The sequence below is a fragment of the Canis aureus genome, chromosome 5, assembly GCF_053574225.1.
Source record: "Canis aureus isolate CA01 chromosome 5, VMU_Caureus_v.1.0, whole genome shotgun sequence".
Taxonomy (NCBI): domain Eukaryota; kingdom Metazoa; phylum Chordata; class Mammalia; order Carnivora; family Canidae; genus Canis; species Canis aureus.
In genome coordinates, this window is record NC_135615.1 from 16784920 (window position 1) to 16845867 (window position 60948).

Consider the following 60948-nt stretch of genomic DNA (forward strand, 5'->3'; position numbering starts at 1 on the left):
GGTGAACACTCTAGATTTCTTACTTATCTGAGATATTAGGTACCAGGGTTGTGAATTTACTCTGAGACTTTTTTTTTTTTTAGGTTTGCAGTGAGGACTGATTGAAAATACCATTCTCCTTGGGCCTGCATTCTCTAAATAATAATTAAGAAACAAAACAAGATACAAAAGGACTGAGAAATGCTATGAGTCTTCTCTTGTCATCATTTAATGAGATATGTGCATATATTCTACAAATATTTGTGCCCTCATGCCAGGTACTATTTTAGGTCCTGGAGGTACACGGGGTAATCAAGTCAGATAAACTTCTTATAGAATAGTTTTTGTTCTGATAGACAAGCAATAGGGATAAACAAAAATATGTCAGTGACCAAGAGTGGGAAATTAATCCAAAAAAGGGGCTTCCCCCTCTGTGGTAAGTAGCCTCCAAAGTAACCCAACTGTCCCTCTCTTATGAAGTCTACCTCCTTGTGGAGTCCCCTTCCCTTGAGTGTAGACTGGACCTAGTTACTGGCTTTTAACAAATAGAATACAGCAAAATGGTGGGATATTATTCTTAAGATTAGATACAAAAAGGCTGTGGCTTCTATTATGAGGATCCTCGCTCGTTCTCTTGCTGGCTCACTGGGAGGGAAGCCAATGGACTGGTGTGGTTTTTTGTTTGTTTGTTTGTTTTGTTTTTTTAATTGTAGTTCGATTTGCCAACTTATAGCATAATACCCAGTGCCCCCCTCATTGCCTGTCACCCAGTCACCCCAACCCCCTGCCCACCTCCCCTTCCACTACCCCTGTCCCAGAGTTAGGAGTCTCTCATGTTCTGTCATCCTCACTGATATTTCCCACTCATTTTCTTTCCTTTCCCCTTTAATCTCTTTCACTATTTTTTATATTCCCCAAATGAATGAGACCATAGGATATTTGTCCTTCTCCAATTGACTTACTTTACTCAGCATAATACCCTCCAGTTCCATCCACGTTGAAACAAATGGTGGGTATTTGTCATTTCTAATGGCTGAGTAATATTCCATTGTATACATAGACCACATCTTCTTTATCCATTCATCTTTCGTTGGACACCGAGGCTCCTTCCACAGTTTAGCTACTGTGAACATTGCTGCTATAAACATTGAGGTGCACGTGTCCTGCTATTTCACTGCATCTGTACCTTTGGGGTAAATCCCCAGCAGGGCAATTGCTGGGTCGTAGGGTAGCTCTATTTTTAACTCTTTGAGGAACCTCCACACTGTTTTCCAGAGTGGCTGCACCAGTTCACATTCCCACCAACAGTGTAAGAGGGTTCCCCTTTCTCCACATCCTCTCCAACATTTGTAGTTTCCTGTCTTGTTAATTTTCACCATTCTCACTGGTGTGAGGTGGTATCTCATGGTGGTTTTGATTTGTATTTCTGTTGTGCTACTCGAGGGAGAGGCCCACATGGAAAGGAACTGATGTCTTCAGCCAACAGGCCCATGGGTCACCTTGGAAGAAGATCTTCCCCAAGTTGAGCCTTGAGTTGACAAATGAGCCCTGGCCGAGACCTGGACTGCAGACCTGTGAGCCTCTCTGAACCAAAGGCAATTGTCATTACTCCTGACCTAAAGATACTGTGAAATAATAAATGTTTGTTGTTTTCAGTTGCAAGCTTTGGGGTTACTTGTTACTTCGCAAAAAGTGCCTAATACATTCCTCGTACTCATAAGCTATAGGGTTCTGATATCTCCCTTGAAAAGGGGGGAAAAATAAACTATATTCTTCCAGCCAGCCAGAAAAGGATGGAAATCATAGGGAAGTAGCCAAGGAACAGTCTAGTCTTCCCATGAATCTAGTCCCCAGTGCCCTGCTCCAGAACCAGGAAGGAACATAGCAAACCTGTCTGCTAATACCCTTTTCTAGAAGGAAATCTGGTTGAGGGGTAATGAATATGGTGCTGCTACCTAGGAAGCTCTGAATTCTGGTTATTCAAATACAGAATTCCATCACAGAATAAAACTCCTCAGAGTGATGCTTCAAGGTATCTTGTAGTTTATGGGACCAAGATTTGTGTGACTTCTCTACAGGAAACAATGGCCCCAGAGAGCAAGGCTTCAGTGACTTTTGCTGCTCCTATAAAACAGTGTCCTTCAAATGAAGGTCAAGGATACACAGGATGGCAGGAAAGGAGTCAGGATAGAAATACTGTATTTTCTATTTCGTTTTATTTTAGCTTAACAATAAGAAATTGCTTCACTATTATATACAGTATATAAGTTGATGCTAGTCATATATGTATAATTTGTGAACAAATACCCATATATTGGAGGATATTCGAGCTTCATTTGCTGATTCGATATACTCTTTATTACTGTCTGAGCAGATGCTGTAAACCAGAAGTTCCCAAAGGGTCATCTGGTCTGGGGACTGTACAAGTCTCCAAGATCTTTTTGAGGGTTCTCCAAGTTCAAAGCTATTCTCCTAATAAGATGTTGTTTGTGGTTTTTCACTCTCATTTTCTCATTAATGTATAATGGAGTATTCTAGAGACTTCATCATGGATGATACTACAACAGATTGAATGCAGAAGCAGATATGAGAATGCAGCCATTTTCTGTTAACCCATACAATAAAGAGATTTTCAAAAATATATACATTCACTCTTCTCACTAATTTTTTGTTTTGGAAAATGCAGTTATTTTCATTTAAAATTTAAAATGAAAAAAAATTTTTAATGGGTTATTTAGGGACACCTGGGTGGCTCAGTGATTGAGCGTCTGCCTTAGGCTCAGGTTGTGATCCCGCAGTCCTGGGATGGAGTCCCACTTCAGGCACCCCAAGGTGAGCCTGCTTCTCCCTCTGCCTCTGCCTGCCACTCCTCCTGCTTGTGTGCTTGCTCTCTCTCTCTCTCTCTCTCTCTGTCAACTAAATAAATAAAATCTTAAAAAACAAAACTGCAGCTACCATCATAATTAATGGTGAAAAACTTAATGTTTTTCTCCCCAACATTGGGAACAGGCAAGAATGTCTCCTCCCATCATTCTGATCCAACATTATAACAGAAGCGCTAGTCAAGGAAATTAAGCAAGAAAAAGTAAGAAGGTAATACAGACTGGAAAGGGAGAAATAAAACCTTCCCTATTCTCATATGATATGACTATGTAGAAAAATCACAAAGGATCTACCAAAAAAAAAAAAAAAACCAAATTGGAAAAAATAAACAACAAAAACCCTACTAGACCAAATATGTGAGGTTAGCGAGGTCACAGAATACAAAGAAAATATTTTAGAAACCAATTGTATTTCTAGGGGTACCTGGGTGGCTCAGTCAGTTGAGCGACCAACTCTTGATTTCAGCTCAGGTCCTGGGATTGAGCCCTGCATCCCCCTCTGCACCTGTGCTCAGCAGGGAGTCTGCTTGAGATCTCTCTCTCCTTCTCCCTCTGCCCTTCCCCTGCTCAGCACACTCTCTAAATAAATAAATAAAATCTTTTAAAAAAATTTTTTCATTTCTGTATACTAGCAAGTGAGCACCTGGAAATTGAATTCTTTTTAATTCGTAGGAGTCCTAAGACAGATATGTTGCAGAATCATTGCTCTAAAGAATGTTACTGACTAGAAGTTACTGCTTCTGAGCAAGTTTTTCAGGGGAAGAAATGTTTGTCTCTCCTCCATATCATAAACTCCATCCGCATTTGGAAGAGTGGATACCCTTCCCTTCAAAGCACTACCTCCTGGTTCTCCTGAGTAGTGCTTCAAACTAACTGTAATGTAAGACCACTTTTTCCAGAGCTCTGTCAGATGATATTTTGTAAATACAATAAAAAGAAGTTACTAGGTGCACCTGGGTGGCTCAATCTGCCTTCAGCTCAGGTCATGATCTCAGGGTCCTGGGATCGAGCCCCACATCAGGTTCCTCTCTGTGGGTAGTCTGCTTCTCCCTCTGCCCCTAAACCCCATTCATGCGTTCTCTCTCTCTTATATATATACATGTTTTCTCTGAAAGAAATAAAATCTTTCTTTAAAAAGGAGTTACTAGTTGAAATGAAATTAAAAACAAAGATATACAAAATGAAACCCCCTCTTTTATTAGATTCTACAGATATTAAATTACTCCATTGAATTGTTTCATAGTTTCTTGATGCTTGCCCTCGCTAAACCAGTAGAGAACAGTTCATGGACAAGCCCCAACCATGGACAATACTTCAAGTCACCTTGTCTGAGAGTTTTGCCAGCAGAGACTAGGAAAAGGGAAGGACTATAAACAACAATGATGAGGAAATGATAGTATAGGACGGCCTAGGGGTCTACCTGCTGTGAATCAGCACAGATGCTGGGAAGAGAGCCTGTGCTGGAGACTTGACATTTCTTTATAACCTGGTCTGAGCTCTCAAGACTCTAGATAGCAGATTGAACCACCATTTGGAGGCTCACATGTGACCCTGGGACTTGTTTCATTAAATGTTAACCTGTTCCATTTGTTTCTCTTTTCCACACCCGTTCTTCTAATATTTCTTTATGTTTTCTTTCTTCCCCCTCATTCTTTTGTTTATTTTCTTCTCTCCCTCCCTCCCCCTGTCTCTCTCTCAGCGTGTATGTAACCATACAATACAGTAAATCAAGAAGAATCAGGTCTGCAGAGCACATGAAGACGTCTTGAAAATTATTAAAACTTTCATCTCTTCATTCTCTGTCCACAGCAGTTTTTAATGCATTGATATAACGAACCAAGATTCTTTCTGTGTGTTTCTCTCCCCTTCCTTCTCTTATACATTTCTTTTAAGCAAAACTTGGAAAAGTTAAACATTGACCTTTCATGTGCTAGTCATTCCGGTGACCTTGTGTGAACTAGACATAAATTGAGCATTCCATGTAACTCGAAGTCTTAACTTTCTGAGTCTAGCATTTTTATCAGTGCCTGACAATTTCCATGACATTGCTTACTTTAGTTCTGAAATATCAAATCTTCATTGTTCCCCGAGAAGCTGAGTGTCTCTGGACTGGTTGATTATTCTGGAAATAGAATGTTACTCTTCCATGAATTCAATCGTGTAGAAAATTCTCATTATGCTGGGTTCATTGACTGTTTTCTGAAAGGAAATTCTTTTGGGATAGTGTTATGAATAAAGTGAATGGAGTCATCAAAGCATAACCATGAAGAGAGTTGTTTGAGTCTCTCTTGCTGAAAAAGACACTGTCCCAATATAATTACAGTTTCTGAGTATTACTGAAGCTTTAGAAACAAAATTTCTGTAAAGTTTGGCAGTTTATGATTTTCCAAAATATATCCTGATACTATTCACAGAAATTCCCAGGATCTTTCTGTTCTTAACGAAGACTAAAAATCAAGACTATTAGAAGAGTGAATTAAACACATCTTTCTTTTTCTTTTACAAGTACTTCTATATTTTTAAGGGAAAATAACTCTAAAATAAAATAATAAAATAAAATAAAATAAATAAAATAAAATAAAATAAAATAGATTTTCCAGAAACAGTCACTAATATAACCATGAAAGTTCACCAAATCCTAAAAAGTTAAAAATAGAACTATCTTATAATCCAGGAATCATGCTACTGAGTACCCCCAAAATACAAAAGGACTAATTCAAAGGGATACATGCACCCCTGTGTGTACAGCAGCATTATTTACAATAGCCAAGATATAGAAGCAGCCTAAGTGTCCATTGATGGATGAATGGATAAAGATGTGGTGTGTGTACATATACATATATAAATATATATATATGAATATTACTTAGACATTAAAAGAATGAAATCTTACTATTTGCAACAACATGGATGGAGCTAGAGAGTATGTTAAGCAAAATAAATCAGAAAAAGACAAATACCATATGATCTTACTCATGCGCAATTAAAGAAACAAAACAAACAAGCAAAGGAAAAAAGAGAGAGAGACAAACCAAGAAACAAACTCTTAACTCTAGAGAACAAACTGATGGTTACCAGAGGGGAGAAGGGTGGGAGGGAAAATAGGTGATGGGATTAAAGAGGTCACTTATCAAGATGAGCACTGGGTGATGTATGGAAGTGTTGAATCACTATATTGTACATCTGAAACTAATACAACACTGTATGTTAATTACACTGGAATTAAATTATTTTAACTTAAAACAATTTTTTTAAGTCACCAAAATCTATTGATTTCTGTTTCTTCTGGTTAGGAAGGTAAGAAACAATAAAAGTAAGAGAGAGGATAAGATTGCATATTTGTTCCCTTTCTACATCCTTCCCAAGAGCCAAAAAAAATTGACAGCGCCCTTTTTAATCCCCAGAATAAGGGGATCATCGGAGAGGAGAATAAAAATCCTTTCCCCATTGCAGCTAAAACAACACATGAAATGTGGGATCTTAGGGCACCTGGCTGGCTCAGTTGGTAGAACATGCCACTCTTGATCTCAGGGTTGTGAGTTCAAGCCCCACATTGGTCATAGAGATTACTTAAAAATAAATAAAAATAAATGTGGAATCTTCTCTCAAGGAATTAATTCAGCAAAGAAGAGAAAAAATTTCTTCTCATCCCTAAAGCCCCAGAAATAAGCAAGGCAGAGAATTCTCTCCTGGTTTCACTGGGAGGGATAAGGTAAGACTTGGCAGAGAAAATGTGGTCTGTGTTTTGCAAGGTTTTGCCTTCCTGAAAGGTAGAGACAAAGTGCCACTGTAAAGTTTCCATTCAGAAGTAAAACTGTGGGAACTTGGTTTTATTTTCGTCACAAGTTTTCAGTATCTGTTGGAAGAAAGATGTCCAGCAGTATGGTCCTGGGCAGAAATCCCTGTTCACAACATTGCCTTGGGCAAGTCACTTAGCTACTTTTTTCCAGCAATGAGGCAGGCAGAAAAACCCCTAAATTTGTGATCATTCAGTACCATTTCAACATCCAAAATTTAGGTATGGATTAGTAAGAAATACGATTCCTTCTTGGTATTCCTAACCAAAATACAGTTCACCTACCCTAACATTTCAGCTAGTTGCAAAAAAAATTTCAAAGACAAAAAACAATTTTGTTACATAATATTTGTCTTAAGCAGGGGAAAAGTACAAATATTAAGGCTATTTTTATTTACTCACTTATTTTTAAGTAGGCTCCATACCCAGCATGGAGCCCAATGCATCACTTGAACTCATAACCCCAAGATGAAGACCTAAGCTGAGATCAAGAGTTAGATGCTTAACCAACTGAGCCATTCATTAAGGTTTCTTTGTTTTTTTGTTTTTTGTTTTTTTTTTCTTTTTGAGAGAAAGAGAGAGTGGAGGAGCCAGGGGGAAAGGCAGAAGAACAAGCAGGCTCCCCACTGGGAGTCTGCTGCAGGGCTCGATCCCAGGACCCTGAGTTCAGGACCCGAGCTAAAGGCAGACCTTTAACCAACTGAGCCACCCAGGTGTCCCCAAGATTAAGGTTATTTTAAAGCAGAATTTTCTTCAAGGTTTTGGGAGGGTATTTGGGGGAAGAAGGGTGAACTTTATGTTTTATATTGTTTCATTTTATTCAAGATACTAAGGAAATCGACATATTTGTTTCAAATTGTACAGAACAATGCTGCTCCCACTTTTGTTAATTATACTGTTTGTGCTTTTCTCTCTTCTCTTCTTTTCTCTCCCTACCCACCCAGCCCAAATTCTAAGCTTGAGGTTTGTTGTAAATGTAAATTCAATTACAAACAATAATCCAAACGGCTAGTGCTCTTTTACTGGTGGAAGGAAGGATAGACACAGATGGTCAGGGGCAGATAACTGCTGTATATACCATTTTCTGTCTTCTTTTTCTTTTAAGATTTTATTTATTTATTCATGAGAGACAGACAGAGAGAGAGAGAGGCAGAGACACAGGCAGAGGGAGAAGCAGGCTCCATGCAGGGAGCCCGACGTGGGACTCGAGCCTGGGTCTCCAGGATCACACTCTGGGCTGAAGGCGGTGCTAAACCACTGAGCCACCAGGGCTGCCCCATTTTCTGTCTTCTTAAAGCAAACTTTTATGGCTTGATTATAAATACTAGAGAAAGGAGACATGATTCAAAATCTACATTAAAAAGCAACAGAACGAAAAACATAAAAAATAAAAATTTGGAAACACATGAGAAAAAATGTATCTTTATTTCAATATAGCGTTTTAATAGTAATTCCTACTTTTTGTGCTTTTCCTAAGGACATGATAAGGCCTTGCTAGCACTATAGAATTCCCATCGCAGATAGATAAGATAGAAGGAAAAGGGTGTTATTGTGGCTATCATTTTAAAAATGAAAAAGATGGAGGGGTGCCTGGGTGGCTCAGTTGGTTAAGTGTCTGTCTGCCTTTGGCTCAGGTCCGAACCCCAGGGTCATGGAATCGAGTCCCATGTCAGGCTCTGCACTCAGCATAGAGTCTGCTCAGGGATTCCCTCTCTGCCTCTCTCTCCTCTTCTCTAAAAGAGTAAATAAACAAATAAATAAAATAAAAATGAAAAAGATAAACCTGGAAGTTGGCATGATTTACTAAATCTCACTAGTCATTACAGAATCTTTGAACAAATTGCTTCTTTTGCAAAAACTAAAAACTGACTTCATCATCATTGTACAGCAGGGGAACAGAAGCCGGAAGAATGATGTTAGTAGAGTAACAGCAACAGTGGCAGATTTTATTACTTAGCTACATTGCGCCAGGCATTGTGCGACAAGCTACACAAGGCATTGGCCAGAACATGCAGGAAGGCTCTTCAGCTTCTCTTCATGGACGGCCAAAGCTGCAGCACTGCCCTCAACCAACCCAAAACCAATGCTGCTTGAATCCCAGCCTGGCATGGCAGGCAAAGCTCCCGCAATAGCAGCCCAGTGAGCCTTCTGGCATTGCACAGCCCACTAGATGTGGCCAGAGAGGTGTGCTCACCCCCTCACACGGCCTGTGCTGAGCTCTCAGGCTGGTTAGTCCATGGGAGCCAGCCTGACCAGCTGCCTGCCATGGGCCATCAGTTTGGTCACAATATCCATGATATCTCTTCCAACCATGACCCAGTTGGCCTTTCCCCGACCTGTCAATTTGGAGTAGCATTGTGCCAAGTTGGAGGAGACTCTGATAAACTCCTTCACTGGTTGCAGGCAGCACGTGGCAAGGCGCATGTGCCCAGCCCCACCTCACAGATGCCAGGAATACTACCTTGACTTTTAGAAAGGATGCCCTCCTCTATCTTTCCAGTCAAGTCAATAGCCTGGAGTAGACCGGAAATGTCACTTACTTAGCTTCATCAGAGAATCAAAGAGTGGATGGTCATACATTGTTCTGCCTGCTACAAGAATTAGGGAAATTATATCAGATTTCAGTGAAAACTATTAGGTGAGGGTCTTGGAGGGAGAGATGAATAGTGACTTCCAGGGTGATGATGAGCTCAAAGCCTAGAGGTCCCAGGGGCCCGAGAGAAATTGCCGGTATATTCTCAATCCCAAAGGTAGTGACCTCTTCTCTCAACCACCATCTTGGCCCTGAGCAGTACAGTTTTCCTCATACCCCCCAAGTCCACGGGTTCCAACTCTACTTTATTATTGGGTAAGGAATGCCCACCAGGAAAGGTAGGGTAATGTGTCTCTTGGGAATATTTGGTGAGGTGAGTTAAAATGCAATTTTTGAGTATGTAGTCAAGGCTGTATCTACGCAACCAGTGCTCCAGGCCCAAGCAGGCAGGATTACCCAGGCCTGGTTCAGGACTGGCCTGCCAGCTTGATGTCATGGCACCAGGCTGACACAGAGAGCGTCCCAGTTAAAGCCTAAGTCAAGAGCAAGTGTCTAATCAAGTCACTGGAAAACAAACCGGCTAGGCAGGAAAGCAAAAGCCAAATATGTGATCAAGAGAAAGGACACAAAGCCAGAGCAAGAGGGTCAGAACCAGCTTGAGGCAGAACCCAGAGAAGTGGCCTGAGCTATGGAGAGTCATAGGTAAGAAACCTCAAGTCTAAGGGTCAGAAGAAATAGGGTAAGGGGAAAGACCTAACATGAGTGGAAAGGTTTAAGAGCTGGTCAGCTGGGACATGTGATACAACCCACTTCTGTGCCTCACTCAGCAAGTGTCCCCAGGAAGTCTCAGGTAGCTGCTTACTGATGCTGTGTGCAGATGTGGGACACCCCCCAAAATTCCTGAGCTTGAAGAAGTCTCACTGAGTTGTCACTAGCTGGGGTACCACCAACACAAGGCTAATTTACAGGAACCTGGAAAGATGTAGAACCATGCAAGTCACAACATTCTTAGTAAGGAACAGTAAGTGACAGATTGATGGATATATAATCGGTACTATTACCAAAGCTGGATTGTGTTTTTAGTCTAACCAATTTCTTGGAAGCAACCGATTATTCTGAGAACCATCTTTATGAGTGTGGTCTGGAACAAAATTCTAATTGGCCTCTTGCCTTCCTGTGAGGGTGACCTTCACCAGCCCTTCCTCTGGACCCCCAAGCAGCGAGACCGTGGGCAGTGCCAAGTGCTCCTACCATCTGTGCTCAATGCAGTGAACTGTGGCTTGGCCCTCTGTCAATGAAGTCAGCAGAGCAAACTAACCCTCGACAGGTGTGTATTCATTAACAGGATGTGCAAAAACAGGTATTTGTTGTAACAGGGAGCAGATAACATGCCCTTCCTGATTTTGGACAGTGTTAGCACAAACTGTTCTGTGCTGTTGTTAAGCACTATAATTGTTCCTAATAAGTAACATTTTCCTACTGGGGATGTTGTAGTTTCAATATCTTCACATCAAAATTAAGTACTTTCCCTGCTGTCTTGCGCAAAATATAAGCATGGGAAGGTTAAACTGAGCAAATTAAAAACACTCATGAATAAAAAAGGTTAAGTATCGCTAAATCTTTGAATCCATCCGGTCTGTAGAGTAGGAGTGGTGAGCCCTGGCCACCTGTGTGTCTTTTTTATGCAGTTCTAGGGCTTTTGTGGGAACAGTACCTCCTAGTCATGGCTACCATTTACAACTTTGCTAGGAATTGAGCTAAATCTTTATTTGCATTATCTCATTGAATCTTCCCAACAACCCAAAGGGCTGATAATATTATTATCCCCAGTATGTAAGTGAATCAGCCGAAAAGTTAGTTGGTCCAAGGTCACATCACTAGTAACAAGGCATGCTGATCTTGAACCCAGATCCCTCTGAAGCCAAAACCCCACACACATCCTTAGCAGTTATAAAGACCATAAAAATATTAGGATGAGCATTCTGAACAAATGCCTTTGACTTTAAAAGGTCATACAAAGACACGACCCAGAGAGAGACTCAGTGGCACGTCTCTCTTGAGGCCTGGGAGGGAGGTGCTTTTTCCCAGAATAGGTACGAAGATGAAGCCCATGTATTATTTTCCAGATAAGGTATTCATGCGATGGATATTCTGAAGACAGGAGTATTTTTTCCTTTCAATTGTTTGCTGTTTGGGTGGCTCAGCCCTAGCTGGGGGACCTAGAGAAAACTCCAGAACGCGGTGAGCCAGAGGCTTCCCAGCAGGTCACCGCGATGTGGGTCAGTCCGGGCAGCGCACTTCCTGTCCTGAAGCCCCACCTGAGTTAATGACAACTGTCGGGGACCCCGCTGGACCTAATTTGACGCCGAGGGCCTGGGGAAAGAGCCCTATCAATCTCCTGCCCAGGAAGAGAAGGTCGGGCTTCTCTTGGGATAAACAAATTCAGCATTTCAAAGCCACCTGTTGGCTGCTCACCGCAATTTGCATACAAATGCCAACAAACAGCCTCCCATTGTTCAACCAGTCGGTTAAGTCTGCGGGGTTTTATTGCCCACCTAGAGAGTGTTTGTCACAATCCTGGACCTTGGCAAGATTTACCTCGGAGCCCGCTTCACAATCAAGTGTCAGGCTGGGAAATGACCCGTGACATTTAGCAATCCCGGATGGACAGACAAGCCCCCCTTGAGACGGCCTCCTAAAGCAGCACCGGCTCGGTGCTTGGTCAGCCTGTGAAATTGGTAGCCAGGAGCGAAGGGTCCCCGGGGAAACTGAGCTCCAGATCCAACACGATCCATGCTGCCCCAGGTTCTGCCCAGAGAATACGCTCCCTCCTTCCAGCCCCAAAGTTACCCTTTGGAGGTTGACAACCATGCTGCTTTTACAGAAAAATAAATTCTCTTTTTCTCCACCTCATTCATATTTTTAACACACACTACTGGAAGTTGGTTGACGGTTTGAGCCAGGGCTCAGAGAAAAAGTAAATATGGGGCCCCTGGGTGGCTCAGTGGTTGAGTATCTGCCTTGGCTCAGGGTACAATCCCAGGGTCTTGGGATCCAGTCCTGCCTCAGGGTCACTGCATGGAGCCTGCTTCTCCCTCTGCTTGTGTCTCTGCCTCTCTCTCTGTGTCTGTCATGAATAAATAAATCAAATCTTTTTTTAAATGTAAATATATGCATGTAGAAAAGACTTTTAAATAAATGAAAGGATTATGGGAAGCTAGAAATAATATAAGGATTGAGAAGTCATGAATGATCATGTTGCCCCCGTGCACACATAAACAGTTTTTTCATTTACATTTCATGATTTTTTTTTAAGATTTTATTTATTTATTCATGAGAGGCACAGAGAGAGAGAGGCAGAGACACAGGCAGAGGGAGAAGCAGGCTCCACACAGGGAGCCTGACGCGGGACTCGATCCTGGGACTCCAGGATCATGCCCTGGGCCTAAGGCAGCCGCTCAACCCCTGAGCCACCCAGGCGTCCCTACATTTCATGATTTAAAGTTATTTATGCAATAAGGAATTTTCTTGAGAGAACGCTAGGTCTCAAGTAGAAAAATGGATGCCTAAGAGCCAGTTGGATTTTGAAGTAAAAGGTAATCCTTTAAGGAAGATGGTAGGTGTTTGGAGAAGGACCGGTAATGGATCACACACCTCTGGTGTGTCCCGGAATGAAGGATGCAGCAAGCTTTGTTGCTTTTATTATAGCATCTGGTTAGAGGTTCAGTTTCAGGAGAAGAAAGTTACCCCAAGTTACCCCAGTGTGGCTGGGACCAGCCAACTAAAGGTCAAATAATCAACCTGCTGATTTTAGGTTCTTCACCTATTAGACCAACAAAACTCTTGGTGGCTTATTTTCAAATTCCTTAGGGAAACACTGTTTGATGAAAATTTTGGATATTTCAAAATACTAAAAGGAAAGCACACCTCTTAGTTTAAGTGGGAATGATGGTACTGTCTCTCGGTGAGAATCAGTACCCTTAAATTAGCTTGGAGATCGCACCAAATTTAAAAGGTGGGAATGCATTTGACCTTAGCAATGCTTCATTAAATCTCAGATCTGTTTGAATTGTTTCTCCTCAACTGCCTTCACTGGCAACTTGTTTTCCTTTGGGCTTCCCATCCAAAATTATAGATCTTTAAAAACAATAGTTTAGAGTGGAGAAACAAAGAGGAAGACTTTTCCTTATTTACTGACAACCTGAATTCAGACACCTAATGCAAGAGGGCTCAGTCGCCCTGCCCTTGTCTGCCCTCTTTGGATCACAGCAAAGTACAAAAGCTATAGGTCCTAGCTCCTCGTCACCAGGGGTTCACAGTTGAATCCCTAAATCCAGGAGAGAAATAGCCCATTTAGCAACTGTGAATGAAAATCTTGGGTATCAAAATCGCATCCACGAAATTTAGTGAAAAAAAAAGCCTCAGCATGGGCTTCTAACACTTGAAAAGTAAGAAACTGCTTTTAGATGTGTGGTGTTTTTCCACTGTCCTCATCAGTTCCCCAGGGAAATTCCAAGGGGAAGAAACCAGGGATAAAGAGCTTTCTGTATTTCTCTTGGTTTAAGTGCTCAAACAATTTTTGTTCTATTAGGTTTGTAATGTGAGATCTTTCAGAGTGAATTTACACAACAGCCTCTTACTTTATTAATTCATCACAACTAACTCAGTCTTCACATGTCTCAAAACAAATTGCTGACTTCCCATAAATTCCAACATCTTACACTCTGCCTTGAAAATTGTTCAGTGTAAAATTATTCCAGGATTTCAAAGACTATTCGGCTAGTGTGCCTTATATGTACACATGCCATATATGTATGTATATTTACACACAGAGAAATAGTTATCGACTCATCTCTTCAGGATTCTGCTCAGGTTGGTTCAACATCAATCTAGTCTGCAAGACCTAGGCTGCCAAACACAATTTGGAATAGCCTCCAAGAGGCCAGGTGGCTACTCGATAGAAGAATCTCCAAAAGGTCTTGAGGAATGACAGATTCCTTGAGCTATTATCTAACTGCTTATCCAAGGATCTCCCAAGATTGCTCATCAATGACTCTCCTGGAATCTCTTTTCATATTCACAGAATGGAGAAAGTTTGTAGAAACATGGCTCTTAGGCCTCCCCCTGTAATACATACTTGGAAATTCTCCAAAGCAGATCCATTGGAAAATCACCACTTTCCTGCAAGAAGTCTATCCTTCTCTGGCTACACTCAGCTCCACCACCTCCCCAGGTCTATCTCCAAATTTCCAGAACAGCAGACAAGTGAATTATGTATGCCACCATACCGCAAAACAGTACAGCATTAGCAGGCTAACCAGGACATGTCCAGAGTCTAAAACTGGACTCCAAATAAAGAGTTGTCAGATTTTGAAAGAGCGTTTAATTTTGTGATTGCATCGAACCTCGAATTCTGAGATCAATGACCTGCCTTTTTAAATCAGCAGAGTGAGAACAGCATTGATGGATTGAATAGAGGGAAGAAGAGTGAGTTGGTGTCTGAAGTGGTTTCTTTTCCATTACAACTGTGACCCACAGAGTCACTAACTAAATTAACTTCACCTAGGGGAATTAAATGAATTTGTCACTAAGTAGACACTCCCAACCCCTGTGAAGCAGTTCACACAGTCCTAAAGATCAGTGGTGGAATTATTTGTATTTTGTTGGGAGCACCTATGGGGCAAATTGTAATTGATGGTGGCACTTGTTTAGAACACATCAATCAGACACAAACTGGTCAAGTGATTTTGAAACAGTATCAGTCATCTACCTGGACTCCCTTGATTCTCTCACTGGATTAACGCCTAGGAGCAGCTAAAACTCCAGCACTTCATCCTGTCAAATACCAAAAAGACCCAAAGTAGGGACAGAAACCTGAAGTGCTCCTATCAGTGGCCACGAGATTATTCCAAAAGGAAACAATCATGAACCAATATCACTGGTAGATGAGAGGCTAAAAGCAATAAATTAAAAACAAATCTTAAAAAATGCTACATGCAGTCTGCAGGTCACTGAAGGCGTTGCAAATCTCAGGTATGAAAGATCTGAAATACAAAAAAGCCAAGTCCATATCCACTGCAAAAGTAATAGGCACAAGCTCTCAAATTTTGAAGAATATTATGCTGGGCTGCTCTAGTTCATCCAAGACCCTTGTATATATATTAATAAGAAATAGTTACCATATCGCCACATGTTAATCTTATAAAGCATTATCATTGCCCCCATTTTATAGGTAATAAAACTGAATATTCAAAGAGCTTAAGTAACTTGTCCAAGTTCACTCAGCTAGTAGAGACGAAGGCAGCATTGGAAGCCAGGCTGCCAGACTCCGAAGCCCACTTGACCACCACCCTTGTGAGCTCAGCCTCATCCCATCATGTAACTTTCGGAGGACATTTGATGTTATTGGGGCTGAGACAGAGAAGAGGACCCCTTAGAGGTTATAAGGGAAAAAAGCTGTCCTGGCCCCAAAAAGGCTAGTTCCAGACTCATGATACTAGATGCCACTGCTTTCAAGCTTTTAGCCTATAATCAACCCATATTGAAACCAGATTTACGAGCTCTTCAGAGGAGAGCTTTGTGATTTTCTAAAGCAGACATGTTTGGTATTTTAGAAGGTCAAACCCCCTATGGTGCAGTGTTTTTAATAAAATCAGTTCAGCAGAAATTAGAGACACACCAGTCAATTTCTGAGGAAGCCTCTGAGCCATTAGAATAAGGGAGTTGAAGGGGGGTCATGTAAAAGACACAGCTACGTACAGATCAATTTTTTTCCAAAGGAATAGAATGGAAGGGGTGTAGATGGAGAAGCATCATGGCAAATTTGGTCCCATTTGTCTAGGGTTGGGGCAAATTTCCAGTGAGGAAAAAAAAAAGTCTGACTTTTGGGGTGGGGGGGAAGTTCTATGTCAATAGTAAGCACGGGCCGTTCCTGGTTAGCCCTGGTTAGCCGGGTCTTGTCCTGTCAGCTCAGACTAACAGTAAACATCTCCAGGAGGGAAAAACAAACAAACCAGTCATCACCTTTTTTACATCACTGAATCAGGTAGGTAGTTATTTCATGAAGGGCCCTTTATCTCTGCTCTTGGCAACTTCCACACTCTCACAGGAAAGCGCATGGAGAACCTATATTTAGTCCCTGGTAAAAATCAAAGTTGAGAAACCTGCAATATTTTCGTCGAAAGGCCTAGTTATGACGCCCAGGTCTGATTTTTAAGACTGGCGGTGAGGGCGTGTGCAAATACTGAATGGATAAATATCATCATTTAGTATTTATGAATACTGCACACGAAGGGGAAAGGGTTCGTCATTAGGAAAAGACCCGGGAAGAGCCAGTCTCTAATGCAGCTAGTACTTTAACACGTGGGGACCCCCAGTCTGCTGGCGGGGGTAGGGGCACAGTGCCATCGCCCTGCTGCCAAAGGGGGCTACGGACAGCCTAGTGAATTTACACAAGGCACAAGAGGCAGGGCAGCCAACACAGAATACAGAAGTGGAGGCATTTTGCATTCAGCTTCCAGCAAATGTCTGTGATTCCAGTGCCAGCAGAGACCCGGGCCTTGTCTGGAGGACAGGGTTTTACGGGTTTTCAAGCATTTCAAAATACAGGACTTTAAAGCCTTCATTGCCTTAGCTAACCAACTGTTGAGCTCTTAGCTGGTATTTGGAAGAAGTGGGGTGAATGGCGAGTTAATAGCAAAGCCAGCAGGGGAAAACTAACCAATCGGAGCTGATGCAAATAGTGGCTGCTTGAGGCATCACTGCGTTCCCATGATGCTGTACATGAAAGCAAATGGATAAGGAGCAAGAAGTCTCTTATTAATCTTCATACTATGAAACTACTGTAATTCAATCTGAAGCTAAAAATGGGTGAGGGTGGAAACTCCTTGAAGGGGGGGATTTTGGTGAATTCTCTCCTCCTGATAGGTTTGGATGGTTATGTCCCACAATTCTCTGGCTCCCTCAAAAAGTGACATACCTAAAACTTAACATCTTTTATAAACTGTAAGTCATGCATGCAAGAAGTGTCATTCTCAAAAAGCACAATACGAATGCTGTCATTTATTAAAATGTGTATTTATTCCATAGCCTACTTTGTATGGGGCTGTGGTCTATTAATTATTAAATGATCTAGGTACTCGTTTTTAGACTAGGCATTTCAACTTCCAATTCTTCCATGAACTTGGCTACTGCCTCTGTCTTAAGGGACTCAAATTATGCTGATCATAAAATAATCCCCCAAATATGCGCACACAATCCTTTAACACTCAGAAAACCCCATACTCAAATATGCAGAACTAGAGGTTAATTTTTAAGCAAAAGTTTCAAATATACAAATAAAGAATCAAAAAGAATCCTACATGGCAAATTCTTCTCACATGGAGGCTAACAAAGACCTATTTGGAGGAAAAAAATACACAAATGTGGCATGGGTTTAAATTCAGGCTGAGCAGTTATTGCCAGGCATAAAGTCCTGCAGGAGTGGACACACTATTACTTAGTCTATCAGTGGCTGAAGTCACCACTGTGGAGGACAAGGAGCCCTAGTGGCATTGCCTGCCTGTTCTTTAAATCCCAATTGATACAAATATGTTCACTATTGACACCCTTTCTAAACATTAAGAAAAAAAAAAATGTGAGTAGAACACTGCATCGAAGGAAGGCTTGAAAACTAGGAGCATGACACAATCAAGTTTGGCTAATTTGAAATCCAAAAAATTGCATTTGGTCTGAGACAAAGTCAACTGATTAACGAACAGTAGAAGTAGACAGTCACTAACATTAACTACAAGAAAAAGTTTCGTTGAGCAGGTTTGGTTCGGTTTTTCTTTTTTTGGTTGGAGGTAGACACATTCTAAAAAGCATTCCAGAGCAACTGGATTAAGTTGATGAATATTATCTTTGTTAATAAGGCAGCTCCAGACACTGATCCATCATATCTGACCTGGTATAAGGAAGTTTAAGATTTCTCTTAGGTGAAAGCTAAACATCAGGATTATTCTAACAAAAAAATGTGGGGAAGACACTGAATGGTGGGCAGTACACATTTAGAAATTCTCCATACTGTAAGGAAACGATGAATATGCATGTAAGAATAAACAAGATCTCAGTCTTGCTTTAAAACAAACAAAAACAAAACAAAAACAAAAACAAAAAAACCAAAAAAAAAAACAAAGAAATCAAGCCAAAGCATAGTCGAGACCTAACTGAGCAACAACAGGTCTTCATTTGTATCATTAACACGGAGTTTCTTATGCTTCCCACTTAGTTTTTAATTTATGACAAGACACTGCTAAATTCCAGACAAAATATATATATATATTTTTTTAAATCTTTACAATAAATCAAGATGTTGGAGCTTACACAGAGCACATTTTAGGTTATTTAGGTACTCGATTCCAGCTCGCTCAGATGCAAATAACCCTGGTAACAGTGTGTACATAGTCTTCTCTTTGCTTTTTATAATTTTAAAGCAAATAATACATTTGACTGTATTTAAGTCTGTGCAAATAATCCTTCAGAAGAAATATCCAAGATTCTGTTTGCAGAGGTCATTTTGTCTCTCAAAGGGGATTCCGTGAGTCCGTTTTTTTCTTCAGATAAAGTGCTCCTGTCCAGCAGAACTCAAAGCCTTCAAGCGTCCAAGAACTTCGGTTCAGGTAAGACTCCGTCATACGAATTCCAGCTTCCCGTGCCCACTGTACATGCCCCAATGGACGAGCGAGAGGATCTTCTCGTTGCTGAGGTCTGCTTGTCTCATTTTGTCACAGGTCAGACAGCAGTTCTCATGCCCGCTCACTGGCACCATGCATTCCAAGTCTAACTTTGCCACCTGCCCCTTTTTGGAATGGTGTCCATGGAAGCTGTAGTGCAAACGGGACAGCATCTGTTGCCGTTGATCCTGCAGTCTCTTGTTTTCACTTCGAAGCATCCTCAAGGCTAACATAATAAGCAACACCAGAATTAGGCCGCCGGCAATGGGAACAGCAATCACAGCCGCCCGGAACCACAACTCTTTGGAGGAAGTCAGCTCCTGGACTTTGGTGATGAGGTTTCTACTGCCATCGTGCTGATAGCGGTTTCCTTGTCCTGGAGGAACACAAATGAGGAATCGAACCACGTTAGCCCTGCCTGCAGATATTTACCATCATCTATCCGTTTGCAACAAGGCACCCCAGGTTAAAAAAAAAAAAAAAAAAGAAGCTTATGGGGAAATCAACAAATATTTACAAAATAAACGTTGCAAAGCGATGCAAAGATGAGCTTACGAAAACAGTCCTTTAGGGACTGTCCTTACCGAACAGTAACGGTCTTCTAGGTCTTCAAAATGTTGAAAAACTAGGCAAAACCCATTATGTAGACAGACATCTAATGCTCAGGCAGACATAAAAGCTACTCAATAGAGATGCATCTTTGCATCCAGCCATGCCTCTCCCTCTGGTGTCTCTAATTACATTAACAACAAAATCAATAGCAGACATACAAAGTCCCGGCTGCCATGAACCTATAGATGAGGCCAGAGTTCTCGTTAGAGAAGGCTTCTACCTACCTGAGGCCTCCCCCTTGGGAGGAGCGAGCACATCATGCAGCCCTCTGTAATTGCACATATCTTCATGACAGCATTCCAATGTGGGCATGGTGGTGCCAGAGTGGTTTCGTGCCTGTTTGGCTTGGCAGATGTCTGCCGTGTTTGCGAGAGAGTCCAGGCAGCCATGGGTGAGCGGGGAATTTGTGTTCTGAGGATCAAGAAGTCTAGAAAAGCAGGCGCTCAGCTCAGATTTACACATATAACCAGTTGCCACGCAGTGGGCAGCATCACAGTAGCATCTGATTTCACCTGAAAACAATGAGAAATTTCGTCACGCGCCTTCAGAGACCAGATAAAGCATCTACTTGAGCAATTGCTAGATCCTAAGATCAAAGGCACGAACTTTTAGAATATTCAGCTGAGTGCCTGCAATGGCAGCCTGGGTAGCCTCGGAAGAGCCCTCTATGCAAACCGGTGCTTACATTTCAATCCAGTTAAATGTAATTTTAGAAATGTATTAATCCCCACTGCAGAGAATCAAAGTTCAATTGTGATTACTGATGAGTTAGCAAAGTAATTCAAAATAGGACTTCTGGAAGAAAAAAAGAAAAAAAAAAATATATATCTGAAATAATCATCATGATAACTTCTCCTACCGTAAGGTAAATTACACTGTTTATTCATTTTAATCCGATGTGACCATACAACATAAAAAATGCTAGGCTTTTTGATTTTGTCAGTATAAATATTTGATCGGAACTACTGAATTGTTTACTACCTTAAAGGACTGTGCCAAGATTTAAGAGCTTTAGCTAACACCTTATAAAGTTATTAACTAGAAACACAACAATCTAGAAATTGCTCCGGTCAGGAGGTTTTAAAACTATGAAACTGGGCAGCTATTTGCAACCTCTCTAGAAAAGGCAAACTTTGCCTATAAAGATCTTTTCATGCAGAGGAGCTTTTAGTCAGTATATTGTAAAACAGGAACTAGGCAGTTTACAATTAGTGGTTTGCTTGCCAAAGTCAATTTCTTTCAGCCCAAATGGAAAGTCATAAAACTGGGGGGGGGGGGGGGGGGGGGGGAGTGAGGAGGGGAGGCTGGTGTAAAAAAAAAAAAAAGGCAAAGCTAACTTCTCCTCCCCTTAACTCCCTGGTTTTACATGTAATTCGACGTGGGATCTAAAAGGGGAAACATTGAAACTGAAAATCCTCTGCTGGTTGAATGAAAAATCCTTAAGGAAACCTCAAATTTTTCTCCAGGAAGTGATTAAAAGTTTCCTTTATAAAACTTATTTGGTGAGTTGCAAGTCGCTGGTAACATTTTGCTGCAATGCATGCTCTAAGGCTTTTAGCGTCAATTTCTAGTTCAAAAGATCTGGGTCTCAGAGCTATATCACTAATACCGGATCAACCCAGCGGACTCTGGTCACTGTCATATGTCACAAGTAAAGCTACTGTAAACTGAACCAACGCGCACACCTCTTCCCAGCTTTCCAATCTGAAGTTTTGTGTCGTTATTACTGAAATCCCTGCTCTGAAATCAAACACCAGGAACTGTGGTTTTATAGACCTCTTCCTACCCTCTCCTTTCTTCCTCCTCTCCATGAATGTGAACGCCTGAGTAAGGTGTCTCATTTAATTATCTGTCCAAATTCCAGGCCACTGTATGGTGTGCTCAGTTTTCATCAGACATTGCTAATGCTTTCGTTCTAAAACAACAAAAAACCCCAAAGCTGCCAGCTAATCACAGATCTTTGGCAATCTGAGTTTAACTGTCCAAATCTGGAGGTCCTGCTCCTATCTTAAACCTGCACGCTCTCTGCCCGGAGTCTGGGCCCAAGTCCCCTCTCTCTAGGAAGCCCTTCACGTTGGAACTCTTGCTTTTGAAAGGTTCTCTCTCCTGCCAAGCTTACTTGAGTTTTTTCACAAAGCTCACCAGGTCTCATGTGGTGATGGCTACATATCCCCTAATCTTGACGAATTCCATAGACAGATTTAAAGTAGAAATAAAACAGATTCAATGTCCATTTTGATCCTATTCACCTTCAGACCCAGTGCAGAAAAAGAGCACCGAAGGAAAAAAGGGAGAAAAAAAAAAAAAAAAAAAGTAAAATGTTTATGAGAGCCTATTTAAAACACTCTATTTTCAATGACCTAAAACAGTCCAATAAAATTTTGACAGGTAACTACGAAAGTTCTAACAACTTTTTTTTTTTTTAATTGGAGCCACATTTGAACAAGTTGAATGGACTTTTGTATTACTGTATTAAAACTATATTTCTGTTGTTTCATAAAGTTTCTTCCTGTGGCATGCAAAAGGGCCCAGAAAGGGGACTGGTATTTGGAAACAGTGAACAATGCTCTTCTGTTCCCCCCCTTTTCTTGTTACTGTATGTAGTGATTAAACAAAAATGTCTGCTTTAGTCAAGATGGCTACAGGAGAGACTGCTGGCTTCTTTTAAAGCTTTTGAAGTCCGCAGCAGTCAGAAATCTCTGATCCCCTAATTATATCATTATCAGGCACATAGTTTCGGTATCTGTGACTTCATGTCAGTCCGAGTCCCTCCCTGTTCTGCGGGCCTTGGACAGGGCCAGGAGGCTCCCCTCCGCAGGCTAGCAGGGCTGTTATTTAGGGTTAATTACACCCTTCCTTCCAAAATAAATAAATACTGTAGCACATCATCCTCCCTGGGCTAGCTTATCCTTTAACCTCATGCCTGCTACATGGCAATTAGAGAAAAAGTGGGGGGGGGGGGGCGGAGGGCAGAAGCTAAATAATGCTTCCCATTAAAAAAAAAAATTCATCTGTTCACTGAACAGTAGGTAGAGTTCGTGGCGGGGGAGGCGGGGAAATCCTTGAAATCTAGACGTTTGGGTTATTTCGACCTAAAAGAGGGAAAGCCTGCGGGGGCTGGGGGGAGAAACTGCCCTTTTTCTTTCCTGTTTCTCTTTTTTTTTGGGGGGGGGGGCAGTAGTGTGTAAAGTATGGAGGTGAGGGGGAAGTGGGGCCGCCCACGGAGCCCCGCCCCCGCCAGCCCGGGAAGCCACACGGCCACAGCGTCCTGCGCTCGGAGGCACACACTTGGGCACCCGGTGTGTCACACGGAGGCACGCACACTCGCCGGCTCACGAGGACACACGCCCACCAAGGCACACGCGCGGCCGGGCCCCCCGGCTCCAGCTCCGCGCGCCCGGGCAGGGTCCCAGGGTCCCAGGGTCCCGCGCGCCCCGGCCCAACCGCGCAGCCACCACTGACACACTTACAGGAACCCCGTGACGACCGCCCGCCCCGAGGCCGGCCTCCACCTCCACGCGCCCGCCCCGGGGCCACCGAGGGGGCGGCCGCGGACCCGGCAACTGGTCGCGACCCGCGGGCTCCAGCGCGGGGGGAAGCCTCGCCCGCCGCCTGCCAGGGGCCGCGGCGCCGGCGCCCCGGGACCCCCGCGCGCCCTCCCCGGACAGCCCGCGCCCCGGCCGGCCGGCGGGCACCCACCTCTGGTGAGCAGCACGGCCATGGCGCAGAGTTCGAGCTGCAGCCAGATGAAGATGTAGCTGGAATGGCGATCCATTGACGCCCCCCGCGGCCGCGGCGCAGCTGCAACCTACGGCGCCCGGAGCGCGCGGGGCATGGGTGCTCCCGGGGCGGCGGGCGCCGTCGGCCAGGGGCGAGGGGGCGAGGGGGCGAGGGGGCGAGGGGGCGAGGCACCGGGCCGCGGCCGGAGGGGCGCCCACGAGCCCACAGGACTTCGGCGGCCCGACTGCGCGGCCGCCGCGCCCCTTGGCTCCGCCCGGCGCCGCGGTCCCGGGCGGGCTCCCCGCCTCGCTCCCCCTCAGCCGGCCACGGTGCGAAGGCAGAGGCTGCCCGAGCGCGCGCAGACAGCGCCGGCCGCGAGCTCCAGCCTGCGCCCGCCTCCGCCTGCCCCGGGCCGCGCCGTAAATAGCGCCTCGCGCGGGGAGCCGGCCGGACCGCGCCCCGCCCCGGCCCCGCCCCGGCCCCGCCCCGGCCCCGCCCCGGCCCCGCCCCCGGCCCCGTCGGCGCCGTCTGAGTGGCCGCCGGGCTCCTGTCAATCACCTCCGCAGCCGGGGGGCGGGCCCAGACAGGGGCCGGGAGGGACCTGCCCCGCGGCGGCGAGCGGCGGCGGGCGGCGAGCGGCGAGCGGCGAGGGGCGCCGGCGTCTGGGGCTGCGGGCCGCGAGGCTGCCGTCTCCCGCGCTCCCCCTCGCGGAGGCCTGCGCGTCCGTGACCCGCGGGAGGCGCGGGCCGACCCTCGCCACTCAGACTCGGGCCGCCATCGCCCGGCCCGTGGCTTCTTTGTGGGGTGGCCCCGAAACACGCGAGGACGGCGCGGCCGCCCGGGGAGCCCTCCCGGGCCGCGCCGCGCGTTCTCGGGGCCTCGGCCGGGGCGCCCCCGGCGGGGCGCGGCTCCCTTGCGGCGGCGGCGGAGGGGCTCGGTCCGCAGCCCGGGAGGGGGCGGCCGGCGACGGGGCCTGCTTTCAGCCGCCTGCCCGGCCCCTGGGCGCATCCGCCGGAGCCGCCCGCCGCGTGATCGATAAAGCCCAGACAGACAGACTGTTGGTCGGTGCGAGCCGCCGAGTTCTCCGGGGCAGACAGGGGACGGGGAGCCGGCTAGAGACACTTAACGAAAATTAGCAAATCCAAAAGCGCCCGGCGCCAGCGAGACGACACTGGCCGAGACTGACACTCAATTAACCACCCCCCGAACAATCGCAGGCAAACACACCGGCTGACCCCGATCGATATCAGCCCCACAGTGATCTCCTCTCGGAGATACTCATTCATTTATTAGGACTTGCAGGGCTGCCGGCCCCCGGCGTACCCAAAGGCGGTCCTGGAGGCTTTGCTGCTGCTGTTTTGGTGGTGCTGGTGGTTCTTTTTTTTTTTTTTTTTTTGGGGGGGTGAAATTCAACTTAAAACTCTTTATCTGAGGGAATGCTCTTGTACCCCGTCCTCCCATAACCTGAAAGGAACCAAAGTCAACCATTTGCAAATTTCCTTTTAGGCTCAGCCAACATTTCCCTACCTGATAAAACGTCGAGGGGTGGGGTGGGGGTTGCGGAGAAAGAAAAGCATTTCATGCTAGGGTGGGAGATGTAAAGTCAAACCCTTTAGGACCGCAGTACAGCAACGAACTTTGAGGCTAAGAAAAATATATACATGACTGGAGGACCAAAAATCAAGGTGAACCTTGTAAATTAAAGTTGCAAGTCCGTAGAGGACACAAGATACGGTTAATGAGATTGCCTCTAAAAAACTGTTTTGTGCAGAAAAAAATAAAATGATCTCATACATTGATGCTCTGCCCATTACTTCACTAAATCCAAACTGCCTCGGAAAGGATGGGAGAGCAAGCCCCGCAGACGTTTTAAGGGGAAGTTAAACTGGTTAGGGCACCAGGTAAACAGCAGGCATTTCTCAAGTGGTGAGCTGACCCTTGGTCCTAAGGAAGACTTTGATTAGAACTTCCTGACATCTAATTCTTTGACAAGTTAACAGTTCTCAGGGGTTCATGCAGACAATACTTCTCACGTAATGACGCACTCTTTTTTTTTTTTAACTCTAGAGAGTCAATTATTAGCTAAAAGAAAACTTTTCATTCAACTGTCTCGAAGCGCCCACTATAGGCCAGACTCCGTCTGGGGTTATAAAGATGTCAGAACCTAAACAGTAAATCACAAACAATGGAGTGGGAAGATGATAGAGATTTCCGTGCACAATGTTACGATGCATAAAGAAAGGAGAGATAAGCAGCCCAGGAAGTAAAAGAGGACTGGAAGGTCTGCTGGAAGCAGTGACATCCGGCACGACTCCTAAAAAACAAGAAGAACTGCAAGGAGACCATTGCGAGCATAGAGGGCAACAGGAACACAAGTGTGACGTTTATTGATCGTGTTGGGGAATATGGGTGGTAAGTAGGGGATGGGGAGATGGAGCTGCAAGCAATTCTTTGTTGTTGGAGCATAAAATGTGAAGTAAGGAGTGGGAAGAGATGCATCAGAAAATAACTATATTTACCTGTAATGCAGATAAATACTTGTTTAGTGGAAGGCAGTCTTGGGGGATGTGTTGATGAAAGTTGCACTGCACTAAACACATTCTGAGTCCTTTCCCAGCCCTCTTCAGAGGAACATCTGCTTTCTCTGGAGTGGGCATTGGCAGGCCAACTGGGGGCCTCTGTGCCTCTGGCCATGAGTGGTCACAGGACCCCAGATGGACCAGTGAAGTTGTCTCTTCTGGATCTTTGGCCAGAGATGCCTCTCAATCTGTAGAGGTCAATTCACGGTGACGTACAGAGTTTACCTGTCTGCAGAAGAAGAGAAAAATGACAAAGGTGTAAGTCCAGATGGATACCCAGTCAGTTCAGGTCCTTAGGTTCCTTATTAAGTTAACTCAGGCACCTTGATAATTTCCCCTTTTTACTTAAGGTTCTTTTCCCTTCAACTCAAAGGATCCAAACTGTGATACTTGTGTTTTACTGAATTCCTTTGGATGTTTGATCATTCCTGGATGTATACTTTTTTGTTCCAAACGCAATTCAGAATAAGAATTTATGATCCAGGGGATCCCTGGGTGGCGCAGCGGTTTGGCGCCTGCCTTTGGCCCAGGGCGCGATCCTGGAGACCCGGGATCGAATCCCACATCGGGCTCCCGGTGCATGGAGCCTGCTTCTCCCTCTGCCTGTCTCTGCCTCTCTCTCTTTCTCTCTCTGTGACTATCATAAATAAATAAAAATTAAAAAAAAAAAAAGAATTTATGATCCATTCCTCAGACAATGTTTCAACTCTTTTGTTTTTATTATTAGGTTAATGGGCAGACTTTTTAAATTGCCAGAAATTAGTTTTAAGGGAAACAAGTCTGTACTTTGTCTAATGGTTTTGGAGCAGACATGGACTTTTCAACTAAGTGAATGAGAGTGTTTGAATCGATGTGGAAAGTCAAAATTGGCTCATGGATAATATGTCAATTAGGAGGCCATAGTGGTGGTTGAGAGAATAGGTAACAATTTTAATTCAATTTAAGACTCAAGGAAATTGCTTCTCTACAGAATTTTTCTTGCGTTTTGTACCTAGTTCTATTATTACTTTCCTAAACATAGGTTGGCAAGTAGAAGAGAAAATAGCAAAATCTAGTGTCTTTTGGAAACTTCGATTAAGAAAGGAAATCAGTGACCAAAATTCTTTTTACTCTTATGAAGGGAATTCTGAATATATGAGCTGGAACCAACTATCTGTACTTAAGAACAGAATGCTCATTCTAGGCCTAACAGACTGAAATAATTAAACACTATGATAGTTTAATATTATTAGCATCAAAGAATGTTCTAAATAGGTTTTATCCACAGGCATATATGGATATATATTATGTATAATGTATATGACGTATATAATCACAACACTGACACATTTTTACATTGCTCTACACCACAGAATAACTTTCTAAATTTTTTTTTAATAAATAGAAAAAAAAAGGGGTGGTGGTGGTGGAGGTTTATGTCCAGCCCGTTTCGTTAACAAAGCTATAATACCAATCTCTGCTTACTCAAATAATGCCATTGCTTCCCAAAGGTATATGTGATCCTCATTTTCAGCAATGCCTCTCTCTTCACAATGAAGATGAAAAATAACTCTTGGTACATTTTGTTCCGAGAGAAACAGTTGTGTTTAGTTCCTGGCTAGCATACAAACAGCTCTTACAGTCTAAGGATAGAATCTAACATTTCTACCTGTTATACAGATCTTCTACCAACTAACAATCCACAGAGGTTGGATAACACTTTGAATTCTCAGTAGCAGCTTTTTTAAAAAGTCATTTATTCTCAGTAGAAGTTAGGAGTTCAGAACTGAAATTTACTTTTATTGGAATAAAGTCAAAGGTGAGAGATTTAGCCCAGCCTAAAAGAATGGCTATGTAGTGAAGTGGTTGTTTTTTGTCTCTTTTGTTTCTTTGTGTTTTTTTGTTTGTTTGTTTTGGTTTTGGTTTTTTCTTTTTTCCAAAATGAACTGACTTCAGGGTCCGGTAGATTAGTGTGATAGGACCCAGAAAAAAGACTGAACGTCACATTCCAAAATGCCCATCCTCCCACAAGCTAGCAAAAATGCTATGGGGGTGGAGGGGTCTTACAAATAAACCCTGCAGTATCTGTTGGGTGGAAGTTTTCTTAAGAATTTTTAAAGCAACTTGGGGCACCTGGGTGGCTCAGTCGGTTAAGCTTCCTGAGTCTTGATTTCAGCTCGGGTTGGGATCTCAGGGTTGTGGGATGGAGCCCTGGGACGGGTGTCAAGCTCAGTAGGAAATCTTCTTGGAATTCTCTCACTTTTCTCCCTCTGCCCCTCCCCCCTCAAATAAATAAAACTTAAAAAAAATATTTTAAAGCAACTAAGTTTCAAATACAGTAAGAAGGGACACCTGGATGGCTCAGCAGTTAAGCGCCTGCCTTCCAGCTCAGGGTGTGATCCTGGAGTCCTTGGATCGAGTCCCACATCGGGCTCCCTGCAGGGAGCCTGCTTCTCCCTCTGCCTGTGTCTCTGCCTCTCTCTGTCTCTCATGAATAAATAAATAAAACCTTTAAAAAAGAAAAAGAATACAGTAAGAAATGTCCCTCATTAGAGAACATTACTTTATGAACTTAACAGTGAGTATTACTTATAATCCAATCACATCAAATATATTCTGTATAATCCTTGACCATAACCCACAGCCTTTGTTCTATTCAGTTATGTTAATGTCATTAAGCCAGTAGAATTTGTAGTAGACATTATTCAATAACCTGCTAGTTTTGCCTATTTTCATCAAATAGCCAGTTTGATTCCTTTTGTTCTTGTAACTAAAATGGTAAATCAATCCTTTAAAGCAGAGAAATTACTTTAAACAAATCCTCCTTAAAGGAACATCCTTGACCTAGAATGCTGTTCAGTAATGTGAGGAACAATATTTTTGAGTTCTATCTCCCTAGCTAACAATACTTTGCTTGTGTTCCTTTGGATTAAAAAAAAAATGTTCACAATCAAGCCACTGAAATTCAGAAGCTTTGATATTTGCTTTAGACAGCCAACCATTTAGTCTGTAGCTTGAAATGGACTGAAACCATTCATCCTCTTCCACAGCCCAAAATCTGCCTGAGTTTTCTGCTGTTCTGCTTCTACCCACTCTTCTTCCTTTGCTGGCCTCAGAGTGACTTCTTGTCATAAAGCCTTTCTCATCTAATACTGGATCTTCCAAACTGAAATCTCATTGACAGGACAAAATGAGGTCTTTTGCTGTGGAACTTTGAAACTTACATTTGCCATCGTGTTTTTGTCAATGCCACCGTTTTTATTTCATAATAATTCCTGAGGAAATAATTAGCTATACAGTATTTGTCTCACACTTACAAAGTGTCAAAGATACACATTAAATTTGATGCATGGGTTCAGCCCCTGGAATGAAATGCCAGCCAAAGAGAAGATATCTTCTAACATTCAATGCATTTCAGTGCAATGTACTCTGTGGGCAGAGGCTTTGGAGAGAGCTACAGGTTTCCGCTGAGTGAGACCATCAGTGAACAGAATTCTTGTTCTTCTTGATATTAAGGGAAAAACTTATAAGGGTTTGCCCCCATATTCAATAATCTTCCTTAGTTCCATTTGGCCACCTAACAAACAAGCTTCTATTCTCTGTGAATTTGTTTAAACACAAATAACTCTCCATTGTCCCATTCATAGCTTAATGTCACTTACCTATATTTTTAGCCTCCCGTCTCAAAGACATTTAAAATATGCACATTTGGGGTGCCTGCCTGGTTTGATCGGTGAAGCATGTGACTCGATCTCAGGGTTGCAAGTTCAAGCCCCACATTGGGTGTAGAGATTACTTGAAAAAATAAAATCTTTATAAATAAATAAGTAAAATATGCACATTGATGGTATGCTGTTCAGCTAGACTTGTTTAATTAAAAGAAAGAGACCCATTGAAGATTAGTTAATTTAGGAGGGGTTTCTTGTATGGATACAATAGGCTTATTGTAAGGATACAGCTAATTGGGAATAGAGAAGCATTACTTACCTTGCTGGGAAGCCAGCCTCCTGTATATAATATATATACATGATACACATATACAAAGTTTAACTCACCTATAAAAAAGTATTAGTGAATTCCTTCAAATCATTAACTTAGTGTGAATTTCTCACTTGACTGTTTGCTGTTGTTATCAAAAATAAACTTCATGTGACCAAATGAAAGCAGCGCATCTATACAGACCAAAGCGTCAGATCTTTCCAGAGCCAGGAGGACAGCAGGATCACTTTGAACTTCCGGATTACTTCTGGATTACAAGATACAACAATCTTGAATATCCTGCCTTTTTAGTTGACTATGGCAATGAAAATAGCCTTTTTATCAATTTTCTGAGAAAGATGAGTATTTGGGATGGATAAGTATCTAGCTTTCCCTACACATGTAGTTTGGATATTTGAGGGCCAGGTGCCTACATGTCTATGAGCAAATGACATAGCAAATGACATTGCTTAGCAGTCTATATGTAAAACACGAACAAAATTCATCAACTTCCAACCAAACAGCCAAAATAGTCACTTGCTTACTTAGAGGCCCCATCCCCACTGTCCCATGCCACACCACTTTAGCTATTCCTCATAAAGTCATAGGAATATAAAAAGAGTTTTCTAAAGAAGCAGTATTGTTAACATGGTTACTATACTTCCCTTTTCATTCTGGCTACTCAAAGAGATTATAAATAAAGACCAGAAAATACCTCTATTATGCTTTCTCTCCCTTTGATGCCTTTCACAATGTCATCCAGAATAAATTTTCTTTTTTAAGGAATTAATGTCAACGAGTGAATTCCGAATGGACACGCTCGAAACTTATCGATGAAGCAACAACAATCCACGAGGAGATGAGACCTAAATTTGTATCCACGCTCCACGAGTCAGTGTGTTATCACCAGCAAATCTGTTGTTCCCTCGCTGACCCTCTTTCCTCTCCCATAAAACGAGGACAAGCGTGCTGGGTGGCCTGGCTGTCTCAGAGCTCACTAAGGTAGTACCGTGAGCTCAACATGTTAACTGTGAGCCCCTACAGAAACGTTAAATGATTTTCCGGAGGAAACAATGAGCTTATCGAAATCTATCTTTGAATCATCCGAATAGATTTATGGTAGCTTTAGGACTCTTCAGCTGGGTTCAGGATTTTCTTCTCCCCAGAGCCGATAATTTGAAGTGGAAATGATGCCACTGCCAATCCAGTCTTGGCAGGGTGATGATAGCTCTGTAAACACAGCGTGCATCTTGCCAACACAGGTTAGCTCTCATGACCGGTGATAGTCCAAGAATCAGCAGAGACAAATTGGTTGGCTACCTTATCATCATGCAAGAAATGGAGCTGCTCACTAAAGGAAGAGCCAGAATTTATGCCCTTAATCTTCTTCGGGGAAATCCAAGAAGTTTCTCCTACCCTGTAGCAGGACTCCTTTAAAAGATTACCCATCTCCAATTCAATAGCATTTTCCAATGAAGTGTAATGTTGCTTATTCACCGACAGAGAGAAGCATTTCCAAATAAAATCCTGGTTTCATTATGGATGTTTTGCCAAGAACTGTGCTCATGAGCCATACTCTATTTTATGGGTCATCAATAAGATTACTGAAGAGACTCATGCCTTCAGGGTGCTTACCAACCCGCCATCCTTCTCTTAGGCAACTGCCTAATTTTAACAAAGGTTTGTAGAAAGGGCAAGCAGGGTGGTGGGCTGGAGAGGTGGGGTTGGTGTGACATTCCTTTTCCTAATCCTTCAAGTCATCTTGCTATGAAGACCTGCACAGTTTTTCCAGAAATAGGTGAGTCCGACCACTGATTGATACAGGTAATGCAGAGAAAAGAGCTTATGTTTGTATTTATTTGTTTGTTTGTTTGTTTGTTTGTTTAGTCAGGGGGAAGGTACAGCCAAAGCCTCTTCAGGACTGAAATCTTCTTGTTTCCAACACTCAGCCAAAGTCCAGCCAAGACTCAGGAGATAAAGAGAGAGGGTGATGGGGATGGGTGGTTCCCGAGGGGGAATCTTCCATATTGACAGATCCTGGAAGTTTTGGGAAAGTTAACTCCAGGCTTCACACATTTTTACTGCCCCGGGTTTATGGGACTGGAAGCAGAGTCTAGGTACGTTTCACTTGAAGGATAAAGTGAAGGCAAAGACAAGCCCTCTAGGTTCCCCGTTGAAAAGAGAGCAGCAGCGGCAGGTGCAAGTCGGACCAATCAACCGGACGTTAGTATCGGGTCTTAGGGACCCCCCACCCCGCGCCCCGCCCCGCCCCGCCCCGCGGGTAGAACGTCGGGAAGGGGAGACGCAGGGAGGGGAGCGCGAGGCTGGGAGTGGCGGGCAAAGGCGGACGGAGGGGGCCGGGAGCGAGAGCCAGAGCCAGAGCCCGGCGGAGAAACAAGAGACCGAGCGAGACAGCCCTGGGGGCGGGGAGCAAACGCTGCAGAGAGGCACCAATTATCATAATTGCAGGTAATGGTGCCGAGGCGCCAAGCGGCTCCGCTCTGTTTTACATCATTGGGCCCGACCCAGACGCACCCGCACCGGCGCTCGGCTCCTCCCGCGCCGAGTCCACGGCCCCGGGGCCCCTGTGCACGCCCCCAGCCCCCGCCCCGCCCGCAGCGCTCAAGTTCGGGTGCGCCCCGCCACCCCGCCACCCCGCCACCCCGCCACCCCGCCACCCCGCCACCCCGCCGGCCCGCTCACCTGTCTGACTCACCTGCCTGCCGCCCGGCCCTTGGCGGCCTCGCCCCGCCGCCTCCCTCACTTGTGACAAGTCCAGGGACACTGACTGGGCCCAAAGTAAAACAAAGGGGCAGACGCTTCTGGTGTGGACAGCTTTCCCCCTGCCCCCCATCCTCCGGGGTTCGGGCTTGGGTCGTAGGCACTAGAAACAACGCTGTCCTGGGCCTTGCGCCCTTGCCTTTCTGTCTAGCCTGCAGGTCTGTCTCACCTCACCCTCACCACCATCGCCCAGTTCCCCTTCCCCCTTTAACTCGAGACTTAAGTGGGGTCTTAAAAATAAGGCACGTGGAAACAAAGCAGATAAACATAAGGGAAAGGAGCAGTGTTTGATTCGAGCCAATTACATCTCTCTAGGCCTGTATTGTCACCGATCAGATATGACTCCTAGGGTGATCTCTAAGATCACTTCCAGGTTCAGCCTTAAAAATGACCCCAGGTTAGAAAAGAGCACGTGACATTACCTTCCCTAGCAAGGCAAATAAAGTTACTGCTTTCCAAGAAACACTTTAAGAAGGTCTTCAAAGAGCAGCCCTATGACCAGTCTACCCTTTCTGAAGCTTTGTGTCTTAAAAACAGATGTGACTAGAGGCACCTGGGTGGCTCAGGATTGAGCATCTGCCTTTGGCTCAGGTCGAGATCCCAGGGTCCTGGGATTGAGTCCCGCATCAGGCACCCTGCGAGGAGCCTGCTTCTCCCTCCGCCTGTGTCTCTGCCTCTCTCTGTGTGTCTCTCATGAATAAATTAACAAAATCTTAAAAAAAAAAAAAATGTGACTAGTAATACAAGCACTTGGTGCTAATACATGTTTAAGTCCAGCTCAAAACTGTGAGCTGTTTGACTGGACACTGTATGGATCAGACCATTCCTGACTGGTGACCTCAAGGCAGAGTATAGCACCTTGAAACGTCTTTAACGAAGCAGAGCAATCAGGTAGGTAGTGGCACTTAATGCCACATTTAACCATACCAGTGAAAGAAAGACTTTCAATGATTTAAAAAAAAAAAAAAAAACTTGCTTGTAGAATCACAGAGGGCACAAGGACCAGTGGGTGCCAGCTATGCCACCTAGAAGTTGTCAGGCAGACTTAAAATAAGGAAGAACTTCCTAGCAATAATGCCGCCTGGAGGCAGAACAGGGCAGCCTAGAGAATCTGTGGCTCCCAAGCACTTGGGTGAAATCCAGTGATGGGCATGTGAAGTCATTGTTGGAGCAGGTGACCCTTTAAAGTCCCTTTCAACACTGAGATGCTATAATTACAGCTACAGCTTCTACTTATTGTTTCCTTTAATATTAAAGATGACAGTGCCTTGTCATTTTCCAGAAGTAGGAAGAATGCCGGGCGCTGGAACTCATCTAGGTGGTAAGGACCTAAGAGTCAACTCGGGCTGCCCTGAGCTGTTCAAGACCGCAAATGTCCAGCTGAGGGAGGTACGTGAGGGCTGGGCTTCAGCGCGGCTCTCAGACCTGGCTGTGGACCCTAGAGCTGGCCATGACTGCTTGAGAGGAGTGCCTCTAAGTGACAAAATGAGCCGAGTAGGGGGCCGTCACAGTTCTGTGCCCCAGCCCTCTGTAACCTGGCGGGACTGGTTCATGGGCAGGAAATTATAGCTAAGGCTGCAAAGGGCAGGTGGCCCACCTGAAGACAGCTGATAAATGGGGTCTTAATTCAAGTCTGGGATCCATACAAGATCAAGGAGAAAACCTCAAAACCATTTTAAACTGATATAGATTCTCCCAGCCCTGGACCGCCCATGTCATCAGAAGGCATTCTTTTTTCTTTTTTTTTTTTAAGATTTTATCTATTCTTTCATGAGAGACATACAGAGAGATGCAGAGACACAGGCAGAGGGAGAAGCAGTCTCCATGAAGGGAGCTCGATGCGGGACTTGATCCCAGGATTCTGGGATCACAACCTGAGTCAAAGGCAGACGCTCAACCACTGAGCCACCCAGGTGCCCCCTCCCGTGTGTGTGTGTGTGTGTGTTTAAGTTTTTATTTATTTATTCATTTAAGTAATCTCTGTACCCAACGTGGGCCTCAAACTGAAGATCCCGAGATCAAGAGTTCCATGTTCTTCCCACTGAGCCAGCCAGGTGCCCCGCCTATCTTCCTTCATGATGTAATTGTAGTTTATTTTCCCAGCCTTTGCTAACACGGTATTTTAAGTTCCTTGACAAGTACCCCTTGAAGTGTGCCTAGAACTGGACCCCAAAATCAGGAACAGAGTCCCCATAACCCAGCCTGGTGGCTCTGCTGCTCTTCAAAGGCCTGTCCTCCCCAATATCCTTCCCAGATGTCCTGCACATCACATGGTCCAGAAGCAAGAGGAGCAGCGCTGGGAACAGGGCCTCTGCTCCAAATCATCAAACTTTCTCTTTTACCACACATTTGACTTCTTACACATGTATCCTTAAATGCAAATTCTTCCATATTATTTGAAGTAATGTGTTCTTCTCTGGAGAAAAATTATGTTAAAAAAAAAAAAAAAACAACCCCACCAGGGTAGCCCTTTCTCCCTAAGCCAACACTAGAACTTTCACATCTATTATCACTTTTATTTTTCAGAGAAGGAAACACATTGGCCTTTGCAGCCGGAGCCTCCTTGTGGAGTAGGCAACCCCCTGGGAGGGAGCTGGCCAGTGGCACGTCTTTCTCGCCCTCATGTGGTGAAAGGGAAGTAGCACCCAGCTGGGCAGACAGCAGCCGTGGTTTGCTGTTGGAACAGGCAGCAAGGTCACTGCAGGGAAAATTTAGAGTCAATATTTTAATGACCGTGTCTCTAAGCCGGGCAGTGACATCAGTGAGAGCCCTGTTCCGAGAATCTTCCTAGGGCTTTGGACAATAAGAAACAAGCTTCTCTCTGTATGTAAGGCCAGGAGGAGGGGGTGGTAGCAGGTCCAGGTATGCCATGGAGAACAACGGTGATCATTGTTCTGAACAAAACACCCTTGCCCGAGAGTGTGTCACCCCCCAGCGAGCCAGGACTCTTCCCGAGGAGGAGCTCTTATTCTCAAAGACCCCGGTTTATTCCTTGGTTTTTAATATTTTTGAATGGCAATGTGCTAACTGAACAGAACCACCGCAGAGCATTACCCCTGACCCCTAAAGTCTAAATGTGTGCATTGTTTCTATAAAGCCACAAACTGTTTGGGGCTGGCTTCAGCTTTAAAAAGCCTCCACAAACAGGAGTTACACAAAGATGCCCTCCTTTCCTGATCCATAGGACCAGGTGCCACCAAAAGATGGGTGACTGAGGTTTCCCCCAGAACGGAGCATGGCAGTATTGTGGATGTTGTCTGGAATTCCCCCACCCCTCCTGCCATATGACATGAAAATCTGACTCTCGTTCAGGTCAAGATCAAAGCCAAGAGACTAACAGGATAATTCAGCCTCCAACTCCACATGAGTTGCCAGTCTAGACTGATCAAATTAATCAAACAGTTCCTCTGTGTACTGAGAGCCATGCGAGGCCACGTCAGCCACTTTTTAAATTAAATCATGGAAATAATCACTTCCGTCTCTGATTTCACAGCTGAGGAAACTGAGAGAGGGTGGAATGGCTCTCTGGGGGTCACACCAGCTGCACCGAGCATTTGCCTTCTGGCCCACGGGAAGATGGGAAGATGTGGTGGGCCATTGCATTCGCTGGTAAATCACGGTTGGCTTCTCCTTGAACAAAGATACGGGAAGAAATTGCTAGAGTTCTGAGCTATGGTTCCACAGGAACATTTTGGCAATATTATAAGGTAAAATTACCTCTTGACAAATGGAATAATTTGAGAGAGAAAGAGAAAAAGGGAAGAGAGAGAGAGACATTTTGTTGCTGAGAACGAGGGCTGTTGATGAGTGGGTTGAAGCCCTGCAGCTCCCGAACCTCTCTGGGCTCCTATGAGCCTGAGATAAAAGGATTTCTGAAAACGAATTTTGGGGTCATTCTTGGATATGAGTCTTCATTACAAGAACCAACATGCCCAGGCAGCTGTCAGTGATTATTTCCCCTGATGCCTGATTTTATCTGCAGGCTCTCTCTGCCCAGATCTTGGCCTTCCCCTACAGAAATATTCTATGGGGATTTCCTGACCTTGACCCTGACCCTCAGTGCTCATTAGGTGCAGAAGCAGGAACAAGGAGGAACCACAGCCTTCACACCAACCAGAATTTTCACACCCATCAGTGAAATGGATACCATGGAAGAGACACCTCAGGCCTCCTGTAATCCATACCTGCTGTCTGTTCTGAGGACAGTGGATGGGAGAGCCACTGATCACTAGGAACCCAGAGATAATGTCATCTTCCAGACGAAGAACAAGGAAGGTAGCCATGACTTTCCTGGCAGGAGTCCTGGTGTGGGGTCCGATCTCACTTGACCCCTTGGGGCCTCAGAATCCTCAGCCAAAGGACGAACCAACCCAAGAAGTGGCTTCTCAGGTCCCTTCTGGCTTGAGAGTTCTAAGCTTCCTTTGTACACCTGCTCATACTGCGGAGAATGAATAATAGGCTATTAAAGGGGCCCTTGTTCCTGGTTTCTGCAGAGGCTCGGAGACCCACTCAGTGGTTCTCAAACTTGAGCAAGCGTCAGAATCATTTGAAAGGCTCGTTAAAACAGATTAATGGGATCCTCCCCCAGAGTTCCTGATTCAGGAGTTCTGAGGTGGGGCCTGAGAATTTGCATTCCTCCTAAGTTCCCAGGTGACACTGATGCTGCTAATAGGAGGCCACATTCCCAGAACCTTTGACCTAACACTATCAAGAAACCAGGCTCCAAAGACACCCCGACGTATGGCCCAGAGAGATAAACCAGTTCTGCCAGCCAAGAGGGAGCTGCTTCCAGACAGACACCTACCCCTAGCCCTGCTGACAGGTTCCTAAATAACCTGTAACCTATCTCCTGAGCTTAGTCTTGTGGAGAAGGATATCATGAGAGCTGGTATTTATATGGCACTCTACAGTTTTTCAAAGAGCTTTGCTTTACTTCATCTGTCCCTCCCGACAATCCTATGACTTGGGTAAGGAAGCTATGACCATCCTCAGGGTCTGAGGCCAAACCTACAGTTCCCAGGGGTCACGTGTTTGATCAGTATCACCACCCAGATGCCGTGGAGGGGGCACTCAGGTCGGTTCACCCCAAGCCTTCAAGTCTTCTGTGTTCTTCGTACTTTGCCAAGCTGGCCTTGAGTGTACTCTTCCGGGTGATGGGGACATGGTTTCTAACCAAAGAATGATTTCCTTGAAGTGCTAGTGAGGTATCATTTTAACACCTGCAAAGCCACATTATTCAGAAAGCTGTTTTCTCCCACTCCACTGTCCTCTCACAGTAGAACCTTGAAGCTTGAAGCCCTTACTCTTGCACCGGAGTGTGCCTTTCCAACAGGCTGGTGAATCAGGGAGTGAATTTGCACTGTATTTCAGTCATCTGACCTGGAGCACCAAATAATTTTTCTGCATAGCCCAGTGTTCTAGACAAGGGCTCCCTGTATAAGATCGTCAGAAGGCAGCTTTAAGTACTCAGCTCTCAGGTTTTTTTTTTTTTTTTTTTAAGATTTTATTTATTTATTCATGAGACACACAGAGAGGCCGAGACCCAGGCAGAAGAAGCAGGTTCCATGAGGGAGCCTGACACGGGACTCGATCCCGGGTCTCCAGGATCATGCCCTGTGCTGAAGGCAGCACTAAACCGCTGAGCCACCTGGGCAGCCAGCTCTCAGTTTTGATTTTTAAAATCCCTGATCACTATCTTGAGTCCTTTCTGGCTTCAGTGTTGCTGCATTTAGCAGCAAGTCCCTGGAGATAGTAGGCACACCGGCAATATAAAGGGATGGCTGCAAGCAGGTAGAATGACGCCTCCCTCCCCGTAGGCACCCCATCAGCAGCAGCAATCGTGAACCTCACAAATAGCACGATTGCAGTGGTATGTCTGGCTCATTCTCCATCACCCCTTCTGGGAGCCCTGCCTCAGAAGTCTCTCCTCCTGAACACTCCAATGCAGCTCTAGGGAGTTCGGGCTTACTAATTGGGATAAAGGAACAAGAAAATCACCTATCATGTTAAATGGACTGTTACAATGATTCAACCATGCTTTTCTTATTGTGGAACAGTGACTCTTGGAATTGAGCTTTTGCAAGAGAGATTAAAAACCTTACTTATAGGACAGCACCTGGGTGGCTGAGTCAGTTAAGCATCTGCCTTTGGCTCAGGTCAGGATCCCAGGGTCCTGGGATTGAGCCCCACATTGGGCTCCTTGCTCAGCGAGGGGTCTGCTTCTCCCTCTGCCCCGCCACCTGCTCATGTTCTCTCTCTCCCTCTCTCAAATAAATAAATAAAATCTTAAGAAAAAAAATGCAAAAGCCTTGCTCATTTACTCTGAGAGCCTCAGCCCAGAGCAGGGCCCCGAACGCTTTGTCAGTGATGCTGACAGGTGGAGGGGACACGAGGAGTAGGTGCTGACCAGTGGGAAGCCCCCAACCACATGGCACCGAGTTGGGCTTTCTGGTCTTACAACCAAACCCTTGGCCAGAATCTGTGTGTTTCCTGGGTTATGTGTTCTAAGAAGTGATGCCAAAATATGTTCCCTACCTAAATGCCTCATCCACTCCCCTCCTCATCTACCAGACGGAGGTCACGATGATAGTTCCTACCTCCTAGGAGTGTTGTGAGGATTAACTAAAATATCACCTGAGACACTGTTTTGTAAGCTGTAAAGATTAATGACTAGTATCCTAAAGGGACCGATGTCTGAGGATGGACCATGAACAGGAGAATGAGGATGAAGAACACCTCATAATTACACCCAAAAACTGCCATAGCTGCCCGAAGAGTCCACCTGCCCCAACATGGTTCTATTGCTGGGACTTGGTTTGTTCCAGATGCAACATTTTAGTACTACTTGTTTTTTTTTTTTTTTTTTTAAGTAATCTCCATGCCAACCTGGGGCTCAAACTCACAACCCTAAGATCAAGAGTCACACACTCTATCAACTGAGCCAGCCAGGCATCCCTAATATTGCTTCCCCTTTAAATTGAGATGCTCCAGACTCACTGCTCATGGTCCCTGGGTTGCTGACAAACAATATACAGATAATGCCAAATGCTGTCCTCGTGGAGGGTGCCAAGGGGGCTAGGCTGCAGGACTATCCCTCCAGTCCATCAGCACTGGAGAGCTGAGATGGGGGCAGGAGGGTTGAAGAGTGATTTCCCTAAGGCATTTCGATCCTATCAGATGAGGCCCACCAAACAAATGGTCTACTTGGTAAAACATATGGACATTTGCTGTCCCGCCCACAATTGACCTTTGAACACTCGAGAAAATGAATAAACACAAAGGAGTTAGGTTATCACAAAGTTCATTTTCTTTTCAAGTAACAAAAGTCACAACGTGTGTGTTGAAGTCTGATACCCTGTCTGTTCCTCCCTCCTGCTACGGACTCCTCACTAATAACATTATGAGCTCAGGCTGGAATGTCAACTTGAACTTTAGCATTTGTGGCACAACCAACTATAACTCAGTTTAAGCATACTTGTTTTATTTGATTGAGTGTTCCAATTTACTATGCACTTCCTGAGGCCCTTGGGTTAAAATAACATGATCTAATGCAATGAAAACCAGCAAAAAAATATATTCTTTATTTCCAGTAGCACAAGGCCAATTGAATCTACCCAAGGCATACTTAAACAGTGTTAATCAGCCTGGAGGCTAAATGGTTTTCTCTCCTTTCTTTGTGTCCAACTCACAAGCCCACCTCCCTTCCCATCTTCTGATGGTGTATGAACATACATAATTTTAGGGATAATCTAGTGCCTCCAGAAGCTAAACGGTAGTGTAGTAGTGAGTGCCTAGGGAGGTTCCTGAAGAGTTTGGAGGCAGATTAGACCAAAGAGAAAAAAGTTCACCCTTCAATAATTAATTCTAATTCTCTAACTCCTGCCATGAGTGTGGGGTATAAGAACTTTATAAAATTCTTGAAGACATAAAACCAGAAAAGCGGCCAGGGAGAAATTGGTATTTGATTTGAATATGAAAGCAAGAATGAGACTTGGCTGATAAAAAGAAGAGAGGACACACCGGCAGATAGAACCACACGAGCGAAGGCTGGTGTACACAAGCATGGCATGCGAGCACTCAATAAATATGAAGAGGTCATGGGCTGTGTGCTAGGAACCGGGCTAGATCCGGGATGCCTCAGGAAGCACAGATATCTCCTGGAACTTAGATCCTCAGGAAGGGAGACAGACAATGAGAACCAACCAAGTAACAGATAGAGATGCCAGATGGTAGTAAGTGCTATGGAGAAGAATAGAGCGGGGAGGGAAGATAGGGAGTCCTGAGTCATGGAGCTGGGCTTTAAAATCAAGTGACTGAGAGGGGGCACCTGGGTGGCTCAGTCAGCTAAGCATCTGACTCTTGATTTCTGGCTTAGGTCACAATCTCAGGGCCATGAGATGGAGCCCCATGTCGGGTTCTGCACTGAGTGTAAAGCCTGCTTGAGACTCTCTCTCCTCCCTCTGCCCCTCTCCACTCATGCTCTCTCTCTCTCTAAAAAGAAAAAAAAAATCAAGTGACCACAGGATGCCTATCTGATAAAGAGTCTTAGTAAGGCCTAGGGGACATGAGACAGTGAGTTGTACAGCTATCTGGGGGACCAGTTTTCTGGGCAGAAGGTGCAGTAGCAAGTGTAAAGGCCCTGAGGTAGAATTATATGCAAATAGTGAAAGTTTGCAATCCCAGTAGGGGAAACATCCTCCTAAGCAGATGAAAATTCATTCTTGGAGGGTGAAGAAAATCTTAATTTTTTAATGTGTAAACACAGATACAGAGGTGCCTGGATGGCTCTGCTGGTAGAGCATGTGACTCTCCATCTCAGGATTATAAATTTGAGTCCCATGCTGGATGTAGGGATTATTTAATAAAATCTTTGGGATGCCTAGGTGTCTCAGTTGGTTAAGTGTCTGCCTTTGGCTCAGGTCATGATCCTGGAGTTCCAGGATCAAACTCTGCATTGGGCTCTCTGCTCAGTAGAGAGTCTGCTTCTCCCTCTACCCCTCACCCTGCTCATGCTTGCTCTCTCTCTTGCTGTTCTCTCTTTCTCAAATAAATAAATGAAATCTTTTAAAAAATAAGTAAATAAATACATAAAAGCACAGATACAGACAGTAGGTAACCATATATATATATGGTTAGTATATAGTATATATATATATATAGTACAGGCACACCTTGGAGATATTGTGGGTTCAGTTCCAGACCAATTACAATAAAGAGAATATTTATCATAATACGGTGAGTCAAATGAAGTTATTTGTTTCTCAGAGCATATTAAAGTTATGTTTACATTATTCTGTGGTCTATGAAGTATGCAATAGCATTGTGTCTAAAAAACAATCTACATACCTTAATTTAAAAATAATTTGCCACTAAAAAATGCTAACCATCAGGTGAGCTTTCAGTGAGTCATAATCACTGACCACAGATCATCATAACAAATATAACAATAATGAAATATGAACAATAATGAACAATAATGAAATAGTTTACAATATTGTGAGAATTACCAAAATGTGACACAGAGACATGAAGTGGGCAGATGCTGTTGTAAAAATGATGCCACAGACTTGCTTGATGCAGGATGGCCACGAACTTTCAGTTTGTTAAAAAAAAAAAAATGCAATATCTGCAAAGCACAATAAAACAAGGTATGCCTGTATATCCCTAGTATTAAAAATTCATGGAGTGAGGATAGGGTCGATTAGGAAAAATATCTAAAAAAGCATTTCCCTTTTGTCCCTGGTGGGGGTACTAGTGAAAACAAGTTGAAATACACTGAGTTGTTAGAGGAACATGAAGGGTGGCTAGAGTGCCGCAAAGCAGGGGAAGTGTAGGAGAGAAGGACAGAAAAATAATGGGGAGTAGTCTTGTAGATCATTAGAAACCTTTTGGCTTTTACTCTAAGAAAATGAGGGGCCCTGCAGGCTTTTCAGAGGAGTGAGGTGACTTAACCTGGCTTTAAAAAGAATGCTTCTGGGGCGTCTCAGTGGCTCAGTCGGTTCAGTGCCCAACTCTTGATTTCAGCTCAGATCATGATCTCAAGGTCATGAGATCGAGCCCTGCATCGTGGGCTGAGATCCTTTCTCTTCCTCTCCCTCTGTCCCTACTTCTCTCTCTCTCTCTCTCTCAAAAATAAATCTTAAAAAGAAGGTGGGGGCACCCAGTTTGCTCAGTGGTTAAGCATCTGCCTTTGGCTCAGGGCCTGATTCGGGGTCCTGGAATAGAGTCCTGCATTGGGCTCCCCGCAGGGAATCTTCTTCTCCCTCTGCCTGTGTCTCCGCTTCTCTCTGTGTCTCTCATGAATAAATAAATAAAATCTCAAAAAAAAAAAAAAAAGAGAGAGAGAGAGAAAACCCACAGAATCCTGGCTGCTCTGTTGAAAACAGACTATAAGGAGACGAGTTAAGACACAATTGTGCTTGGTCTAGGATGGTAGAGGTGGAGGTGGTGAGAAGTAGTGGGTTCTGGATGTATTTGGATGATGAAATTGACAGGATATGCATGTAATGAATGTGGGGTGTGAAAGGAGAAGAGCCAAGTAAGTTTTGGCTGGAAAAATTGGAAGGAGGGAGCTGCCATGGTCTCCAAGGGAGGCCCACTGAGACGGTAGGGAGGGGCCTGCAGGGAGCTTGAGTTTGGTATGTTAAGGCTGAGAGGTCTGTTGTACGTTCAGATATAGATGTTGAGTAGGTGATTGAATTTAGGAATCTTGGAGTTCAGTGAAGAAACCCAGACTGGAGATGTAAATACCCATGAGACACAGCAGTGATATTAAAAAGGGAGTGGGAGGTGGGGGCCTGGCTGGTGCAGTCAGTGGAGTGTGTGACTCTTGGTCTCCAGGTTGTGAGGCTGAGTCTCACACTGGGTGTAGGAGATTGCTTAAAAATTAAAAAATCTTAAAAAGGTGCCGGAATGGGGAGGAAAAAAAGAGGAATAAAGAGAACAATGGAGTAGATCAAGAAAAAGTATTACAATAGTAGATCCAAATCCAAATGTATCAATGATTACTTTAAATGTTAATGAACTGAACATTCCAAATAAAGGCAAGCTTTGTCAGAGATTTTACATCCATATATTATATATATAACATATTTATAAGATGTATGTATATATAAATATGTTAACTATCTAGAAATGCAGGGTTTTTTCAAATTTTTATTTAAGTGACCTTTACACCCAGAGTGGGGCTCAAACTCATGACCCCAAAATCAAGAGTCACATGCTCCCCCCAACTGAGCCAGTGAGGCACCCCTACAAATGCAGTTTCAATACACAAACACCTATAAGCAGAAAGCAAACAGATGGGAAAAGATACACTATGCAAACAGTAAGTTTAAGAAGGCTGGAGTGGCTGTCACCCTCACAAATAAACTCTGAATGAGGAGACGCCACCATAAGGTTCTGAAAACTAGAAGGATTTTTTTTCTCCCAGCTCTGATGCAGATATGTCACAGTTTCTTGGTTTTAGATCCAACCCTGATTCAGTTTTCTGGATAAATAAACCCTCCAAAGATGGGATCCTGGACTTCCTCTTGAGCAGACATCATCTGACGTCAATAGTCCTCCAGAGTAAGGACTTCACATTCGAAGCCTTGAACTAATACCCATCAGGTGCCTACAGGCCTCTGGGCAGGGCCTATGCTTCTGGAAGAAAGATGGGGCCTCAACAACTCTTTGTTGTTGCTGTGCTGCTCAGATGTCACCAGTAATAACTATTGGTCAAGGCACAGAATTTCTAATGACAGTATCATCACAAAAGTACTATTTCTCGGGGCAGCCCACGTGGCTCAGTGGTTTAGCGCTGCCTTCAGCCCAGGGCCTGATCCTGGAGTCCCGGGAACGAGTCTCACGTCAGGCTTCTGCTTCTCCCTCTGCCCGTGTCTCTGTCTCTGTCTCTCTCTCTCTCTGTGTCTCATGAATAAATAAAATAAAATCTTAAAGAAAAAAAAAAAGTACTATTTCTCACTTGTCCTCTGAATGATAGGTGCCCGTGTTGAAACTCATTTTGCCTCTGCACACACTGGGACACACATTTCTCAGCTGCTGTTGGCCTCCATGTGCTCTTCTTTTCCCTGAACCCATTTCCTTGTTAACTCAGATCATGGACTCTCCTTCTGCAAGCTCAAGGGAGGCCCCTCCATTCGATGGCCACATGGTCCCAAGGAGGTCCTACCTCCCTCTGCATCCCCTCTTGGGTATAATGACCTTCACTACCTGGAAAGTTTCCTTTCACAGGACCTACATTTTACGGAATTTTAGAATTACATTTCCTGTTGGATCCTCTTTAGTTTAGATGAAGGACAGTTGAGCCTCATCCCGCCAATGATACCCCTTCGTGTATGTGAAGACCATGGTGAGCCTTTTCATTACATTGATCATTCCAGTTGTTTTCCAAAGTTAGGCACGATCGCAGCTGTCCCATGACCTCTTCTCCAGCCCTGGGTACGGCGCTCTTCTTGCAAAGCTCAGTGCTATATGCCATCCCACCTGGAAGGATCTGACCGGCACGGAAACCTGGCGACCCTCAGCTAAATCGTCAGTCCTGCCTTCCTCTGAGCAATTCTGAACTCCTGGTGGGTGGGCTTCTGTTCTTTCTCCCCTGACGCCTGCCCTGTGACCCTGGTTTTACAGAGTGATGAGGGACAGAACTTGTGGCAAAGGCTGGGAGACGGGGAGCGGGGTAAGAGGGAAGTCAAGTTGTGAACAATGTGAATTCCATCTCTTTTCCTTCTTGGCCCCAAATGGGGTGAAAAGTCTTGGGTAGCTAGATGCCTTGGTGCCTTCTCTGCCAGGTATAGACAACCAGATCTTAACTCTTGTGTGAGAAACTCCCTGCATCGTGTCTGCCCCAGGAATGACTTCTTCTATTGCTAGCGTAGGTGAGAAGGCAGCACCCCAGATGCAGAGACAGTTTTGGGGCCATAACCCAGAACCATGGGCAGGAGCTAGAAGAGATAAAGCAGGACAGAAGGTTCGTGGGTAGGACTGCCTCAGCCAGTTGCATCCATGTCCGCTGGGTCCCCGCCACTCTGCATGACAATGCACCTGCTTGCCCCCCCCCCCAAACAAACCCATGGTGGAAGAGCTTTCACCCATCCATGTCTGCAGCAAGAGGGGCCAGTGCAGTGGAACTCACCCCCCAGAGGCAAGAAGAGCCAAGAGAGGCCTCCCTCGTCCATTCCACACCCCAACTCCAGGACCACTGAAGGGGTGGCCTTCCTCAGAAGAAGTGCTCCTTCCACATACCTATTTAGCTCCTCAACAGAATAGCTCTTACAGGTAAGTTGCTGGAAAAGCTTGCTTCCTACAGAAAGGAAAAGACACAGAGCCCTGAGTTCAGAACAGTTCCCCCAGAATATTCTATGAGGTCGGGTTATAAAAATGCCATCAGTTTTCACACTGAAGTGCTACTTGCTTGAATGATCACCTCACCAGTCGGTGCAAACATACTATTAGGAGAGGAAGAAGGAAGCAGAGAGGGATGGAGAGTGGACAGGAGAGAGGGAGCTGGGGCAAGTGGTGGGAGTCCCTTCCCAGCCCCTGGGTGCTCTATCTGCCGGACAGATAGAGCACCTATCTGTGGTGCTCCGACTTTTCTGGCCTCAAGACGGGCCTTGGCAGGCTTCCATACCCAGAAGCCGCCTGCACAAGCCTCACCCTGTTGGCCCACAACCCTTCTAGAAGATTCCTTCCCCCTGAGAATCCTGCTTTTCCCCCCAGTGCTGTTCCAGCCCTTCTGAAAAGGTCATCTTGGTTCAGCCTGAGACACAATGGGCTAGTCTGCCTCCAACTCGAGCCATTGGGGCAGAAAGATGCAACGAAAGATTTACTTTATCTCGTTATTGAACTAATGAATTCCACTGGACGCAAGGACAAGATGAGCCTTTTTTCTAATCAGTGTAGAGGGTGTCTCCTCGGCCCGGCAGTCCGGTGGGGTCGGAAGCATCCGTCTGGCCTGCTACTCAGGGGCCCGCCGGCCCAGCAGCACCCCGTGCCCCACAGCGGCCCTATAGGCTATCGTCCAAACCGGAACCCACTTGAACGTGGAAAGTCAGTGTCCCTCGAGATGCCAGGACAAGCACCGCGGCCCGAGCGGCCCCGACAGACCCGAGCGGTCCGCGTCCCCACGGTGCTGCTCACGGGGCAGCCCCCAGAAGCACGCGTCCTCCGCAGGCCTCCTCGGGAATGCGGGGCGGGACGGGGCCAGGCCGCAAGCGCAGCCGCCGCGGGTGGGGAGCGGCTCCCGGGAACAAAGGCAGGCTTCCCGTGGCCACAGCGGACACGGCTTGCTTGCGGCCTTGCTTCCACCGGACGGGCGGGCTCCGGGGCCGCCTGCCCGCTCGCTCCGCCTCTGCTCCCCGCAAGCCCCTGGGGGCGCCCTGGACCCGGTGGGTCCCCACGCGCTGCCACCGGCCGCCTCCTCCGTCTTCCCACACTCCCACCTCTTGTCGCTCCGGGGCTGCCCACGCTGGGCACGTTGCTCGCTCCGCGCCGCCCCCCCCCGCTTGCAGGCTACTCTCCGCCCAGCGCCCCCTACATGTAAGTCGGGGGCACGCGGGCGGCCCAGCGGTCGAGCGTCCGACTTTGGCTCCGGTCGTGACCCCGGGTCCCGGATCCAACTCCGCAGCGGGCTCCCGGTGCATGGGGCCTGCTTCTCCCTCTGCCTGTGTCTCTGCCTCTCTCTCTCTCTCTCTCTCTCACTCTCTCTCATAAATAAATAAATAAATAAATAAAAGCGTTTCCAAAATTTAAGATAAAAAAATAAAATAAAACGTCAAGTCCAATCACATCACCGCTCTGACCAAAATTCTCCTCCAATGGGCCCGTTTCACTCAGAGTAAAAGCCAAAATTCTTAGATGGGTACAAAGCCCCGCGAGCTCTGGGCCCCCACGCAGATCCAAACTCCCCTCCTGCCAGCACGGATCACTCTGCCCACCACATGCCACACCTGCCCTAGCCTGGGGACCTTCACTCCAGCTGCTCCTCTTCCTGACATCGCCAGATGTAACCACAGCTCACCCATTTCCTCGAAATCCTGTCATCCACATCACCTCTGGACAGTCAACCGCCCAACTCTAGTTAAAATAGCACCATTTCCACCACTACCCATGCATCTGGATTACGCATCTGAATTTTCTTACTCATTCTGCTTTTCTTTATTCTTATGACCCAGCACCTCCTAACTCACCTGAGAATTCACTTCCCTGTTGTGTTTCTCATTCACTGTCTGTCTCTCTGTACAAGCATACATGCTCCATGGAGTCGGGTGATTTTTTTGTTCACTAACATACACCAGGTACCTAGGCCATTTCCTGGCAAATGAGTAGATGCTTGATTAATATTTGTTGCAGGAATGAGCCAAAGAATGGCTCTCTTTACCAATAGATACCACAGCTAGTCACTGGAGCCCTGAAGCCACCCTGCCAGTGCTCCCATGACTCCCAGGGTCCCTGGTGAAAGCACCTCTTCTGGCTGATTCAGAGGTGTCTCTGAATCTCAGAGATGCTGCATAACTGAGGCTAAACTGGCATCATCAGTTAAAGTCTAAAGTGGAAGAAAGAGACACCTGGGAGACTCAGCGATTGAGCATCTGCCTTCCACTCAGGTCGTGATCCCAGGGTCCTGGGATTGAGTCCCACATCAGACTCCCTGCATGGAGCCTGCTTCTCCCTCTGCCTGTGTCTCTGCCTCTCTGTGTGTGTGTCTCTCATGAATAAATAAATAAAACCTTAAAAAAAAAAGGTGGAAGAAAATATGAGAAGAGGCCAGGAGAATTCCCTGGGTGTAGCCTCTTCATTGCGCCTCCACATCAGAGAAACCCTGGTACTGTAAAGCAGCATGGGCCAGTTCAAAGCCCTGGATTAAACTCCCTGCTCACCTCACTACTACTTGGGCAAGTGAATGACATCCACCCACAGGGTTGTCCTGTGGTCACACGGAATATTTTGTGCAATAACCTAATATATGGTAGGTACCTGATAAATGATTGAACTTCAGTATCTGCCTTTAAATAAAAAAAGATTTATTTATTTTTTTAAACGAGTTTTTTTCTTTTAAGATCTTATTTATTTATTCATGAGAGACACACAGAGAGAGAGGCAGAGACACAGGCAGAGGGAGAAGCAGGCTCCATGCAGGGAGCCTGACGTGGGACTTGATCCCAGGTCTCTAGGATCATGCCCTGGGCTGAAGGTGGCACTAAACCTCTGAGCCACCTGGGCTGCCCTTATTTTTATTTTAGAGAGAGTGGGAAGAGGAGGGAGAGAGAGAGAATCTCAAGCAGACTCCACAGGGAACCCCATGAGGGGCTCAATGGCAGGACCCTGAGATCATGACCTGGGCCAAAATCAAGAGTCAGGAGCTTAACCGACTGAGCCACCCAGGTGCCTTTTTGGTCTGAGAAGCACAGATGTGTTTGCCATTACAATTTGGTTCAGCATTTTCAAGGCTCGTTACTGTTGCCTGGGCACCACCAGCTTGGCTGGTAGCTGTCTCATGTAAATAATGCCTAATAGTCCTGGTTGTGTAAACTGAACTGGCCAGGAACAGAAAGCTGGAAGATAAGAGAAATGTAGCACATGAAACAGTCATTTGTATAAATAAATAAATAAATAAATAAATAAATAAATAAATAAATAACTGGCTAGTTAATTATGCTAATTATCTCCATGCTTTCTCACTCCATAAGTTAGAATGGCCTAAATAAAGATCCAATACAGAGTAAGACACACATTCCTGGTTCAAATTAAACATCCTTGAAGATTAACTGCTATATCTAACTCATATTCTTTTTTCTTTTCGGGAAGATTTTTCAATTTTCTTCCTTGTCAGTTTAAAAAAACCTTTATTTTCAGAGCAGCCGCTAGTACACCTTGCAGCTTTGCAAAGATAGTAGCTACACCTAGCTACCGTTCAACTCACTAACTAGTCTCCCTCTTTGGAAAAGAGAAGAATGCTATTCCCATCAGATTTGGGTTTTCCCCCTGAATCCTGCTTCCTTTTGTCCCCCTCTGTGATCTGACCCAAAAAGCAAAGATCAGAACCAAGCAGGCTGGGGATCCCTGGGTGGCTCAGCGGTTTAGCACCTGCCTTTGGCTCAGGGCGTGATCCTGGATCAAGTCCCACATCAGGCTCCCTGCACAGAGCCTGCTCCTCCCTCTGCCTGTGTCTCTGCCTCTCTCTGTGTCTCTCATGAATAAATAAATAAATACAATCTTAAAAAAAAAAAAAAAAGAACCAAGCAGGCCTATCCCAACACTGTCACCCCTCCCCAGGGGTGTCTTTTTCCCCCTTTTATTTATTTTCCAATTTTTATTTTTTTAAAAGATTGTATTTATTTATTCATGAGAGACAGAGAGATAGAGGCAGAGACACAGGCAGAGGGGGAAGCAGGCTCCGTGCAGGGAGCCTGATGCGGGAACTTGATCCCGGGTCTCCAGGATCATGCCCTGGACTGAAGGTGGCGCTAAACTGCTGAGCCACCCGGGCTGGCCCTTTTTCTCCCTTTTAATTTCCTGCCAACTCCTTAGAAACACAAACCTCACTATCTTAATAATGCCTACTTTTCACCAAATTATGTAGATCATAAATATCATTGAGTTAGTATCTTCTATGTGCTAAACACTGGATGAGGTGCTTTACTCTGAGAAGGGATTTGCCTGGGATGCCTAGGTGGCTCAGAGGTTGAGCATCTGCCTTTGGCTCAGGGTGTGATCCTGGGACCCGGGATTGAGTCTCACATCGGGCTCCCTGCATGGAGCCCACTTGTCCCTCTGCCTGTGTCTCTGTCTCTCTCATGAATAAATAAATAAAATCTTAAAAAAAAAAAAAAGTGATTTGCCCAAAGTCTTGCAGCTAAAAACCAACAGAGTTGAGATTTGAACCCAGGTCCATTTGCTGTTCTCTTCACTGACCGTCCTGGCTGACATTTCAGTGGAGGTCAATGCCATCTTGCTCTGTGCTAGAAATCTAGCATGGAGAGAAAGCCCAGGCACCCACAGTCCAGCTGAGTTTAAGCTTGTCCCCTATATCATCTCATGGTACTGGCCTGCCTCAGTTTCTCTGTCTTCAACCCAGACCCTATTGAAAAGAGAGCCGAAGGGCTCCCTAAACTACATTGGGAGCTTTTTGCCAGTCAGTCCCTAGTGTAGGCCAATTGTTGAACTTGACCTCAGTCTCCTTGCCTGTGATCTAGTCATTTTTTCCTGCTTTATCCAGGCCTCCAGCCCACAGGACCAGTCCTGCTATTGGCTCCTGGTTGGTATCTTCCCATAGACCTGGATCACTGTCCACCTGGGCTGTCACCCACTTGGACCTTTGGCAGTGTCCAACCACTTGCCAATGGCACACTCATCTGATGGGGCACTTTTCCCTAGATACTCTTCTCCTCATCACAACTAGCCAGTTTCTTTCTCTTCCAAACCCATCTATGGAGCGTTAGTACCAGCACATTCTGCAGTCAAGCCTTTGCATGATGAGAGTGGGTGGTTAGTAGGCCTATGCCAACTGCAAGCCTTTGGATTTTTCAGAGTGGCTGGAAGAGGTTAGGCAGACAGGTTTCTGTAACAACCCGGCACATTCTTTCTGCAGGTCCAATATGGCTGCAACAATTTACTCTTTGTTTTTTTCCTACATCCTAGGAACTACCCTAGACTATTCATCTCCAAGTGTACATCTGAGTGGTTTGTTCCTAAGGTCATCAGAACAGTGACCTCAAGGATGTTTTCAAGCTCCCAAAACTCTACCTCTATTATCTAACACCAAATTATAAACCTGCAGTCAAAGAAATAGCTAACAAGCAATGAACTACTATGCACAGGACAGGCACTTGGCAGGGTGCACATGTGAGAGTGGTAGTGGGCACTACACAGTAAACAGGACAGACATAGTCTCTGCCCTCGCAGAGCTCATTACTCAAGTCATGAGAAGGAAGCCATGAACACAGAAAAAATAAAATGGGAGAGCCTTTTCTAGGGCCCCCGGATGAATTATTGTAAACTTAGTGATAAGCACCATGAAGGAAGTATCCAGAATTGTGGCGTAAAGAGTGACTCATAAGGGAAGACTCCTTGGGAAGGTACCATTGAGAAACTGGATGGTGAGAAGGACCAGCAGCAGGAGAATCTGGAAGGGACCATTCCAGGCAGAGGAAACAACTAGAGACAGCAGAATGGATTTGGGGTAAGATGTGGCAATTGCATGGAGAGAGAGAGGACATCCTCAGCCCCAGCTGGAAGCCGGAGGAAAGGTGGTAAGGTTCATATAAATAGGCTGGAATCATAAGATTGATAAACCCCTGGCCAGACTTATCAAAATGAAAAGGGAAAAGATCCAAATAAATAAAATCATGAATGAAAGAGGAATGATCAGAACCAACACCAAAGAAATACAATTTTGAGAACACATTCTGAGCAACTATATGCCAACAAACTAGGCAGCCTGGAAGAAATGGATCCCTTCCTACCGAAACTGAAACAGGAAGACACAGAAAACCTGAACAGACCCATAACCAGCAAGGAAACTGAGGCAGTCATCAAATATCTGCCAACAAACAAGAGTCCAGGCCCGGCTGGCTTCCCAGGAGAATCTACCACACATTCCAGGAAGAATTCACCTATTCTTCTGAAGTAGTTTATAAAAAAATAGAAATGGAAGGGAAACCTTCCAATGCTCTCTGTGAGGCCAGCATTACCCTGATCCCTAAACCAGACCAAGACCCCACCCAAAAGGAGAATTACAGTCCAATATCCCTGATGAACACGGATGCCAAAATTCTCACCAAGACCCTAGCTGGGAGGATTCAACAGTACATTAAAGTATTATTGGGCAACCCCGGTGGCCCAGCGGCTTAGCACCACCTCCGGCCCAGGGTGTGATCCTGGAGACCCGGGATCGAGTCCCATATCAGGCTCCCTGCATGGAGCCTGATTCTCCCTCTGCCTGTGTCTCTGCCTCTCTCTCTCTCTCTCTCTCTCTCTCTGTGTCTCTCATGAATAAATAAATAAAATCTTTAAAAAAAAAGATTATTCACCATGTCCAAATGGGATTTATGCCTGGGCTGCAAGGGTATTAGCATCCCCAGGTCAAACAACGTGATACAGTACAGTAATAAAAGAAAGGACAAGAACCAGAGGATCCTCTCAACAGATGCAGAAAAAGCATCTGACAAAGTGCAGCATCATTTCTTGATCAAGACTCTTCACAGCGCAGGGAGGAACATATCTCAATATCATAAAAGCCATCTACAAAAAGCCCACACCCAATGTCATTCTTAATGGGGAAAAACTGAGAGCTTTGCCGCTAAGGTCAGGAACACGACAGGGAGGTCCACTCTCACTACTGTTGTTCAATAGCCTCAGCAATTAGACAACAAAAAGAAATAAAAAGGCATCTGAATCAGGAAAGAAGTCAAACTCTCACTCTTCGCAGAGGACATGATGTCCTATGTGGAAAACCCAGAAGACTCCACCCCAACATTGCTAGGACTCATAGAGGAATTCAGCAAAGCAGCAGGATATGAAATACATGCACAGAAATCAGTTGATGGTACATGACAAGGTAGGGCTCCCAAGCCCCTCCCCTTCTTCAGGGAGTCTGGGATGGAAACTGGAGGTCAGGAGATTCTCAGTGTGTTGGGGGATAAGTTGGGGCAGGGACTCCCCAGCAGCTGAAGGTCTCTCTCTTCCTTCTCTTGCTGGGGCTGGTGGTCCAGGGGGCTCTTACTCCTTGGAGGCCATGTGGACCATGAGGTCCACCACCCAGTGCTATAGCCAAATTCATTGTCATGCCAGGAAATGAGCTTGACAAAGTGGTCATTGAGAGCAATGCCAGCCCTGGCATCGAAGGTGGAAGAGTGGGTGTCTATTAAAGTTGCAGGAGACAGGGACACCTGGGTGGCTTAGTGGTTGAGCATCCACCTTTGGCTCAGGTCGTGATCTTGGAGTCCTGGGATCAAGTTCCCACATCAGGCTCACTGCAGGGAGCCTGCTTCTCCCTCTACCTATGTCTCTGCCTCTCTCTCTGTGCCTAAAAGATTTTATTTATTTATTCATGAGAGGCAGAGACACAGGCAGAGGGAGAAGCAGGCTCCATGCAGGGAGCCCAACATGTGACTCGATCCTGGGTCTCCAGGATCACACCCTGGGCTGAAGGCAGTGCTAAACCGCTGAGCCACCAGGGCTGCCCAAAATCTTAAAAAAAAAAAAAAAAAAAAAAAAATCTTCAGGAGACAACCTTGTCCTCAGTGTATCCCAGGATCCCTTTGATGGGGCACTCTGATGCCTGCCTCACCACTTTCTTGATGTTATTGTATTTGGCAGCTTTCTCCAGGAGGCAGGTCAGATCCATGACTGACACGTTGGGAGTGGGGACACAAAAGGCCATGCCAGTGAGCTTCCCATTCAGCTCAGGGATGACCTTGCCCAGAGCCTTGGCGGCACCAATGGAAACAGGGATGATGTTCTGGGCAGCCCCTCGGCTCTCATGCCAGAGCTTCCCAGGGGGCCATCCATGATCTTCTGGGTGGCAGTGATGCCATGGATGGTGGTCATAAGTCCTTCCATGATGCTGAGGTTGTCATGGATGATCTTGGCCAGAGGAGCCAAGCTGTTTGTGGTACAGGAGACATTGCTGACAGTCTTGAGGGAGTTGTCATACTTCTCATGGCTCACGCCCATCACAAACATGCAAGCATCAGCAGAAGGGGCAGAGAGGACCCTCTTGGCCCCACCCTTCAAGTGAGCCTCAGCTTTCTCCATGGTGCCGAAGACCCCAGGGGACTCCACAACATACTCAGCACCGGCATCACCACATTTGATGTAGGCGGGATCTCAATCCTGGAAGATGGAGATGGATTTTCCATTGATGACAACTTTCCCATTCTCAGCTTTGACCATGCCATGGAATTTGCCATGGGTGGAATCATACTGGAACATGTACACCACGTAGTTGAGGTCAATGAAGGGGATCATTGTTGGTGACAATATCCACTTTGCCAGAGTTAAAAGCAGCACTGGTGGCTAGGCACCCGATATGGCCAAATCTGTTTACTCTGACATTCACCATCATGTATCAGGGATGTGTCTGGCACTGCACCGGAAGATGCAGCTGTCTGTTGAACAGAGAGGAGCAGAGAGCCATCGGTTGCATTTCTATACACTAACAATGAGACAGAGGAAAGAAAAATTAAAGAGTCGATCTCATTTACAATTGCACCAAAAACCATAAGATACCTAGGAATAAACCTAACCAAAGAGGCAAAGGATCTGTACTCTAAAAACTACAGAACACTTATGAAAAAAAATTGAGGAAGACACAAAGAAATGGAAAAATGTTCCATGCTCATGGATTGGAAGAACAAATATTGTTAAAATGTCTATGCTACCTCAAGCAATCTATACGTTCAATGCAATCCCTATCAAAATACCCTCACCTTTTTCTCATAGAGCTGGAATAAATAATCCTAAAATTTGTATGGAACCAGAAAAGACCCCCAAATAGTCAAAGGAATGTTGAAAAAGAAAACCAAAGCTGGGGGCATCACAATCCAGGATTTCAAGCTGTATCACAAAGCTGTGATCATTAAGACAGTGTGGTACTAGCATAAAAGCAGACACATAGATCAATGGAACAGAATAGAGAACCCAGAAGTGGACCCTCCACTCTATGGTCAACTCATCTTCAATAAAGCAGGAAAGAATATCCAATGGAAAAAAGACAGTCTCTTCAACAAATGGTGTTGGGAAAATTTGACAGCCACATGAAGAATAAAACTGGACCATTTCCTTACACTGTGCCCAAAAATAGATTCAAAATGGATGAAAGACCTAAATGTAAGATAGGAATGCATAAAAATCCTAGACGAGAACACAGGCAGCAACCTCTGTGACCTGGGCTGCAGCAACTTTTTGCTAGACACATCTCCAAAAGCAAGGGGTACAAAGACAAAAGTGACCTACTGGAACTTCATCAAGATAAAAAGCTTTTGCATAGCAAAGGAAATAGTTGACAAAGGCAAAAGACAACTGAGAGAATGGGAGAAGATATTTGCAAATGTCTCATCAGATAAAGGCCTAGTATGCAAAATCTATAAAGAACTAATCAAACTCCACACCCAAAGAACAAGTAATCCAATCAAGAAATGGGCAGAAGACATGAATAGATATCTCTCCAAAAAAGACATACACATGGCCAACAGACACAAGAAAACATGCTCAACATCACTTGGCATCAGGAAAACACAAATCAAAACCACAATGAGATACCACCTCACACCTTTCAGAATGGCTAAAATTAACAAGTCAGGAAAGGACAGATGTTGGCGGGGATGTGGAGAAGGAAGAACCCTCTTACACTGTTGGTGGGAATGCAAACTGGTGCAGCCACTCTGGAAAACAGTATGGAGGTTCCTCAAAAGTTAAAAACAGAGCTACCCTATGACCCAGCAATTGCACTACTGGGTATTTACCCCGAAGATACAATTGCACTACTGGATATTTACTACTGGGTATTTACTATTGGGTATTTAGGATTACTAAGGGGCACTTATACCCCAATGTTTATAGCAGCAATGTCCACAATAGCCAAACTATGGAGAGTCCCAACATCCATTGACAGATGGATGGAGAAAGAAGACATGGTATGTGTGTGTATATATATATATATATATAATGGAATATTACTCAGCCATCAAAAATAATTAAATCTTACCATTTGCAATAATGTGGATGGAACTAGAGGATGTTATGATATTATGCTAAGGTAAATAAGTCAGAGAAAGACAATTATCATATGATCTCATTCATATGTGGAATTTAAGAAACAAAACAGAGGATCATAGAAGAAGAGAGGAAAAAATATAACAATGATATCAGAGAGGGAGACAAACGGGAAGAGACTTTTAAGTCTAGGAAACAAACTGAGGGTCACTGAAGGGGCGGGGGATGGAGATGGGGTAACAGCATCAAAGAGGTGATGAGCATCAAGGAGGGCACATGATGGAATGAGCACTGTTAAGTAAGACTGATGAATCGCTGACCTCTACCTCTGAAACTAATAATACACTATATGCTAATTAATTGAATTTAATTTTAAAAATAATTAAATTATTATTTATTATTATTATTTAATATAATTAAATTATTTTTTAAAAAGAGGATAAAGCCAACATTGACTAAGCAACATGGCATGTATACTAGCTTCATGTCCCACTCTGTGCTAAGGGCTTTCCAGGCTTCATCACATTAACCCCTCCCTACAGTCCTATGTAGTATAAAACAAAACCAAGCCTTCTCTGGGTCATATTGATTGTCCATGGCAGGTCAATTCTGAAGGGACAAAATCAGGGTTTGAATTCAGTAGGTCAGACTCCAGAGACAATGCTCTATATAACTCCCCAAAGAAGTGTGTGTTCATTAAAATAAGTTCTCTAGGCATTTTGCCCCTTCTTGTCTCTTTGGGGTCTGCTTGCGGTTCTAACATTTACTTTGAAACCATAACCATTGTCCTGCTCCATCCCTGAAGTTTTCTGGGGAGCACTCTCACCAGTTGGGATGATTTGGCTGAACGTAGCCCAACACCGCCACCTAGTGTCGGCAGCAGGCTCACTCAGGCCCACCAAGAGCTCAATGGCCACGCAACACTGAGAGCCTACAGGTTTTGACCCAGCTGCCAACATCTGTGTCTTTGTTTTGCTTTGTTTTTCTGACTACACCAGAACGTGCTCACTGTAACACTTTCTAGTCTGCTTGTGAAGAAGGATTCTAAAATCTCACATTGTAGAAACCAAATCAGCCCTGCTTTGACCTCCAAATGGATATTCCCGAGTTTTCCTTAACCCCTGACTGTCAGGAGAGTCACTCTTAAGTATGCAAGGGTAAGTGCTACTGTGTCTGCAACTGACTTTTAAATGGTTCAGGAGGGAGGCAGGTGGTGGGAGTGACACAGAGATTAATCTAAATGGTAGTATTCATGATGTTTATTGCATAGTTCTTTCAACTTTATGTATGTTTGATATTCTCCAAATAAAAAGTCACAAACATCACTGGAATGTGTAAGGAGAGAGGGTAGGCATGGTTCATACACTGACATCCAAGCTTAGGAACATGGGCCCTGTGTATCCTTCCCTGTGACTAGAACTTCTAGGGGCTGGGTATTGCTTATGGGCAAATTGAACCATGTGGGACTGGATTCCAGCCTACAACCTCAAGGGTAGCATCAAACTTTCTGGGACAGAACTAATTTTCCTCTACTTGATAAACTCAGTGGCTCCAACCAAACAAAATTTACTAAACCTGACACAGCATTAAACAGAAGAGCTGCATACTATGGTCAATGAAGAGGAGCAAAATTTGCTACCCCCAAATCTGTCACTTTAGCCTGAGGGTTATTTTGAGCAAAAGGTAATCAAAACCCAGCAGGTGCAGGTAGAGCTCTCTAGCTCCCCTCAGCTACCTAAATTTACCTTGGAGAGGAGGTCTGTACCAGGAAGAGACCTATTACCAGAGATATCTCTTTACCTAAGAAACCTATCTGCATTACAGGGCAACCTTAGTCTTCCAAACATCTCAGTTTCCTGTGAATGGAGTCCTTCTCTATATATCCTTAGACCCCCATCCCTTTCCTTAGCTCAGGATGTTATATAAGCCTCGATTACCATGCTGCCCTTCAGGAATCATATCTTTATGGGACTCCTGTACTTACAAGATTTACATTTGTATGTCTCCTGTTAATCTGTCCCATATCAACTTAATGAATAGACTGGCCAAAGAACCCAGAACAGAAGTAGAGAAAATATTTTCTTCCCTACATTAACATACATGAGTACATGGAAGCAGAGAGAATGCAGAGAAACCTGACAAACTCTCGTGGTGAACATATATTCAGCTAAAGTAAATGTTTGCAGGTTTTTGCAATGTCTTCACGTAATTGGATATACCATGGAAGGACACAAAGGCAGGGAAAGACTATTTTGTAAGGAAGCCCCTCTCTCCTGATTAACACCCTTTCCCCCAAAGGCACACCATGAGATTTCTCTAAGGGAATTTTCATTGTGTTCAAAACTGGAAAAGGCTTTTTACATTTTAAGGAGGACTCCCCTAAGGAAGAATATTTGGAAGTCACATGTTGCAGGGCACAGCTTCTTCAGCTCTTCACCTAGGAGGGGGTCCTGGTTGAAAAAGGATCCAGCAGAGGGCACTTGCCAACACTCCTCCCTTTTGGTTGGTCACGTCTGCCTCCCGTACACGGGAGATGGTGGCCTGAGGATTTTTCTACATCTTTATTAACCAAACATTTTAGTGTGATAATAGTAGGAGGCTACGCAGAATCGTGTTGATAAATACTGAACTACAGTTTTGGGGAAGTGAAACCCTGATTTGAGGGTCAGCCCATTTCCATGGTGTCAATGTTACTGCCATGGCCAATTTCAAGCTGCCAGTGAGAGGTCATTAAACACAGAGCTGGGGATGAATACACACAAACACACAATTTAAACTCTTGAGCTTGATTCCAGTGCACCACTGAAAACCAGAGTAGGAAATGCAGAGCATGTGGGATTGTATTAAAAGAAAGTAAGTCTCTCTTCCTTTGCCCAAAGTCCTTCTCTTTAAAGTCAGCTACTAGACTGGCTCCTCATTATATGCTCAAAATACATTTTATGCATATGCCTCTCTCTATATATGTGCATACCAAAGTGTCTGTTTTTTAATTGCCCAAACTCACACTCTATTTTGTATCTTGAATCATTCACTTAATAAAAATCTTAAAGAGCTTTCTTGACGAGTGTGCTGAAAAACAAACTTCGAGTACATTTGAAAGATCTTATCAGCCTTATTCAATGATTCCTAAGTCAGGCAGCATCTCATCTAGCAAATAGAAAGGACTCTCAAAAAGCTGGACAAATGAAAGACTTATAGGCAGGTGGGAGCCGAAACAAGGAAGTTATCCCAGGAAAAAGTAGATCAGTCGTGCCAAGATCACTTTCCTCTAGGGGATGGCAGGAGTCTATCAGGCAGGCTACTTCACTACTGCTCATCAGGTGAATCCTGACTAGCTGGTTTAAGATTCCATTTCTGGGAGAGGCTGAAACTACAATTAAGTTAATTCTTGATTCAGAGCTTATCATTAGCGACTCCATTTTGGACATGCTGTTTTTAACAGTACGTGCACATCTACAACATCCTGTATAACGGCTCTTTAGCATTCTCTTGTGTGGAGGTGCTGATCAATATTATTACAAGACCCCTGTTGATAGATGTTTATTTCTCTTTTTACTGTTGCTAATATAAACAATGCTGAGTTCCCGTGTATTTATCAATATAGTGGATTTTTGTCAAATTTTTTTATTTTTGTAAACCTAATAGTTGGAAATTGATGTCATATTGCTTTAATCCGCATTTCATTCAGTCACCCATTCCAGAGGTATTTATTGACAGACACTCTGATGTATTGTAAAAGGCCCAATAATTAGTGCAGTGAAGTATATTCTTATAGATTTTTTGAGCTATTTATACTTCCTCTTCTAGGAACTACCTATTGTATATCCTGCTGCATTTTTCTTGGTTTGTTCCTAGTCTTTTTTTTTTTTCCTAGTCTTTTTTCATATTTGCAGGTATTCTTTGTAGGAAAGTCTCCAATTTTTCATGCATCACCAGTTTTTCCTCAGTTTGTTGTGTTTATTTAGGATTTTTAAACCTTGTATTTTTCAGTAGCCAGGTTTTTAGTTCCCATGTAATAAAAATAACTTTGTGGTATCTGAGTTTTGTCTCTGGCTCAGAAATACCTTCCCCATCCAAGATGATCAACAAATCAACCCATTTAAATGTTTGATTCATCAATAAAAAGATTCAGATCCAGATTTATAACTTTTAAAATTCCTGGGCCAGTTCTTCCCAGTTTCTAGTATTTACTATTTCCACACCAATTGGAAATGTTACTTTTATCACACAGTAAGTTCATATTTATATTTTCAATCTTTTCTGGCCTGCCTATTATGTTCTACCAACTTGTCTGCTAGTTTTTTACGAGTTGTGGATTTTATGTAGTGTTAATATATATAGTATGCAAAACATAGTAATATATTTTAATATATGTTTAAGATACATCCCATTAGACTTCTGTTGTTCAATCTCACAAATGTCTTATTATTCCCTGTATCCATTAGGATGTTTTTTTACCTGTAAGTCACAGAACACCCAACTGAAAATCAGGAAACCTCATTATCTCACATGACAAGGACAGAAGATAAAAAATTTTTAGGAATGGTTAACTCATAGCCCAAGTGACATCAAGAACACGGGCCGGCAGTTTCCATTTTGTTCTGCAATTCTCAGTGAGTGTCACAAAAGGATGCAGAGTTCCTGCCATAACAGCAGACCCAACATTTAGCAAAGAAAGCAT

General features: G+C 44.6%; 1 protein-coding gene, 1 long non-coding RNA gene and 1 pseudogene across 3 annotated transcripts; all 3 read right to left on the minus strand.

Annotated features, from left to right (window-relative positions):
• Window positions 1-17247: 17247 nt before the first annotated feature.
• On the minus strand, window positions 17248-23388 carry BAMBI (BMP and activin membrane bound inhibitor). Its single transcript, XM_077896969.1, has 3 exons — window positions 23215-23388; window positions 19740-20027; window positions 17248-19279 (listed from the first exon to the last, which is right to left on the minus strand). Exons 1-3 carry the CDS (start codon window positions 23288-23290, stop codon window positions 18861-18863), a joined length of 783 nt encoding a protein of 260 aa, XP_077753095.1. The 5' UTR covers window positions 23291-23388; the 3' UTR covers window positions 17248-18860.
• A 2156-nt stretch (window positions 23389-25544) lies between these two features.
• Window positions 25545-31988, minus strand: LOC144313739 (uncharacterized). 2 transcript variants are annotated; one of them, XR_013379373.1, is made up of 4 exons: window positions 30487-31988; window positions 29456-29588; window positions 28146-28302; window positions 25545-26043 (listed from the first exon to the last, which is right to left on the minus strand). It is a non-coding gene; the product is annotated as an uncharacterized LOC144313739 (long non-coding RNA). The 2 variants fall into 2 exon arrangements; XR_013379372.1 differs by having other exon boundaries at window positions 29456-31988.
• Window positions 31989-53155: 21167 nt separating this feature from the next.
• LOC144313342 (glyceraldehyde-3-phosphate dehydrogenase-like) lies at window positions 53156-54623 on the minus strand (annotated as a pseudogene).
• Between the last annotated feature and the right edge of the window lie 6325 nt (window positions 54624-60948).

Bases quoted from the DNA above. Each gene is read 5' to 3' on its own strand.
- BAMBI (XM_077896969.1), bottom strand. From the start codon at position 23,290: ATGGATCGCCATTCCAGCTACATCTTCATCTGGCTGCAGCTCGAACTC. The intron at 20,028-23,214 runs GTGGGTGCCCGC...CATTGTTTTCAG, and splicing joins GGCCGTGCTGCTCACCAGAG to GTGAAATCAGATGCTACTGT. The intron at 19,280-19,739 runs GTAGGTAGAAGC...GTGTTCCTCCAG, and splicing joins TCCCAAGGGGGAGGCCTCAG to GACAAGGAAACCGCTATCAG.